Source organism: Lithobates pipiens, unplaced genomic scaffold, assembly GCF_037356315.1.
Source record: "Lithobates pipiens isolate NorthernLeopardFrog02 unplaced genomic scaffold, aLitPip1_a1.2 Scaffold_16, whole genome shotgun sequence".
Classification (NCBI taxonomy): Eukaryota; Metazoa; Chordata; class Amphibia; order Anura; family Ranidae; genus Lithobates; species Lithobates pipiens.
Genome location: NW_027507748.1, coordinates 309,188,571 through 309,249,518, shown reverse-complemented (window position 1 = coordinate 309,249,518; position 60,948 = coordinate 309,188,571). Strand labels below are relative to the sequence as shown.

Below are 60,948 nucleotides of genomic sequence, written 5' to 3'. Positions count from 1 at the left end.
ATATATGTTCATCCTGATAATAAAGGGTCTTCCTGTGATGGTATGACAACCTGCTGCACTGCTCCTAATTCAGAGAAGCATTGCCACTCTCATGTAGGCTGTGTTTGTTTGAACTACAGTAGATGCAAAAATGTTACAGGAGATGTGGCTATTAGCATTGTCACTACTGAGTCTGTAGCGTATCAGTCAGCACCTTTCCACACCAAGTCTGTCCCTCTGCTTTCTGGATTGATAGCACTGACTCTGTTTCTGAAACCCTCCTACTGTATGCAGCAGTGCCTGAGAAGGGAAGCATTTTTGACTCAAATGAAGGAGAATTTGGTTCAGTCAAGGAAGGTTTTCTGTGCTTCACACAGAGTAAATGGATGTGGTACTTTTAGTTTGTCATACAAGACCTGTTGTACTTTAAAAAAAAAAAACAGGTGGACAAATAGTCTACAAACAGACATTTTAACATTAAAGTTGATCTATGACTACCCAAATAAATCTATATTTATATTTCTAATGCCAGTCCTGTTATGCCACATTGTGAAAAAAAATCCCTAATAAGTTCCAGTAGAACAATGCAGTCACCTCAGTCACCTCACCAACACCCCCTCCTCCCTTCACCATCAATAGAATTTACAGATAATGTAGTGGCATTACTGAGTGCACAGAGCATGTCTTCCATGAATTCCCTTCTAGAGGCCAGTGCCTGCATTACCACTCTGAAGTCGGACAGCGTGACAGCAACCAATTACAGAAATCTCAGCAATACAAGAATTGCTATGGGGCTGACATTGTAAGAAAAACTAGTCCAGTGGCATTACATGGCACGTTTTATGTTGCTAATTGTGTGCGGGTGTGGCTAAGAAAATATTTGAAACAACTGCAAGTCCAACAGCATATATACTTGCCTTAACTGAGTATTAGTTTGCTCTAAATTTTCAATTTTCTTAATGGCCTGATCTTTCTGTTTACTTGCCTGTAAGTTTGAACAAAAATAAATACATCAAAGTCAAATTTAACACCCAAGAAAACAATAAATATTTACTATTGACTATTACATTTACTGAAAATACAAAAGAGGTGAAAATTGCAGAAAGTGAATAATTGTTAGTTAAAATGAAATGGAAGTAAAATTGGGCATTGCCAGTTTTAAGCATGTTAGCAAAAATCCTACCATCAGATAAAACCGTTATGCATAGAATACAAATATTACTTCTTTGCACAAATTAAACAAGAATGGGAATAGCTGTGAAAGTAGTACCAGGATACCTATTGTGCAATGATATACCTTACCATACAGGATTGGTTTAAAACAACCTGCCCACGGGTGTGGCTTGGCATATGGAGCTGTAGGCCATGTTCCTCTGCACCTCCCTGGTCCTTGAGGCTCCACTGGACTCTTCACCCACAGCTATCTCTCGTGGTTTAGGAGATATTCATACTGCATGCAGCCAGTTATGTCACTGGCGCGAACACACTGAAGGGACGCATACCCATGCTGTCCCTTCAGAGCTGTCCATAACACCCGTGCGTGGCCAATCAAATGGCTGGAGGACACAAACCCATAAGGAAAACAAGGTGAAGATGGAAGTGCCTTCAGTGGTTACAGCGTGTTGCTGGAAGGCTTCGTTCTAGGGGAAGTATTTTATAATATGCTAGTATGCGGTGCATTCTCTTGAACTGGATCAGGTACATAGGACCTTGGAACTGCCCAAAGAATCCTTGCCAGATTGGCCCTTTTCTCTGACAACACCTGGCCTATCTTTCATCCCACAGTGGCAATGACAAGGCAAAAAGAAGTGCTCTAGATGTTCATCTCAAAGAGCACCAGTTGATTGATTATTGCACAAGATGCTAGTCCTTTCTGCCTTTTTGAGTGTTTTTACCCTATTTTTGGAATTTTGAGCCTGATCACCAGATTACCACCACTGTTCTATCGAGTTATGTTTGCCAGTTTAACAGGTTATGGTGGAATGTTTCATGTTAGCTCTGCTTATAGGTTCTTTTTTCCCCAGTCTCATGTTGCTGTTTTACCTCCCCTAGGGCATTATGCTACTGTTCCCTATTAGATACCCTCGTGTGAAATTTTCTTTTTCTCAAAGTAACAAACTTCTGTTTTTACAGTGGCGAACATATATGCCCCTAACCAAGACTAGGGCCGTTTCTCTCTGCGGTCCTCACCAGGTTGTTTGGTGGTCCTTGTTTTATTGTGGGAGGTAACTTAAATGTCACACTATTTCCGTCTGCAGATACATCTTCTTCTAAGTTCTCTATTTCCCACTCCACATTATTGCACATCAAATCACCTTTGAACACTAACCAATTAGTAGATGTCTGGCATATTCTGCACCCTGTGGAAAGGCACTACAGTTATTTCTCAATCGCCCACAATTCATACAGTTGCATCAACTTCATCTCCCAATCACTCTTAGAAAAATATTACAATCGTCCCTCCGTCACATATGGTCGGATCAGGCTCCTGTCCACCTAAAATTAGCTTATGTGTCTACACCTCGTCCTGGCTCCTCCTGGCACCTTAATGACGGCCGAGGACATAAGGACAGAAGCACAATGTTCTCATTTAGATGAAAGGCCAAAACAACCTTTGGAAGAAATGAAGGCTGCGGGCGTAGCACCGCCTTATCCTTGTGGAGGACCAAGTAGGGAGACTTGCATGACAAGGCCGCCAACTCAGAAACCCTCCTGGCAGATGTAATAGCCACTAGAAAGACTACTTTCTGAGAGTGTCAATAAGGGGATTTCCTTAATGTTTTCAAACAGTGGCTTCTGAAGCACAGAGAGCACCAGATTCAAATCCCACGGAAGCAGCGGTGGTCGAACTGGAGGGCCATAATGTCAAACCCCCTGCACAAACGTACTCACCAATGGATGAGTCGCCAAAGGTCACTGAAAAAAGTAAGCCAAAGCTGATACTTGCCCCTTTATGGTGCTTAATGAAAGTTTTTGATCCTCTCCTCGCTGCAAAAACAGCAGGATCCTGGAAACTGAATATGTACGCGGACGCCACCCCATCTCCTCACACATGTAGATAATGGCCTTCCACGTATGATGATAAATCTTCCGCTCTGCCCACCGCAGGATATGAGCGACCTCTAGTGCTGCAGCCAAGCTCCTTGTTCCTCCTTGATGGTTAACATACGCCACCGCCGTTGTCCAACTGGATCCTGACTGGACGCCCCTGCAGTCTCTGTGACCATGTGGAGAGGAACCGCCTGACCGCCCAAAGCTCCATCCAGGGATAATGGAGATTTGTCCCATTTGGACAGGATATCTTTCTGCTAGACTCGAGTGTGGAATTGAGCATACGGTACCGCCTCAAAAGTGGCTACCATGAGACCCAGGACTCGCATGCAAAAATGTGACGACCACCTGCAGGACACCAACAACTTCACCGCAGCTTGAAGAGTCTGCAGCTTGTCCGAAGGGAGAAAGACTCTCACCTTTGAGGAGTCCAGAAGCAAACCCAGGTACTCCAGGCATTGAGTCGGCACCAACACCGACTTCTGGAGGTTCAGTACCCAACCAAACTCCCAAAGAGTCTGCATGGTGATCACCACATCCTCCCTTAATTCTGAGGTGGAAGCTACTCTCAGAAGGAGGTCATCCAGGTAACCCACGACTGCGATCCAGCGTTGCTTAAGCAATGCCAGAATTGGTGCTAGCACCTTGGTGAAGACCCTTGGTGTCCCAACGCTAGGCCAAAAGGGAGAGCTACAAATTGGTAGTGCTTGTCCCTGACCGCAAATCGCAGAAACCTCTGACGCATATGGGGACATGCCTGACACATATGAGGACATGCAAGTATGCGTCCTTGATGTCAAGGGACGCCAGAAAATCCCCCTGATGGAGTGCAGCGACCACGGAGTGAACTGATTCCATCCTGAACCTTTTTACTTTCACAAAGCTGTTGAGGCCCTTGAGATCCAGGACCGGACGGACCCCTTCCTTTTTTGTGACTACAAATAGATTGGGGTAGAATCCCTGAAACCTTTCCGGCGTCGGCACAAGTACTATCACCCTGCACAGCAGAAGGTCCTGTACTGCCCCGAACAGGGCTTCCTGACGAGCCAGAAGAAGATGAAGGTTGGAGGGAAAAAATCTGTTTGGCGGACAAGAAAGAATCTCTTATCTTGTATCCTGATGAAACCAGTTTGCAGACTCACTGGTCAGAAAGTAGGGAGGTCCACCGAGCTGCAAACTCCCAAAGGCGACCCCCCACCCGAGAGTCGGTGGGGGTGAACCTTCATGCGGCAACAGATTTGATCGCAGGTTTGTTTGGCTTGCGAAACCAGGGACGCTTTTGTCCCTCAGCGGGCACCTTGTCGGACTGGGAACACTTACCTGCCGACCAAGGCGGACGAAAAATCCGCTTCTGAGTGGAAAAGGAGGGCCCTTGTCTACGGCGTGGCTCCTTAACCTTCCTGGACTGTGGGAGCAACGTACTGTACTGTTTCCCCCAGTAACATTTTTAATAATGTCATCCAGCGAAGCTACAAAATGCCTCTCTCCCTGGAAGGGCAAATCCGCCAGTGCTGTCTTAGATGCCTGGTCCGCAGACCAGCATTTTAGCCAAATCAGGCGATGTAGCACCACAGCTGATACTGAGGCTCTAGAGAGCAAGGAGACCGTATCTAAGGCTGCTTCACAGACATACTTAAGGCCCTGCAACCACTGGTCCACCAGCTACACGCAGACTGGGGAAGCCTGTTGCTTCTCACACTCACGGTTCAACAATTTAGCCCATTCAGTAAGCATCTGTGACACCGGGGATGTGGCTAACACTAGCCGCAATGCTGACCCCACCACCATAAACATGTTGGCAGGGTCCTTGAAAGCAGGGGTCCCTTCCACCAGAATCGTGGTTACCTTATTTAACCTGGATACTGGGGGGTCAACAATCGGAGATGTCCATTTCTTCAGGAAACTCTCCTCAAAGGGGTAACGGACCGACATTCATCTCGGGACCGAAAAGGCCCGCTGCGGGCTTCCCCACTCCTTGTAAATAAACTTATCAAAATAAGTTAGGTAGGGAAACACCTTAGCCATGTGGGCCAGCTTGTGGAACCCAAAAGGGACCGATACCTCTGTAGATGCCCCCGCCGTATCCTCCATCTTTAGGATATCCCGCACCGCTGTGATAAGTGCTCCTACAAGCGCTTTTCCTGCGCTGACTCGGACACGGAGTCATCCTCACTGTCCAAACGGTCCTAGACCGCATCCTCTGAAACTTCAGAACAAGGGCTGCCTGCCACAGCGGCCCATAGCATGGGGAGGAGGGAAAGGGACAGGGAGAGAAGAAAGGGAGAAAGAGAGACCCTCTAGTCGACCTCCCAGGGAATGCCCAGCTGCCCCATCCTGCCGAGACAGGAGGAACCGTACTTACCCCTCCTGCAGGGACTGCTGGACGCATTCCGCGGACAGACCAATCACCCAAGCAGCATGGGGTGGCTGTCGACTACGGCACACTGTGACTCAGACAGCAGTAGCCCGGTCATATGTGTGCCTGGGAGCACATAGCTCCCTTGCCGCCCTTGGATCAGACGGGGCATGTCGTGGCTGACCCAGCGCATAGCTAATGTCTGCTCGCGCTCGATGTTCAGGCCGGGGAGACTACCAGGACCTATATTATCCAGCCTGTCACCCAGCCCGGCTGTTGATTGTAGAACACAGGAATCAAAAATGCAGAAAAAATTCCCAGGACCAATGGTCCCCACCAGAAGCCAGGTCCTTCTCCTACACTAGGCAGAAGAAACTGAGCTGCTGGAAGGGGTGAGGGGTTATAGCCAGTAGGACTGCCCCCCCTTTTGCTGTTTTTACATGTTGTGCCTAGTCATCTCCTGAAGGTGGCGATATAACCCAAAGGTCAAGATTGAAGATGCTTAGTCAATGAACGAAAGAGAAATTAATTTTTTTTATACAACATTGTCACTAAATTATATTTTGTTCAAACATGGCACAGTTATATGTGGAATTACACCCCAAATTACATTATGTTGCTTCTCTTGAGTACGGGGATACCACACGTGTGGAACTTATTGTCTAACCGCGACAGGACCCCGAAAACCAATCACCGCCTTCAGGCTTTCTAAGGACGTACATATTTGATTTCACTCCTCACTGCCTATAACAGTTTCGGAGGACATGAAATGCCCAGATAGCACAAAAAACAAAACAAATGACCCCATTTTGGAAAGTAGACACCCCAAACTATCTGCTGAGAGGCATGTTGAGTATTTTGCATCTCTCTTTTTTTGTCACAAAGTTTTAAAAATTGAAAAAAAAAAAAATTTTCTTTCTTTATTTTCAAAAATAAATGAGATCTGCAAAATACTCACCAAACCTCTTAGAAAGTACCTTGGGATGTATACTTTCCAAAATGGGGTCATTTGGGGGGGTTGTGCTATCTGGACATGGGGTCCTGTACACGGCTAGGCTCCCAAAAAGTCTCACATATGTGGTGTCCCCGTACACAGAAGCAGCATAATGTATTTTGGGGTGTAATTTCACATATAACCATGCCATGTTTGAACAATATATCATTTAGTGACAACTTTGTGTAAAAAAAAAAAAGAAATGTAATTTGTGGGGGTTGTGTGCTATCTTGACAATCCAGGGTCTCCGAAACTGTCATAGGTAGTGAGGAAGTGAAATCACCATTCTACGCCCTTATGCCGCGTACACACGATCAAACAATCCGGTGGAAAAGTCCGGCAAACTCAAGTCCGCCAAACAATCCCCCCATGTGTAGCCTCCGGCATACTTTTTTGACCCGAAAGTACGGCGGACTTAGAATGACGTGTTGCACTCCAATCTTCCCGCCGGACTTGCATTTCGGCAGACAATCCGGCCGTGTGTATGCCAGTCCGCCGTACTTTTGAAATGAGCGGACTTTTCCCGCCCGGAGAAAAGTCCGCTCATTTCGAGCGGGTCTCCAGGAAGGCGGGGCCCGCGAAGGAGATGTCAATGGCCCCGCCGTCTGGTATGGACTTAAAGGGGAACCCCAACGCCGAAAAAAATCGGCGTGGGGGTCCCCCCCAAGTCCACAACAGACCCTTGTCCGAGCACGCTACCCGGCCAGCCAGGAAAGGGGGGCGAGCGAGCGCCCCCCCCCCTCCTGAGCCATACCAGGCCACGTGCCCTCAACATGGGGGGTGCCTTGGGGAAGGGGGGGGCGTGCGGCCCCCCCACCCCAAAGCACCTTGTCCCCATGTTGATGAGGACAAGGGCCTCTTCCCGACAACCCTGGCCGTTGGTTGTCGGGGTCTGGGGGCTTATCGGAATCCGGGAGCCCCCTTTAATAAGGGGGCCCCCGGATACCGGCCCCCCACCCTATGTGAATGAGTATGGGGTACAATGTATTCACCTGTAAAATAAAAGTACAAAAAAAACACAACACACGAGATAAAATACTTTATTGCACAGCTCCGTGGGTCTTCCGTCTTCGGGGGTCTTCTCGCCGGACTCCTCCGCTCTCTTCTTGTAGCTCTTTTGCTAGCGGAGGAGTCCGGCTTTCTTCCTCACCGCCGGCCTCTTAGAAATCCAGGAGGCAGCGATTGGTGTTCAGGGTTCTTTGCGCAGCTAGGCTCCCAAAAAGTCTAACACATGAAGTATCCCCGTACTTAGGAGAAGCAGCAGAATGTATTTGGGGTGTAATTACACAAATAACCATGCCATGTTTGAACAATATATAATTTAGTGACAAGTTTGTGCAAAAAAATTAAAAATTAAAAAAATATAACTCAACATGCCTATCAGCAAATAGCTTGGTGTGTCTACTTCCCAAAAAGTCATTGGGGGGGGTGGGGGGTTGAACTGTCCTGGCATTTTATGCACAACATTTAGAAGCTTATGTCACACATCATCCACTCTTTTAACCACTTGAAGACAAAGCCCTTTCTGACACTTTGTTTACATGAAAAAAATATAAATTTTTTGCAAGAAAATTACTTTGAACACCCAAACATTATATATTTTTTTAAAGCAAAGGCCGTATACAGATTAAAATGGTGTTTTTTTTTTCACACAGTATTTGCACAGTGATTTTTCAAATGCAATTTTTTGGGAAAAAACACACTTTTTAAAATTGTAATGCACTAAAACAAACTATATTGACCAAACGTTTGATGAAATAAAAAAGATGATCTTATGCCGAGTACATGGATACCAAACACAACACGGATTTAAAATTGCGCACAAACATGCAGCAGCGACAAACTACATTCATTTTTAAAAGCCTTTACAGGTTACCATTTTAGATTTACAGAGGAGGTCTACTGCTAAAATTACTGCCCTCGTTCTGACCTTCAAGGTGATACCTCACATGCATAGTGAAATTGCTGTTTACATATGACACCAGACTGATGCTTGCACTCACCTTCGTTCTTGAGCATGAGAGGGGGAGGAGGGGACAGGGGTGCTTTTTTATTTTTTTTAATGATATATTTTGCTTTTTTATTATATTTATAAACTGTTCCTTTCATTTTTTTTATTGTTATTTAAGGGAATGTAAAAATCCCCTATGATAGCCATAGTTAGTGACAGGTACTCTTTTTTTTAAAACTTGGGGTCTATTAGACCCTATATCTCTCCTCTGCCCTCAAAGCATCTGACCACACCAAGATCAGTGTGATAAAATGCTTTGCCAATTTCCCAATGGCACTGTTTATATCCGGCGAAACCTAAGTCATGAAATGCTCATAGCTTCCAATTTCATAGGCCATAGATATGACTGGAGCCTTTCTGGTCTCTGATCAGCTCTATGGTCACCTGGCGGAACCACTGGCTGCATTCTCGGGTTCCCTGTTGGGACAGGAGAGCCCGAGAAAATTATGGAAGACTGGGGGGGGGGCTTATAAAAGCAGTCTAGAGGCTAATTAGCCGCTAGGATTGCTTTTACATGAGAGTCAACCACTGGCTGAAAAGAATGATACCAAGATGATACCTAAACCTGCAGGCATCATTCTGGTATAACCACTCAAAGTCCAGCAAAATACCAGTGCGTTGCTGGTCCTTTGGACATACAGATTGATTGGTGGGTTCCCACCATTAGAATACCGTCCTTCATCCACCCACTTCTAATGATCGGCGTACGTGCACCATTTTTTTTTTTTAACTGGTGGTGAAATCACCTTCGGCAGCGCTGGAGTCACTGATTTACTAATCGTGGAAGCAAATGCTGTTGCTGTCAAGATAAATAAATCAGTGCTGCAGCTGAATAGTGTACCTGCTAAGCAAATCATGGTTAACAATAAAACAAAGTAACATTACAGTATAACATTAAGACTTACCATACTTGCAAAACAAATATGATAAAACATAGTAAAAATAAAACATTTTTTTAATGTCATCTGTGCCTAAACAATATATGCTAAGGCATGGGGGCAATCCACCCCTAATGTTAGGGGCAAATCGCTCCTTCACCCCTGCCCCCATGCTCCGGCATATATGCTCTTTTTTTTAACTATGGTGGGAAAATCACCTCCAACAACGCTGGCGTCACGGCTTTACATATCGTGGAAGCAAATGCTGTTGCTGTCAAGATAAATAAACCCATGCTGCAGCTGAATGGCGAACCTGAAAACAAAATAATGGTTAACAATAAAACACAGTAAACAGTTAAGTATAAAAGAATTACATACCTGAAAAGCAAACATGATAAAACATAGTAACAATAAAACATTGCATTGTAGGATACAGTAAATAAGAGCAGAACAATAGAGAGAATATATAGAGAGAAAAAGAGAGAGAACAATAAAACGACAACTATTTTGATTTTTTTTTTTAAGTTTTTAATTTTTTTACACTTTTTTCTGTAACTGTAATGCCGCATTCAGACGATCTGAATTTCCAACAACCAAACCGTGGATTTTTTCCAGACGGATGTTGGCTCAAACTTGTCTTGCATACACGCGGTCGCACAAATGTTGTCGTGTTATGCAGGGGCTTGGTGTTGGGGTTCTTACGTTGACCCAAGTCCACTCCAGTCCATGAACAGGGTGAGGAGGATTTCATGGATGAAGAATTGGTTGCTCCAGCGTGACCAATTCTCGCATATGCCTTCGTTGTTGAAGATCCAGGAGAATAATCCTGATGATTTCAGGAATTATCTCCGGATGTCTGTTGGCTTTGCTGTCCCCCTATATTACCAAGCAGGACACCTGCATGCGGCAAGCCATCATGGGACAAAGGCTAGTCGCCACCTTGCGGTACTTGGCGACGGGGAGAAGTCTGCAGTACATCAAGTTCTCTACAGGCATCTCCTGAGACCTGTTCTACCATTATTCAGGTCCTGCAGAAGGACTATATTAAGGTAAGTTTTCTCCTTTAACATCACATTCTATGTATTTAATGTTTGCTAATGTATTGCTTTTCATCATTCCCCAATTACCATGATTATAATATGCTGTGAATGTCCTCTTTGTCCTCATCCATGCTGGAAGTTTTTAAACTTCCTTTTTTGTCCTTCATGCATATTTGCCTTCACTAACCTCCCCAGCATGCTATCCTGTGCCCATACACACTTAGCCTAATCACTTAACAATGTATTTTGTCAGCTCCATTGTAGTGTTTATCCCTAAACACCTCCAAAAATGTGTACAAATGTTATTTTTGTCCTTACAGGACAGAGTGCAAGAGGCTTTTTTTTGGGGCCCAAACTAATTTGTAACCCTCCCTACCCCTCAACCGCTAAGTCAGCTGATACTAATCCTCTATCTCAGGGATATGCAATTAGCGCACCTCCAGCTGTTGCAGAACTACAAGTCCCATGAGGCATAGCAAGACTGACAGCCACAAGCATGACACCCAGACGCAGAGGCATGATGGGAATTGTAGTTTTGCAACAGCTGGAGGTCCATGAATTGCCTTTCCCTGCTCTTATCTGCTGACTTAGCCAAACCCATACACACTATACCTACCTCTTTTGTTTTGCCGCCGTGTTTCTGCTATAGGGTGGGCAGAAAGTGGTTAAAGACAAAAGAATAAGGTCCACGTATTAGTTGGTGAGGGGGAGATGTTTTGCACAGGTAACCCTCTCAACATTGGGAGCTGAATGCATAAATAATGCATAAATAATGAATTCACCAAAGCATGTAATGCAAGGGCCTGCCTGAATACTTTCAAATGGTACTGCTTAAAGTTTTGTTCTCCTATCATATTGATAGGTAATTGCAGTCCAGTGGGCTGCCAATAGTATAAGGAGGGGCTGGCAGCCCACTGGACTGCAATTACCTATCAAGATGATAGGAGAACAAAACTTTAAGCAGTACCATTTGAAAGTATTCAGGCAGGCCCTTGCATTACATGCTTTGGTGAATTCATTATTTATGCATTATTTATGCATTCAGCTCCCAATGTTGAGAGGGTTACCTGTGCAAAACATCTCCCCCTCACCAACTAATACGTGGACCTTATTCTTTTGTCTTTAACCACTTTCTGCCCACCCTATAGCAGAAACACGGCGGCATAGTGGTTTCAAAATCCTGACCAGACGTCATATGACGTGATCAGGATTTTGAGCCGATGCGCGCCCCCGGGGGCACACATCGCTGCGCTTTTTGTTGCGGGGTGTCAGTCTGACGGAGACTCTTTACCACGTGATCAGCCGTGTCCAATCACGGCTGATCACAGTGTAAACAGGAAATGCCGGTGATCGGCTTTTCCTAACTCGCGTCTGTCAGACGCGAGTAGAGGAGAGCCGATCGGCTGCTCCTTTGACGGGGGTCTGTGCTGATCGATTATCAGTGCAGCCCCCCCAAGGATGCCCACACTGGACCACCAGGGATGCCCAGCAGCAGGTATGCCACCCTAGACCACCAGGGATGCCAGTCAGTGCCCACAATGGATGCCAATCAGTGCCCAATGGGCATCACTGATTGGCATCCATCAGTACAGTATTATACAATATGATGCCGCCTATCAGTGCCCATCCGTGCCGCCTATCAGTGCTCATCCGTGCCACCTATCAGTGCCCATCCATGCCCATCTGTGCCGCCTATCCATGCCCATCCCTGCCGACTATCAGTGCCAATTTGTGCCACCTATCAGTACCCATCCGTGTCGCCCATCAGTGCCACATATCAGTGTCCATCAATGCCACCTCATCAGTGTCACTTCATTGGTGCCACCTCATCGGTGCCCATCAGTGCTGCCTTATCAGTGCCCGTCAGTGCAGCCCCATCAGTGCCCATCAGTGAAGGAGAAAATGTACTTATTTACAAAGATTTGAAACTGAAACAAAAAAAAACATTTTTTTTTTCAAAAATGTCAGTTTTTTTTATATGTTTAGCAAAAAATAAAAACCCTCACCCTGCAAAGCACCCTCAGTACGTCAACAAGCGGTATAACGTAAAGATAAAAGGAGGGGCGGGTGCTGTGTCGGTCAGTGAATTACAGAGAAAGGGATTTTACGGTGAGTAAAAAAAATCCTATTTTCTCTTATATTCACCGACCGACACAGCTCCTCTCTGTAACAAATGGGAAGCCCACAAGCAGTGCCAAACGAGGGGTGGGAAAAACAGCATCCACCATGGCAAGTGGGAACTAGTGAAACTAAACCCACAAAAAAACAGCAGTGCGTGGAAAACCACCACAAAAAAAACAGGGTATCCTCAGCGGAAGTAATGCAACAGTGCATTAACATAACAGTACTGCGATTTAACAAAAAAACAGGAAAAAATATCTATTGCATATTCAATTGCAACTACACGGCCGCCTGCGAAACTTTGCAGCCAAAACAGGCATCAGCCGATGCATTGACGTCTACCTTATAGAACTTGGTAAACGTGTGGACAGACGACCAGGTCACCGCTTTACACACCTGAGCGACCGACGCATGGTGTCGGAAGGTCCAAGACGTTCCAATTGCCCTTGTGGAGTGGGCCGTGACCGCAAAGGTGGGCACCTGCCCCTTCAAGGCGTAGGCTTGTACTACAGCCTGTCTGATCCACCTGGAAATGGTGGCAGACGAGGCCGCCATGCCTTTCTTTGGACCAGCCACCGAAATAAACAATGAGTCTGACCTCCGAAAAGGAGCCATGGCAGACAAATACACGCTCAGAGCCCTAACCCCATCAAGAGCGTGAAGGGCCTTAGGGTGCTTCGGCTTAGGACACAGAGATGGTAATACAATGTCCTCATTGATATGAAAAGCCGAGACCACTTTCGGTAGAAAGGATGGTTGCGGACGCAACACCACCTTATCCCTGTGGATAGCCAGATAGGGCGACTTGCAGGACAAGGCCACCAGTTCCGAAACCCTCCTGGCAAATGTGATGGCCACTAGAAAGACCACTTTCTGGGAAAGAGTCAACAGGGGAATCTCCCTGATATTTTCAAACGGCTGTGTTTGAAGCGCCCACAATACCAGGTTCAAATCCCATGGGGTAACGGTGGACGCACCGGAGGGACTACGTGTCGTACCCCCTGAACGAAGGTACTCACTAAGGAGTGCGATGCCAGGGGTCGTTGAAAAAAGACAGCTAAGGCTGAGATTTGCCCTTTGATGGTGCTTAATGCCAATCTTTGGTCAACTCCTTGCTGGAGAAACAGCAGGATCCTGGATATGGAAAAGGAGCGCGGATGCCATCCTTTCTCCTCACACATGGAAATGTAGGCTTTCCAGGTGGGATAGTATATCTTCAGAGAAGAAGATTTCTGTGCCCGCAACATAGTTGGAATCCCTGAGTCCAACAGACCCCGGTTCCTCAACACCTGGCTCTCAATAGCCATGCCGTTAAAGCCAGCGATGGTAAAGCAGGATGGAGAATTGGACCTTGAGATAGGAGGTCCTCTCGCAACGGCAGTTGCCAGGGAGCGTCTGCCACCAGACGCACCAGGTCTGCCTACCAAGGGGGCTGAGGCCAATCCGGGGTAACCAGTATTACTGGGATCCCCTCGGCTTACAAAGTTTCAGTGGAGGAAAGGCGTAGATCAGCTGGTACTGATCCCACGGGGCCACCAGCGCGTCCAACGCTTCTGCCCACAGATCTCTTGTGCTGGACACAAATCTTGGCACCTTCCGATTGATATGGGAGGCCAGTAGATCCACATCTGGTGTACACCACCTCAGGCACAGCAACCTGAAAGTCTCTGGATGCAATGCCCATTCTCCTGGGTCCAGAATCTGTCGACTCAATAGTCCGCCTGCCAGTTCTCCACTCCTGGGATGTAAATGGGCGACAGGGCCGGTACGTGTCACTCTGCCCACTGAAGTATGTGAGCGACCTCCCGTGCAGCGGCTGAGCTTCTTGCTCCCCCTTGGTGATTGAAGTACACCACAGCCGTGGCGTTGTCTGACCATATCCTGATCGGACGCCCTTGAAGTCTCATCAACCATGTGTAGAGGCACAGCCTGATCACTCTCAATTCGAGCAGATTGATCGGCAACTCGGATTCTTCTGTCGACCAGAGACCCTGAGCCGACTGAACCCCCATCACTCCACCCCAGCCAGATCGACTGCCGTCCGTTGTGATCGCCGTCCATTTCAGAGGAAGGAACGATTTTCCGGACTGAATCACCGGGGACCTCAACCACCAGATCAGTGAGTCTCTGACTGACTGGCTCACCTGGATCTGTTGATCCAGGGATAACTGAGATTTGTCCCATTTTGATAAAATCTCCTTCTGCAAGACTTTGGTGTGGGACTGGGCATAAAGTACTGCCTATCATGAGTCCCAGTACTCAGTAAAGCGGAGCGACGACCACTTGCGGTTCATCAGCAGTTTGACCATGGATCTGAGAGTCTGCAATTTGTCTTAAGGGAGAAAAACTCTCGCTTCCCTGGAGTCCAACAGCAAACCTAGGTACTCCAGATGCTGGGTCGGCACAATCACTGACTTTTTGAGGTTCAACAGCCACCCAAATTTTTGTAGGGTCTGCATGGTGATCGCCACATCCCCTTCTAATTCTGAGGTGGAAGATGCTCTCAGGAAGAGATCGTCTAGGTATCCCACGATTGTGATCCCACGCTGTCGCAGCAACGCCAAAACTGGAGCCAGTACCTTGGTAAAGACTCGGGGGGCTGATGCCAGACCAATGCTAGATCCACGCAGACAGGGGAATCCAGTTGCTCTCCCAATTCATGGTGAAAAAGTTTTGCCCACTCCGTCAGTGTCTGCGACACAAGTGCGGATGCGAATACAGGTCGCACGGCAGACCCCACAACCGTAAACAAGGAACGAGCCACCGCCTCGGCCTTCCTGTCCGTGGGATCCTTGAATGCAGGAGTCCCCTCAACCGGGATCGTGGTTACTTTATTTAATCTGGATACTGGGGGGTCCATGACCAGAGGAGCCGACCATTTCTTGAGAAGGCTTTCCTGAAAGGGGTAACGCCCCACCATGTATTTGGGGACCGAAAAGGTCCGTTGCGGGCGATCCCATTCCTTGTAAATGACCCTTTAAAATAAGTCAGATACGGGAACACCTTTGGTGAACGTGCTGGCCCAAAAGGGAGCGGTACATCAGCAGAGGGATCCGCTGGCTCCTGAATCTTCAGGGTATCACGCACAGCTGTGAAAAGTGCTCCAACGAGCGTTTTGTCGCGCCCGGACCCAGACTCATCCTCACTGTCAGAACGGTCCTGGTCAGCGTCGTATGACAAGACAGAGCAAGGGTCACCGGCCTCAGCAGGACCTGAGTCTGCGTCAGAGCTCTCCCCAGAGGACGAGGGGGGGGGGGGGCAGGGGGCATTTATTAGCACCTTTCTTCCCACGCACTGCCTCCATCTTGGCAATGAACGAATTGAGGATCGCCGTCAGGGTGTCCATGGGAACTGCGCAGTCCGCAGGTGACCTGGTTGCAATTACTTGGATTTCGGGGGAAGAAACACCCGTTTCTGAAGCCATGCTGACCCTACCCTGTCTGCCACCCGAAGGGGACTTAGGACAGGGACAGTCCCACCCTCCTTGCTGCCGCTGACTGAGGGGTTCTAACCCGCCAGACTCACCACCCTGAGGAGTTTCGCGCTGTTCACAGCAGTGCCTGTAGACCCCTAGTGCTCCCAGGCGCAGAAGAAACCAAAACTGTGGCGGTGGCAGCCCGTCAGAACGATCGTTAAAATCATCGGAAAAAACGCGCTCAGACTACATAGAAAGGCCGCCCAGCGTCCAGTAACGACAAACAGGAAGCTGAGAGCAAATATAGCTGCTGCTAGAGAACACTGAAACGTGCTCAGGCTTCTAGAAAATGTCCGCCAGTGTCCTGAATAGGAAAGCACTGGGAAAATGGCCGCTTGAAGCCCAGAAGACATGCTGCCCTCGCCCACACCTAAAATGGCCGCCAGCCAGTTCCATGAGGGACAGATACAAAAACGTGTCAGAGACACAGCCCTTGTACCTACACAGGATCCAGGCACCACCAGCCAGCCATCCCCCTATCCCAGGTGAGAGCCCTCAGGGACACACACACACCGCTCAGCACCACATGCAGCAGCCCCCGTGAGGTGGGAGGAAAGATAGGGGCAGGGGAGAGAAGAGAGGGAGGTGAGAGACCCCCGAATCGACCTCCCAGGGAATGCCCAGCTGCTCAGCCCGGCCGGGGTAGGGAGAGCTGTACTTACCAGTCCTGAAGAGCTGGGAGACATTCCACTGAAGACCTACTCCTGATCAGTACAGGATAGACTACTGGCCCGGCATACTGTGACGCAGACATCAGTAGCCCGGTCATATGTACGCCCCGAAGCATAAAAGCCCACGACCACCTCTGGAGCTGAGGTATGTCATGGCCTGCCGAGTCGTAGCTGTGATCTGCACACGCTCGATGGCCAGACTGGGGAGACTACAAGGATAAGGGTATCCAGCCTGTCATCCAGCTGGCTGTTGAGAGTAGATCACAGGATTAATCATCTTGCGCAAAAACCCAAGCTTCTGCATGAAAAACACGGACCGATGGGCCCACAGGGTTCCTAGGTCATTCTCCTTCACTAGGCAAAATAAAACTGAGACTGCTTTGCATGGTGGGGGTTTGTAGCCTGAGGGACCACCCCCCTGGGCGTAACTAAGAGTTCTGAGTGTTGTATTACAACTATGCCTAAGTATTCTCCTAGTGATAAGTATTCTCCTAGTGATAGGACTAACAACCCATTTGTTACAGAGAAGAGCTGTGTTGGTCGGGGAATATAAGAGAAATAGATGTTATACTGATGTTGACCAAGAATGTTTGTGTCTGCTTGCAATTATACAAGTAAAGCCGCGCCTATGGAATAGGTCTTGATCAGCAGGAGTATGTATAGGTGTTAGTTTATACCTGTAACCTTGTGTTCTATATAATTTTATTTTTTTTTTTTTTTATTGGTTACAATTCTTCTATCTAATTTTTATCTTATTAGTTTAAAAGATTAAGTGTAAGCTTTCTTTGTTTTATGAGGTTGCTGCCACCCTGATATGCAAAGGCTGCACTAAACAACCTGCATTAATGGAATGATTCTTGATTAAAGGTTATTGGCGCTACCTCCACCCAATTAATTTCAGTAACACTCTTTGCTTCCTCAAACCTTTTATGTCTATCTATCACCTTAACGTGTCCCCAGGTACTATGTGAATTAAACCCGTGTTCCGTATTTTATCTCAACAACACCCCATTTATCCAACACCTTAAACTCAAGGCAAAAATTGATTGCACCCCACTTTGTATCACCTAAGTGAGCTAGTGCCACTTATTTTACATATAGTTTCATTAATATTTAAGAATCTCAGATCAAAAGATATAAATATAAATACGAAAAATAAAATAAAAATAAAAATAAAAAGTGATTGGTAGAGGCCTCTGCCGTAGAAAAACCTAACCACAAACAAAAAGCCAAAAAACACAGAAAAAAAACACAGAAAAAAAGGGGAGAAAAGAACCCCCAGAAATTTTAGTGTTTACCAGTGCCAAACCTCTTCCTAATTGGGGAAGAAAACCAATTTTCATACAAATTCTTTGTGCTAGTTATTAAATATTAAATACACCAGATCTCCCTATATTAATAAGTGTAAAAGGAGGAAGCACAAAGATTTCCTCATGCAGTAATATCCAAAAAAATATACAATAAACAAAAAATCAAAAAAGACAAAATATGTGAAAAGTCCAATTACATCCAGTGGTCTATACACCAATCCACGAACATGTGAGAATGTGAAAGGGTCAAATGAGACCAATATATGTAAGAAATAAACAATATAAATATCATAAAAATATTTCAGTCCACATTGAGTCTTCTATAACCGTATCAATGCAATTACGCCTCTTCAGAATACAGGAAAGGTGACTTTCGTGAGATTGCCTGCGCTTTATTAGTGACTTTCGTGCTTCTTCCCCCTCAAGGATCCCCACTCACCAGATCCATTCACCCCCTAGGGGGTTATACGCCTGTAATCTGTATCCTATTTGTCCGAAGATTCCACCATCCAGTTATATCTTCAATGGGTCCTTCTCAAGGTCTTTTAAAGAGATGCAGGTAAGTCCTTATATCCAATAGTGATTCCTCAAATAAAAGAAAATTCCCTCATGGTGTAGTATTTTTGATTATAATTGGGAAAGAGGGGAGAACAGTCTGATATTCTTCTTTAAAAGCAGGTATTTTTAGTTGTGTAGAAATAGTAGGAGGCTAGTTTCCACTTAAAAATACTTTATTACAAAAAAAGCTTTATACAACACTCTGTGCAGAAAAAAGGGTTTTTTTTATGCAAGATGCAGTCTAACAAACCATGCATCAGCATACACCGTGTATAAGTTGTGTTATACGGCTCAAAAAGATGTAATGTAACAACCCTTTTTCAGCAAAAAAAGAGAGACAATATAAAATATAAAAAATAAATAAAAAGTAAAAGGAACAAATGCAAGATAAGGAAATATAAAGCACTGATTCCGGAGTGCAAAAAAATTTTTTTTATATATGTATCAAAAATCCACCAGTTATGGAAAAAATAAAAATAAAAATCAGAATGAAAAACAGAATCACCTACGGCCCTTTACATAAGTCTGCAGAGTAACTGCACTTAATCCCAAAAAGCCCTAATCCCCCAGTGCTACAGTCCCCTTGCTACAGTGGGGTTAAATGGTGGTCTCCTCTGGGGGCCGTTTGTCAGGCTTAGTTTAGGTTAGGAATGGAGCTACGTAGGTAAAAAAGCCGAAAAAGAAAAAACATTAATGTTAAAAGAATTTTAAAAAGTTATCGGGCTTGTTCCCACTAACTTCAGCCCAAGTTCTCAACTTTTTTAAAATTCTTTTAACATTAATGTTTTTTCTTTTTCGGCTTTTTTACCTACGTAGCTCCATTCCTAACCTAAACTAAGCCTGACAAACGGCCCCCAGAGGAGACCACCATTTAACCCCACTGTAGCAAGGGGACTGTAGCACTGGGGGAATAGGGCTTTTTGGGATTAAGTGCAGTTACTCTGCAGACTTATGTAAAGGGCCGTAGGTGATTCTGTTTTTCATTCTGATTTTTATTTTTATTTTTTCCATAACTGGTGGATTTTTGGTACATATATAAAAAAAATTTTTTTGCACTCCGGAATCAGTGCTTTATATTTCCTTATCTTGCATTTGTTCCTTTTACTTTTTATTTATTTTTTATATTTTATATTGTCTCTCTTTTTTTGCTGAAAAAGGGTTGTTACATTACATCTTTTTGAGCCGTATAACACAACTTATACACGGTGTATGCTGATGCATGGTTTGTTAGACTGCATCTTGCATAAAAAAAAACCCTTTTTTCTGCACAGAGTGTTGTATAAAGCTTTTTTTGTAATAAAGTATTTTTAAGTGGAAACTAGCCTCCTACTATTTCTACACAACTAAAAATACCTGCTTTTAAAGAAGAATATCAGACTGTTCTCCCCTCTTTCCCAATTATAATCAAAAATACTACACCATGAGGGAATTTTCTTTTATTTGAGGAATCACTATTGGATATAAGGACTTACCTGCATCTCTTTAAAAGACCTTGAGAAGGACCCATTGAAGATATAACTGGATGGTGGAATCTTCGGACAAATAGGATACAGATTACAGGCGTATAACCCCCTAGGGGGTGAATGGATCTGGTGAGTGGGGATCCTTGAGGGGGAAGAAGCACGAAAGTCACTAATAAAGCGCAGGCAATCTCACGAAAGTCACCTTTCCTGTATTCTGAAGAGGCGTAATTGCATTGATACGGTTATAGAAGACTCAATGTGGACTGAAATATTTTTATGATATTTATATTGTTTATTTCTTACATATATTGGTCTCATTTGACCCTTTCACATTCTCACATGTTCGTGGATTGGTGTATAGACCACTGGATGTAATTGGACTTTTCACATATTTTGTCTTTTTTGATTTTTTGTTTATTGTATATTTTTTGGGATATTACTGCATGAGGAAATCTTGTGCTTCCTCCTTTTACACTTATTAATATAGGGAGATCTGGTGTATTTAATATTTAATAACTAGCACAAAGAATTTGTATGAAAATTGGAGATAGTTTTCTTCCCCAATTAGGAAGAGGTTTGGCACTGGTAAACACTAAAATTTCTGGGGGTTCTTTTCTCCCCTTTTTTTCTGTGTTTTTTTTCTGTGTTTTTTGGCTTTTTGTTTGTGGTTAGGTTTTTCTACGGCAGAGGCCTCTACCAATCACTTTTTATTTTTATTTTATTTTTCGTATTTATATTTATATCTTTTGATCTGAGATTCTTAAATATTAATGAAACTATATGTAAAATAAGTGGCACTAGCTCACTTAGGTGATACAAAGTGGGGTGCAATCAATTTTTGCCTTGAGTTTAAGGTGTTGGATAAATGGGGTGTTGTTGAGATAAAATACGGAACACGGGTTTAATTCACATAGTCCCTGGGGACACGTTAAGGTGATAGATAGACATAAAAGGTTTGAGGAAGCAAAGAGTGTTACTGAAATTAATTGGGTGGAGGTAGCGCCAATAACCTTTAATCAAGAATCAATCTGCTTGCAATGTTTATATGCAGAAGTACTAATTTTCTTGTTTGACTCCACAGTTTTCTTCAACCCCACAGGAATGGCAGACTGTGGCATCCCACTTTGCCCAGTGGTGGGACTTTTGTAACTGCGGAAGGGCAATCGATTGGGAAACATATCCACATCGTCCCACCCTCCCAACTCGGGGTCATAATATTATAATTACAAGGGGTTTAATAGTATAGTGATGTTGGCGGTGGTGTCGGTGACATACGAGTTTTTGTATTTGGACGTGGGGAAGAATGGCTGGATGTCGGATGGTGGAGTCATTGCCCAGACGGAGTTCTACCGACGGCTCCAAAATGGTGGCTTGGGCTTGCCATCTGCTGAAGACAATGTGGGTGGTCTTCCATTTGTTTTTCATCGCTGATGAAGCGTTTGGGCTAGGAGAACATCTGATGCTGCCGTTCCCCATGAGGACTCTCACCCCAGACCAGAGGGTTTTTAAAGGGGAGAGCAAGCTGAAATTTTTTTTTAAAAAGTCAGCAGCTACAAACACTGTAGCTGCTGACTTTTAATAAGCAGACTTACCTGTCCAGGGGGCCGCGATGTCGGCCGCCCGAAGCTGACCCGTCCCTCGGCTCTCGGGTTCCGGCTCCGCCATTCCAACTAAGGGAAACGGGCAGTGGAGCCTTGCGGCTTCACGGCCTGATTCCTACTGCGCATGCGCGAGTCGCACAGCACTTTGTGAATGGGGGGCGCTTTGTTCTGGGACACACAGTTCCCAGAACACACAGCGCCCCATTACACAGAAGACGGCACGCGGAGGAGAGAAGACTAAAGATCACCACGGAGTAGGAAGAGGCAGATTAGGAAGATCTGCCTAGCAACAATCATTTCTGGTAAGTTTTTTTTTCAGATTTTTTGCAACATTTTAATAATAATTTTGTTTTTCAGGGTGGCCCTCCACTTTAACTACCGGCTGGCCAGAGACAGAAGAGTGGTGGAGAATGCTTTCGGCAACCCGCCAGCCGATTCCGCCTATTTCTAACACCAATCCACATGGCGGAATACAAACTTAACCATATTGTGCTTGTCTGCTGCATTCTGCACAATTTTCTATGTAAAAATACTACGAACTATGTGGCCTCAGTTGGGCCCGGGCCGGATTTCCAGATCAATCAGCACTTGAAGCTGGCCGTCCTGGCCTGCCCCCCTTTTCTTTTTGGCCATTTTCTTCTATAGTGCAAACGTAATTTGACACATGAGGTCACAATCTCTTCTTCAGCTAACTATTATGTTGTGGTTCTGCTACACAAACACACATTGTTTTTGTTGTTAATGTATGTAATGCATTAATGATAAAAAAAATTATCCTTTTTTTTTTCCCACATCCAGCCATCATGCACATGGGTAAGAGTGATTTGATCCGACTCATATCTATCAATGTAAAAGGGCTAAACACCCCAGAAAAACGCTCAATGGTGCGTGCTAACTTGAAACAAATGAAAGCCACTTTCTCCAGGAGATGCACTTCTGAGCCGACAAGCTACCAAGGCTTTAAGACCGCATCTTCCCATCTGTGCACCATGGCTACTCAGGGGATTCCAGTCAAAGTGAGTGAGCATCTTGATCCGTGGCTCGGTCCCCTGGTGGCTGGACGGTCAATGGAGTGACGCGGAGGGTAAAGCCCTATTTGTCAAGGGGACATTGGGGGGCACGAAGGTCACCCTGGCTAACCTCTACTTACCTAACTCAAATCAAATTACGTATCTAGAACCGATTCTAGCCAAGTTGGGTGATTTCACTGAAAGGTCAGTGATCCTGGGGGGGGGGGGGTTGACATGAACTTCACCTTGGACCCCGCTCTGGATGCCTCTAGAGGCACATCGCATTTCTCTTATGCTGCCATCAAATGCCTGAAAAAGAATTTCCATGCGTTCCACCTTGTGGACGTGTGGCGGATCTTACATCCAGATCAACAAGATTATACTTTTTATTCTCACCCCCCATGATTTGTACACTAGGATCGACTTCTTTATGATTCCTCAATCTCTCCTATCGAGGGTCAAGGATGCAACCATTGGCTCGATTACATTCTCGGATCACGCCCCCATTCTGGTCGACATAGACCTGTTCCCCCGCACCTTCCAAACAATGGATGTGGAAGATAAACTATTCTCTGCTTCAAAATCCGGAGAGTGTTGAGGAGATCTCCCGAGAGCTGGGACTCTTTTTTGCCTCCAATGCCGAGGAGGGCAGTTCTCCCATGATGGTATGGGAGGCACATAAGAGCTATATAAGAGGCCTTTTGATCAAGATTGGGTCATGGATAAAGAGGGCAGACCTTACAGTCCTTAGGTCTCAGTTGCACACTTTAGCCTTGGACAGAGCGAAAGCTACAATAGCCAAGTGTAGACGCACTTTCTATGAACACAGCGACAAGAGTGGGAAGTTGTTGGCGTGTGCTTTGCGCACTCAGCAAGCTTGTGCATTTATTCCTGAACTATTAGATAGACAAGGCATCAAGGTCCATGAAACAGAAAAGCTGGCCGACATCTTTAGGCAATACTAGAATTCCGTCTACAACCTCCCGAAAGAGCATTCCGCCAAGGAAGGGTCCTCTAGGAGGAAGGAAATTTGGGAATACATTACGCGATCAGGCCTTCCCTGCATTCCTGAAGAGGGCCTGGCAGACCTCGACAGACCTATCTCGGTGGAAGAAGTGACGGTGGCAATAGTGCAATTAAAATTGGGTAAAGCGCCAGGCCCAAATGGCTATTCTGCGCTTTATTATAAGACCTTCGAGAAACTTCTGACCTCGCACTTTTTTACGGCCTACAACGCTGCAGGTGAGGGATTGATCCCACCAAGAGATACCATTAGAGCTCACATTGCCATGATCCCCGAAGGAGGGCAAGGACTCCTTGCAATGCCAAAATTATAGGACAATCTCCCTCTTAAACGTGGATCTAAAGATCTCTGCCAAAATACTTGCTACACACCTGATAAGGCACATACCCCATCTCATCCACTCTGATCAGGTCATATTTGTCCCATTAAGGGAAGCCAGGGACAATAGACCAAAGAGCTCAATCTAATATATGCAGCTCAGAGACGTAAGATCCCCCTTCTGCTCCTCTCCACAGATGCCGAAAAGGTGTTCGATAGGGTGGATTGGACCTTTCTGTCGCAGACGCTGCACTCTATAGGCCTGGGGGAAAGGATGCTACACTGGGTCCAAGCTATATACTCACGCTCCTCTGCCCAGGTAAAGATTAATGGCCACCTTTCTGGCCCATTTGAGATCACTAACGGAACCCGTCAGGGGGGCCCCTTATCTTCCTTGATTTTTATTCTGACCCTGGAATAATTTCTGAGGACCACTCAAAATAATCCGGATATCACAGGCCTCCATTTGGATAGCTCTTTTTCTCCCAAAATCGCTGCTTACGCAGACGATCTTCTTTTCTTGCTGTCCAACCCTCTGATTTCAATCCCAAAACTGCTTGCGGAGCTGAGGGCCTATGGGAAGTTATCGGGGTTCCGAGTTAACTACCAAAAGTCAGAGGCACTGAACGTATCGTTGCCGACCTCCACTTTAAAGCTACTACAGCAGGATTTTCCCTTCAAATGGGCCTCAGACCACATTAAATACCTGGGGATTCACCTCCCCAGAAAACTAGAGGATGTCTTCTCGCTAAACTTTCACTCTCTATTGTCAACAATCAAGAAAGACCTGTAGTCCTGGCATGGTGGCATGTTTTCATGGTTCAACATTGTAAAAATGAATGTGTTGCCTAGCCTTCTTTACCATCTGCAGGCTCTTCCCATTAAGATCCCAAGCTCATTCCTTAAAACGATGAATCGAACCCTGGTTGACTTCCTTTGGTCACAGAAAGCGCAATCCACCCTTAGACTTCCCAAACTGGGGGGGGGGGGGGGGGGGGTGGCTTTCCCAGACATCAGCCTTTACCATGTAGCCTGCCATCTAACAAGGATCCTGGAATGGTGTCGCCATGGTAAACTTAAGCAGTGGGTGGAGGTAGAGCACGTCTTGGGGGTGCCACTTGACTCCCTTCCATGGTGTCAGGCAGACCTATCCCAGCAGATCTTGGACCATCCCACAGTGGGGGAAGTAGGAGGTCAAGCCTGAAAGCTTTTCAGGACTTCTCAATAGCGCCCCTTTCCGTCGCTCCTGCCCATTGTGGGGAACCCAGCTTTCACCCCTGGACTTCACAACCCCAGATTTCGGTAACTAAAAACAGAAGAACGATCACAGGCTCAAAACTATATCTCAGGGGGAAGTTGGATGACGAGACAACAGATTATGACCGACTCAGGTCAGTCAAATTATGTCCAACTCAGGTCGGGATTATCTTTCTGGCAGAAAGTCCAACTGCTGGGGGATCTTTGCCTCCCCCAGCATTGTTCCAGAGACCGCTCATTAATTTTGAGTGGCTATGCCTGGATCAGTCTACGCTATCCCATGCATTTTCTCTAATGTACCAATTGCTGACTTTACCACCAGCAGACAACAGACCCCCATATATCACAGTCTGGGAGAAGGAAATGGGGATGGAACTGACTGGGGAACAGGTGGACAGAATCTACCTGTTTGCCTAAAAGACTTTGATTTGTGCCAAGCATCAGGAGGCGGGGTTAAAGGTGCTTACCCGGTGGTATCACACCCCGGGGAAGATCCACAAAATGTTTCCCCAATGCTCAAACTTGTGCTGGAGGTGTGGGGAGGAGATCGGCTCCCTCCTCCACATCTTTTGGCCCTGCTGCCTCGTACAGCCCTACTGGACCGAAGTTCATAGAATTGACCAAAAGTTTGCCGACAGAGGGGCCCGGCCTTTGTCCTTCTACACCACCACAACATTGCCAGTAAGGTGTATAGAAAGTATGTTCTCCCTCTCTTGGTCATGGCTGCCAGGGGATGCATCCCACTATACTGGAAACAGATGTATCCTCTGCCGTTTGTCACCTGGCTAAAAAGGGTGGCGGAAATTAGTGCGATGGAAGACTTGGTAGCTACTGATAAAGCACTGCATGACAAATATACTAAAAAATTGTCCTATTGGCGCAAATTCATGTTTTTTTTCTTGGTGTTTTTTCTGTCTTCTCTTTCTGATTTCTTTGGGATTTCCCTGAATGTAGCATAATGTGGACTAACACAAGAAAAAAAAAAGGGGGGGGGAGATACGACGCGCAGGGTGCAGAGACTTCCTGGTTTTCTTTTTGAAAATTGAAGACTATATGCATATCAAACTTTGTTATGATGATAATCTTTGTTATACCATTCTGTAATTGCTCTGTTCCCACTGTGTGGGGTTTCTCTATGTACCATACCATGTCTAAAATAAAAATCCTTTTCAGCACCATGAATTAATTGTTTAGAGTCCCTAAAATGGCCTGATTGGGACCAATTTTACAGCACTGTGGGGGTTACTAAAGGGAAATCTGCAAGTGCACTTGTAGTGCAAAGTGGATTTGCTTTTAGTAAATAACCCCCATTGCCACTCTAAACACCAACTTACTCCAAAAACTGGTATTGAGCATTAAAAGAAGAAACCACACATTGTTGAGTATAAAACATTTTACTCTGTGCACATTCACATGTGCATTAGAAAAGGTTTTTTGAACAAACCAACATCTTTAGTGTATAACATTTTTATGTTTGACATTATAAATATCCTTTTTTTGGTTAAAAAAGCATGTTTAAAACCTTAACATACACAACTTAGGAACTTACAAAGTTCAACTTTGAAAAAGTGAAGGCAATATCAGACATTAGTATGTTAAAACTGCGTTGATCTTGCCTTCATCAGATGGGGTAATGTCACCCCTGTAAAAGCCAAATTTTGAAGATGTACACAAATTGGGGAGTCAAAATGTGGATTTCCCTCCTGATCCCATGCTTAATGTCAACGTGTGCTAGCTACCATCAAGGGGGTATCAGTGGACGCGTTTCAGGGGTGAAACCCCTTCCTCTCACCTACTTGAGTTGCAAGGAAGGGGTTGCACCCACAAAACGTGTACCTTGATATTCTGTGATGGCAGATAGCACATGTTGACACACTGTGTGCATCTTCAAAATTTGGCTTTTAAAACACCTTAAAACTGGATTTAAAATAACAAATTCCACGACAATACGGTACAATTTTTGTGTTTTAGATTCTGCCTAAAACATCAATGATGTTCTTCATTTTTTGTTGAACATCATTGTTGATTTTCTTTATATTTTCGAAATCAAGATTGCACATCATGATCTCCCCGATGAGGACGTGTGCACTTGCACTGGTGAAATTAGTTTCTTCTTCCACAACATCCACATCACCTAAAAAAAAAAAAAAACACACACCATGTATTAGAAATATGCAGGCATACATCTATTACCTGAAGCTGTGGTCTCAGACACTCACCTGTTGTGGTCACAATTTCAACCACTTCATGAACCTCTCCATCCACATCCTCAGGTTGTGGTGTGGGGACTATCTCTTCTTTATGAGGTGGGTGGTCCCTGGTGTCCTCAGATGTCCCGAGTCTTTTCTCCCCTATGTGAATTAAAAAAAAGGTACACTTAGCACACAGATATTTGAGGCAAGAGATAGGAATATGAAACTGCTTGAAAGTGTCATACAATTGTCTGTTTTGGCAGAGTTCCAAGCTGAAGACGTGATTTTTTCCCTTTCTTCCAAGCTGGAATACTTACCTTTTTTGGTAAAGTATCAGACATGTAGAGACCCCTAGTTTTCACTGGAGCACCTGTGTGGGACACCCTAAAAAGGATGTTCTAGTGTCCCAAACTAGTGCTCCTGCATCCAAATGTGTAAACAGCTGCTGAGTGTCCTCTCCTTACACTGAATCAAGTTTGCCTTTCATTATAGTTACAAACCCATCTAGACAACAAATCTCTTTTAATACAAATAGGCATGAAAAAATGTAGTTATCCTGCATCTTCCAAAAACATTGTACCAGTGGGCAAACGAACAATGTTTACTACGAACGATTACTGTGCCCACAAACTTGAAACTTGCTATTTTAAACTGTCCAACATTAAATAATAGCACATGGACCAGCACAAAAGTAATAATAATAATAGGAACACACAACAAAATACCTTTTTGAAGCACTCTCTTGATCCTTCTGTACTGATCGTGCTCCCTCAATTTCAGGTCTGACCAGCTTCCTCAGTTGACCCTTGGATCGTCATACCTTAAAATTTCTGTGCAGACTTTTCAAAACTTTAGTCATGATCTTGGCCTTTCTCACATTTGGGTTTGGGTACGGTCCATACTTCGCATCATCGGCCCTCTTAAAAATGTCCACCAACTCTTCACCATCTTTAAAAAGGACATATTAGAGGCTTTAAATCTTCTCCTGGATGGGGACGTTGTGGCTCCGAGCTTTTGTTGTTGCTGCTACTCTCATGCACCTGCTGTGTCTCCGCCATGTGCTCTCCCACTGTGCCGAAAGAGAAGGCGTGGGGAATATACTAGAAAGAAGGTCAGGGATGGGCAGAGTTTCACACATGCGCAGTGTATATAAAGCAGAACTCGCGTGCGTCGTAATACAATCTGTGAGCAGAGGACGGAGTAGCATAAGTGCCGGTCGTACTAATGAAGGTACAATTTTAACTTGGGGCATCAGTGGCCTATACTGCTTATAGATTGAGGCCTATATTGGGACAACATTAAGAGAGTTTAGCCTGACATTAGGGTTTGTTTTGTGTTGTGTCTTGCAGATAAAATGGATACATTCACCGATCACAACTTCCTCTCTAGCTTCACTGATAAATACAGAGAGCTGCCCTGTCTGTGGCAGGTGAAACACCTTTTTTATAATAATAAAATAAAGAGGAAGGCAGCGCTGGATCAGTTGCTGGAATTGGTGAAGCCGGTGATTCCCACGGCAGACATCACCTATTTGAAGGCCAAAATTGGTGGCCTGAGGAGCACGTATAATAGGGAGCGCAAAAAGGTCCAGGATTACATGAGATCAGGAGCAGCAGCAGATGACATTTATGTCCCCAGGCTCTGGTACTACGACAGACTGCAGTTTTTGTCAGACCAGACTGAAATCAGGCCATCACTCTCAACTGTTCCTTCCACCTCAGCTGAGGAATCTGAAGTCCAAACTGGGCCTTCCACCCAGGAAGATGTGGAGGAGCCCAGCTTAAGCCAGGTATAGCATTGTTCAACATATTTTTTGTCCAAAAACTGATGATGTTAACTAGATGCTATTATTGATCACTAATGTCTAAAATAATAAAGCAGTTTACATATCAATAGACAATTGTTGACATAAATGATTGGGACAAGAATGAAAAATGCTGGTGATAGTCTTTTCTATTTGTTAACATTCAATTTACAACAGTCATGAGCTCAAAATTGTGTGTCATAGTTTTAGCTTTTTGGTCATCAATGTCCCATTTTCATACACAGGAAACACTCAGCCAGGAGGCCGTGGAAAGTCTCAGCCAGGAGGAGGCTGTGGAAAGTGGCAGCCAGGAGGTGGTGGAGGTAAGTGGCAGCCAGGAGGTGGTGGAGGTAAGTGGCAGCCAGGAGGTGGCTGGGCCCAGTAGCCTGACTGAATCCCAGGTTTCTCCCCTCCGCCTTCCAAAAAAAAGGCCCAGGAAAGGGAGGAACGTGGAGGAGTCAGCGGTTTCTTTGATTCAGCAGGCTACTGTGGCCCTCAGAACAAACCCCCAATCTTCGAGAGGCCTATGCCTGCATGGCAGCCAGAAAAATGCAGGAAATAGAGGTGGGCCAACACCTCATTTGTGAGGAAGTCATCTATCAAGCCCTAAATAAGGGGGTGATGGGCAAACTCACAAAAAAAGTCACATATGTGAGTTGGACCATACTCCTCCTCTACCTCCTGCCACATCTCCAACACCACAGCCTGGAAGTAAGCGTGCAAGGAAGTCTTGATAGTGATGGCCTAAATTCGTTCTGGTCTGGCAAAAGATGCAGCATTGGGACATATATGTCGTCTGCTGCTGCTCCCGATCTCTCTGAGTTCTGGACTGGATTGTGCTCCCTATTAAATGGACTCCTCAGGTTACCAATTTTGATGTCTGCCTTGGGGTACAAAGGCTTCAGTAAGTTCAACAGTTTATCCAGCGTTGTCTTCCTCTTTATTTTGTTATGACCCCTAATAAATATCATTTTTTTTCACAAATACTTGGCTATGTGTTTTACTTCAAAAAGGAAAGTGTGTTTGTGATTAGACAGGTACATTTCAAAAATACAATGTTAAATTAACAAGGGACACTAACACCAACCAATCTCCTTGAGGTTAAAAAATATAATAAAATAATGGTTTTGTGGTAACTTGACACACAAAACGACCAAAAATATTTTGGAGATCACTATAAAAAAACATTAAAAAGAAAATCAGGAGATCTTGATTAAAAAAAAAAATCACTATAAAAAAAATTCAAAACATTATTCTGGAGAGGTGGCGAAAAAGAAAAAAAAAAGAAGATTATTCAGGAGATCAGGAGAAATAATAAAGATCAGTTTGTCAGAACTCTGTGAATATCAGCAGCAAAACAATGTCATTATTCTAGCATTATAAAGAAGAAGAGAATGTGCTGCATTAAAAGGTGATGAATGTGCTATCTCCATTACGAACGCTAGTTTTACCAGACCGATCGCTTCTGTCTCGTACTTGATTCAGAGAATGCGTGGAATTTTTTTGCATCGGAATTGTCTACACACGCTCGGAATTTACGACAACGGATTTTATTGTTCGGAAAATTTGAGATCCAGCTCTCAAACATCTGTTATCGGAAATTCCGACAGCAAATGTCCGATGGAGCCTACACACGGTCAGAATTTCCGACAACAAGCTCACATGAAACATTTGTTGGTGGAAATTCTGATCGTGTAACGGTTGTAACTGTTCAGTTCCAGGTTCGGGTCTCCCAAAATGTGATGGCATCTTTGGAGACCCTGTGAATGTGTGTCCTAGTCTGTGCAGTGTTGTACGCTATGCTAAAACTCCACAAGTGTGGTAGCGTTTAAAACATTCACCAATGCAAAGATCAGGATGGTCAGGACAGGAGGGACAATAATAGCAGTTGTCACATCTATATCTGCACTTTCTACAGACATGACAGTTTCTTTGGGGGGGCTCGTTGGGTAGGGGTACCAGGGAAAACATAAGGATAATGCCTCCCATGCAGCCGGCTTACTGCATTTTGATTGAGAAGTTGGGTCAGAGCCCCGCCTGGAAACAGAAGGGCTGTAATGATATCTTCCTGGAATTTAAGGAAGGATCCAGATCATTCTGAAGCTTTGTATAGCACAAAAGCATTCAGCATAGCCAATTGAAATAAGTATACAGACACTTTTTTTCTACCAGCATCTGGCCTTACGGGCAATTAGGTACGGCGCCAACAACTGGTTGTTGAGGTCCACGCCTCCCATATTAAGGTTATATTAGTGGACATAGAGGGGTTTCTCCACAAAACCAGTCGCTGTATGAATTTGGACCGCCATATCTGCGTGAATGGAGGACAGAACGAAAACATTCCGATTATGCCTCCACTTCACTGTGAGCAAATTATTACACTTCAAGCAGGCTCTCTCCCCCAGCCCAAGAAGGGAATCTAAAAGCTACTGGGGAAAGCCCCGGTGATTAGATCGCACAGTGCCACATGCTCCAATTTGGTGATCAAAAGTGGCACACTTGTTTAATAATTGTCCACATACAAGTGGTACCCCTTTTCGAATAAGGGTGACACCAAGTCCCATACAATCTTACCAGCACTCCCTATGTGATCTGGGCAGTTCTCCGGCTCTTCCCTCGTAAACCATAAAACTATATGTATAGCCTGTCGCCCTGTCACAGAGCTTAAACATTTTGACCCCATATCTGGCACGCTGGGAAGATACTGTTTGAAAGACAAGTGGCCAGAAAACGTAATCAGGGACTCATCAATGCAGACAACTTGATCTGGAGTAAACAAGACTACAAACTATTGGTTGAAGTGGTTTACAAGGGGCTCAATTTTGTAGAGCCGATCGTATACAGGGTCATCCTGAGGACGACAGAGTTCATTGTCGAAGTGCATGAACCGCAAGATCTGCTCGTATCGTGCCCTGGTCCTGGAGGCAGAGAACACAGCCATATGGTGAATATGACCGCAACTCACTCTTTTTGGTTATGCCCCTGAGGAGGGATAGGCCCAGAAAGGTTTTAAATTCGGAAACCGTAATTGGTTTCCAATCTCTGGCAAGGGTCAAATGGGAATTAGCGGCGATCTATAGAGATCTTTCGTGAAAAACAGCGATTAAAAAAATCAAGTGATGTAAAATCAACTGTTTCCACCTGAATTCCGGGTTGGCCAGTGAATGGGGGAAGTATGGGTGCTGCAGAAATGGTGAGTTCACAATTAGGATTTGCAAATGCAGCAGGAAAGGCACTATGGGCTCGTCTTTGTCTTCTTCTTGGTGGCTGCGGGACACTAGTTGTGCTAGCCACCGCACCAGCTTGAATTGCACTTATGAGACAAATAGCAGGCTATAGCTGACGGAGGCATGTACACTGACCACGACGTCCGGGCTTAGCAGCCCTGATATATCGGAGTCAGCATACAGGAGGAGAGTAGGAGGTTATAGCCAGGCATGATCAGACAGGTATTACAGGGGGCCAAATGACAGCACAAGCACTGTGCTGTACAACATGCTTTAAGGGAACAGGATTTTTTTTTTTGGGTTAAAAAACGCTTTAAATTGTAATTTGCTTGTTGTGGTTGTACATTGCGTTTGAGACATTTCCACATCTTGAAGTGGCTTTAATTTCATACTTGTATGTACATTGAAAAACAATAAAGATATATTTGTCTCTAAAACAATCTGTCTACTAAAGCCTTTAAAACCTTTAAATCACCACAATAGTGATGAGCCACAGCTTCCCTCCCAAAAAAACTGTTCTGATTGCTTTCTTTCTGGCATCATCAAAAAGGCCTTCCTACCTCAGCAAGCTCATTAGACAGCTGGAACCCAATCACAGTGGAGGAGCTGAACATCTCCATGTCCGACATTAAATCAGGTAAGGCTCCAGGCCCCACCAAGTATTACAAAACCTTTTGAGATGTTCTTTCTCCATACTTCATTAGTGCCTACAACTCGATGCTCAGGGCTGATATAACTCATAACAAAACCAAAAAGGACCATATGCAGTGCAATAATTATAGACCAATTGGCTTGGTTGAGTCTCACCTTGCTCACCCTAAAAAAAGTAGTGGAGAAAGCGACCTTCCTGACCTGGCGCAATACTACAAAGCCGTATATCTGTCCAAGGTACTAACCTGCTGCTTAATGCCACAATCCGAATTATGGGATCAAATTGAACAGTGTTCCTCTCCAGTGGCCCTATATGCTCTCTCCTGGGTACCAATAAAACATTACCGATTCCCTAAAGGACACCTTTTGGTGTCACCACTGTAGTTATTCATCAAACCTCTCAAAAAGGACTCTCTCTATCCTCCTCCACTAACGTCACTGTTGCTAAATCCTGAATTTCCACCACGTATGGACAACAGACAGCTGTTATGTCTTGATTAGACTGGCCGAACGAGATGTTTACATTACACTACCCAGTGTGGCTGGATGACACTGCATGATATCTGCAACATGCTATAGCCTCCACTCAGCTCATGGGAGGTATACCAATTGTGTAATTTCTTACAATCAATCCCAGACCTGGGATTCTACACCAAACCAATGACTCCCTTTGAATGACTATTTAAAGAGTGTGAGTTTGTATTCCACCTTTCTTCTATATACAAACTGTAGAATGCACCTATAGAAGACTTTGAACCTCAATATATTCACAATAGGGACCTACAAGTGTCGGTCACGAAAGCCCAGATGGACAGACTAATTTGATTAGCCCATAAATCTTCAATTACAAACCGCTTCTAAAGAACAGGGATACTAATTACTGTGAAGATAGTACAGAGTCCCTGTGTTATTGCTTAAATTCTGTCCTCAAGTTTCCAAGATGTGTTGGAGATGTCACAAAGAGTTCTGGATGGGAGTTAAGAATGTAGTTCTCCAATTGATAGCCGTAGACATTGGTTCAGACCCCCTGGGATACTTGTTATACTTTAATACGTTGTTTTTGCATCGACAGAAACACTCACTGACTGTCCATGTGTTGAATGCAGCCAGAGCTTTCATTCCTGATCTCTGAAAACAGACCTCCCTGCCAACATTACGTCACTAGTTCACTAGACTTAATAAAAAAGGGATCTGGAAAGCCTAACGGTTATGCTATATAATAGAGAGGACAAATTTAAGAACACCTGGCTGCCATGGTCAGCCCACACCTGCTCTTCCCAAAACCCTGACTCTGTCTTTGAAATGGTGGCCCTAGTACAGTAATCATTTGGAACTCAACCTTGAATGTTACCATACCTTTTCTTGACAGTCTCCTGTTCTCCTTGTGGAGGGAAGTAGAAGCTGAGGGAGAGGAGGACTTTTTCCTTCTCTGCCCCTCACTCTTGCCCACTCAATACCACTCTTTTCCCCCTTCTCCCCTCCTTTTTTTATTTTTAGCCATTCCCAATAACAATGCAGCCTTTCTGATCCCAACTAGTGTCAGGTTTTAAATACAAGTATCACTGATAAATATTTTTAGTAAATATCACTGATCCCAGCACTCCAAAGAAGATGTTATGTTTTAAGCTGCTATCATAACAGAAAATTGCATAACACACAAATATATAGTATCACTTATTCCCAAGAAAATCGCAGCAAAGAATATACTATATTGACAGCGCTAAAAGGTAAAATGAGACGATCAGAAAGTAAAAGTCAAAAAAGTTCATAAATTTGACCGATGTGCTGAGTCTTGAATTGTGGAAAGAGTGCTTCAATTAATATTCATAGGAAAAGAAAGGAGTCCATTTCCAAGCCATTCACCAAACTGCCAGTATGAAAATCTCCGTGCACAGTGACGCTCCCAATGATAATACACTTACCAAAAGTATGAATAGATATAGGCACATCAAATATTAAATGGCCCCGGGATATTCTCAGCAATAAACCTTCAGTTAAGCCTCTCTCCAACCAGCACAATACATTATCATTTCACATATGGAAAAGATCAAAACTGATTTTAATAAACAAACTTATGCGCACTCTTTAAAAACATACGTACACAATAAAAGTTTCTTATAACACATATAATATCACCAGCAAGGCTCAGTCTTGTCTCACCACAGTCCGGATCTCAATGGTAACAAACGGTCTCGGTATCTACGGCAGGTCCCGGGAAGACAAGCTCTCCCACTGTGATGATGTAAAGCTGCATGGTCACGCCCATATGCGTTTCGTCATTACGTCTTCGTCTGTGGCCGTGGCTGTGCGGCGCAGCTAGTACAAAATATATAGGGAGACGGACGGCCAGCGGAACCCTCCCCCGGCCAGCCTCCTCACCAATCACAGCACGCCAGGCTCAGGGAAGCATTATTCCATTCAACCTATTCATTCTTACGTGGGATATAAAGAGAAGATAAACATAAAACTCCCCCATCCCACGCTCTCAGCTCGCATGTTCTTTTTCGATCAATATAATACTATAACCTTACTTAGGTACATTATATATATATATATATATATATATATATATGCCGAACAATGTCAAAACAGCAAAATATTCCGCATGAAAAACTTTATGCAAATAGGAAGGACGGCGGACGAATCAATCGTCCCACCGGCCTCTCTAAACTTTACATACACGCACGGCCACGCCCACAGACGAAGACGTAATGACGAAACGCGTATGGGCGTGACTGTGCAGCTTTACATCATCACAGCAGGACAGCTTGTCTTCCCGGGACCTGCCGCAGATACCGAGACCGTTTGTTACCATTGATATCCGGACTGTGGTGAGACAAGACTGAGCCTTGCTGGTGATATTATATATGATACAAGAGCCTTTTATTGTGTATGTATGTTTTTAAAGAGTGCGCATAAGTTTGTTTATTAAAATCAGTTTGCATTATGGATTGTGTTTCTGATCTTTTCCATATGTGAAATGATAACGTATTGTGCTGGTTGGAGAGAGGCTTAACTGAAGGTTTATTGCTGAGAATATCCAGGAGCCATTGAATATTTGATGTGCCTATATCTATTCATACTTTTGGTAAGTGTATTACCATTGGGAGCGTCACTGTGCACAGAGTTTTTCACATTAGCAGTTTGGTGAATGGCTTGGAAATGGACTCCTTTCTTTTCCTATGAATATTAATTGAAGCACTCTTTCCACAATTCAAGACTCAGCACATCGGTCAAATTTATGAACTTTTTTGACTTTTATTTTCTGATTGTCTCATTTTACCTTTTAGCGCTGTCAATATAGTATATTCTTTGCTGCGATTTTCTTGGGAATAAGTGATACTATATATTTGTGTGTTAGTGTCAGGTTTTATAATTCCTGAGTTCACCTCCACTTCGGTTTTTATTCCTTATATGATAGGAACCACAATTAAATACATGTTAAAAGATATACTTTACACGGATCAGAATACTTACCTGTTGTAGCGCCAGGATCGGAGGAGATTTGTCAGATCTACTAATGTTATACCCCTCCTGTTATATTTTCTTGGATACCTGGAAGGGGTCAAGTGTTCAGTATCCCCTGACTATACATCTCTATGTATATTGTCTGTCTTTATTGTGTTCCTTTTCAATACTGTAAAGTCATTATGCAGCCTATACTCCCTTCCTGGAATACATCTTGTAAGTGCACAAGGTATTAAATAGAGAATAAAAAAAAAACTGTCCAATCAAATGGATGTTAATTTTACAGTTGAATGCGTGTATAGCTGGAGATGACACTCCTAAAGACCACTTTATAAAAGATCTCCTTTGCTAGCAAAATAACATACATTTATATATAAAATCAATTACATTAATACACTCATAAATAAACCCACACAAAGTATAAGACTGTCAAGAGTCTCATAGGATTCAAACTTTTTCCAAGGATGCTATTGTTGTTGTATAAGCTGGAAAGAATAGCTCCTAGGTTATATGCAGACATTTTACATTTCCATGAATATACATGCTTTGTCAACAAAAAATAAAAAAAACATCATTGAAACACCTTGAGATTCTCTTGTGAATTTGACAAATTCTTGTTGATTCTTGTTAATTCAACCATTTTGTTTGCTTCATTTTCTTTGGCTAATTTTTCATAAGCTGTTTTTAGCTCTGCATATTTTAACCTGTTAGGTAAAACAAAACATACAACAATTACTTAACACAGTATCTACCTCACACTGCTTCCATCCCTTTTTTTGAGAGTGGGTATTCCCCAGACCTAGCAACTCCAAACCCCTCCACAAGTCTAACATTTACCTGTTCAAATTCCAACGAGATCTGTGCGGCCTCTGGGAGCTGAACAGCCTCTCAAAAGAAATACTAGAGGGGATATTCTTTGTTTGAAATTGCGTGGCTGAATCTTCATTAACCACTTCCCGACCAGCGCACGACGATGTACGTCGACAGCATGGCACGGGCAGGCATATTGGCGTACATGTACGTCCAATATTCGTTGCCGCCGTGCCATCGGGAGCGCGCCGCCGGCGGCGCGCTCCCGCGCTGGTCGGGACCTCCGTGAGTCCGGTCGCGGGACCCGCGGACTCGATCGCCGCGGGCATCCCCGCGATCGTCTCACGGAGCGGCGGAATGGAGGAAATGCTGTATAAACAACATTTTCTCATTCTGCCTAGCAACTAGTGACGCTGATCTCTGCTCCATGTGATTGGAGCAGAGATCAGTGTACACTAAATGAAAGCCCAACCCCCCCACAGTTAGTAACACACCCCTAGGAACACTTAACCCCTACACTGCCACCCACAGGTTAACCACTTCACTGCCAGTGTCATTTACACAGGAATCATTACATTTATATAGCAGTGATTACTGTATAAATGACAATGGTCCCAAAAATGTGTCAAAAATGTCCGATGGGTCCCCGACAATGTCGCAGTCACAATAAAAATCGCAGATCGCCGCCATTACTAGTAAAAAAAAAAATAATAAAAAATTATTAATAAAAATGCTATAAAACTATCCCTATTTTGTAAACGCTATAACTTTTGCGCAAACCAATCAATAATCGCTTATTACGATTTTTTTTACCAAAAATATGTAGAAGAATATGTATCGGCCTAAATTGAGGGAAAAAAATGTTTTTTTATATATTTTTGGGGGATATTTATTATAACAAAAAGTAAAAAAGAATGCGTTTTTTTCAAAATTGTCGCTCTATTTTTGTTTATAGCGCAAAAAATAAAAACCGCAGGGGTGATCAAATACCACCAAAAGAAAGCTCTATTTGTGGGAAAAAAAGGACGTCAATTTTGTTTGGGAGCAATGTCGCGCGACCGCGCAATTGTCAAGCGACGCAGTGCCGAATCACAAAAAGTGGTCTGGTCTTTGACCAGCAAATTGGTCCGGTCTGAAAGTGGTTAAAGCAGACCTTAAGGCTGCATTCACACTTGGTGATTTTGAATTGTTGTCAGGATCAGTGTAATTCTGTCCGCAATTCTAAAGCACGGCAAAATGTGTAACGCGCATTTGGGTGCCATTGTTCTTAATGGAACTTCAAACGTAGTGCAATTTTTCTGCCATTATGGCATGACAGAGTCACTTGGCAATCAGGGTCAAACGAGCATTAAAAAATCATGAAGAGCTGATCATCTAAAAAGGTGCATGAGCTCCATTTGCATAGCAAACACACATAGGGTCGCCTATTCAAGTGAATGGGATATCCTATGCATGACATGCATAATGGAGTGACAATTGCACACAAAAAATCAAAAGTGGGAACTCTTGTTCCCGTTATGCGATATGTGAATAGGGACTTAACCCCCCCAAACAGAAAAAAATAATAAAAAATAATGGATGCTACCCTGCATGCCCACCCAAAATGCCATAAAAGATATGTATTAAATAAAACATTTTTTGGAAATGTTAATTTTTTTTTCTTCTGGGTTTTCCTGAGGCACTGGTGAAAAAAAACCCTGGCCTCAAAGGTGCCCCCTGGGTGAGCCACCTCACCAATGGGTCAGACAAACCGTGCCTGCTCTTACACGTGTGTTGGATGTGATCTGGGCAGCTTCTTATTGTTCAGCAATATGTTGTCCAAGATTTAAAGTGGAACTTCACCCAAAAGCTGAAGATATACTTTTGGACTGCCCCCCCCCCTTCCTTTTTTGGGAACTTTATTTTTTTGGGGGGGGAAGCAAGTACCTGATTTTTATAGGTACCCACTCTCACTTACATTCAGATTGCCCAGAGGGTCCAAGTGGAAGCTTATTCCCCTTTACAGGGACCATTAGGAATGACAAGAAGAGAGTCAGTCTTTCAAACAGAAGCATTAGATGAGGGGTAAACCCTCAGAGCATGAACAGGCAGTGAAGAAAAATGTCCTGATGTACGGGAGGCAGACAAAAAGATGGAAGAAAACATATTGGTAGAGGCCAAAATGACCTTAGTACGGGAGGAGGGCCTACTACTCTTAGATACTCTTCTTGCAGCAGTGATGGTGACAAAGAAGGCAACCTTGTGAGCAAGAGTGAAAGGTGAATATCCCTAACACGTTCAAAAGTCGGCTTCTGGAGAACCAACAGAAACAAACTGAAATCTCACTTGGTCACAGGAGGTACCACACAAGAGACACCCTGCACAACTATCTTGAAAAAAAAGAATGGGGCCAAATGTTGATTTGGGACTAATAGCTAAAAAGGTCAGGATTTGTTTCATGAAGTATTTCCTGGAGTGAAACATTCCTGCACGCATAAGAGGAAGTAAGCATTCCATGTCCAATGGTAGCCCTTACGAGAGTTAGATTTCCTAGCTTTTAAAAGTATGGGAATTACTGACTCAGAGAAACCCTTGTCTTTGAAGACCTGGGCTTCAATACCCAAGCACTAAAATTCAGGGGCCATAAAGCAGGATGGTAGACCGGTTCTTGTGATAGGTGATCCAATAGGTCTGGAAGAGCCCACTGGATATCTGCCAGAAGTTTCATCAGAAAGGAGCATCAGACAAAAATTGGGTGAAAGAGTCCAAGAATACAGTAATTTTAATTGTTGTAAAAGTATATGTAAAACAGCCAATCCAATTAGGGGGGCAACACCAATACTGCTTCATCAGGGCTCAACTTAGGATAAAACTTGGATGGACGGAGAAAACAGTGGCTTCACAGATCTATATTGGAATTTGTATCTAAACTGGGGTAAGAAAATCTGGCGAATGTTCCTTAAATTTTTCTCAATGCTTCCCAGCAAATCAGAACCGATTTGGTATCGGCTGTCGAAAGCTGTGTACCCACTATATGAAAATCGAACGAAAATTATTTTGATGAAAATGTTCGCCTGATTTTCTTATAGTGTGTACGAGCCTTTCATTTTCTAAAGTCAAAGGTGTATTTAAATGCTTATGATAGGTGCATTTACATATATCTTTCTATGTCAATTTATAATTAATTTATAACTTGGGTAAATGTGAATTTTATACCACAAAGTAGCATTTTTAGTGTGGCTCAGGGTTCATTCTTCTTCACATTTCTTGAATAATTAGCTTTATTTTTTACTTTGCTTTCACTGATAAACACCATACTCACTCATTTGTGCTTATATCTGTCTTCAGTTCTTCAGTTTGTCTAGACAGATTACCTATATCCACAGCTGAAGCATTTATTTGCATTTTTAGAACATCAATTTCTTCCTAGAATAGATCAGAAAATTAAACAAAATACATTTAATCTCATTCTTCACCTTGCAACGGACATGAGGGAACACCACATGATTATTTTTTAGCAAACTAAATCTAACAGGAATGCATGCTGATATTGCATGAAAATGTATACTCACAACAGACTTGATCCCTACGAAACAATATGCAAGAGAATCTGCTGAGGTTCTATGTTGCCCATCACAATTGCATAGGGGTGTTTGCTTCAGTTTAAAGGTGCCTATATACTTTATACTCACAAAACTAGGGTTGCACTGATACTAGTATCAGTATCTGTGCCAATACTGAGCATTTGCACAAGTAATTGTACTTGTGCAAATGCTCTGAAACTTGACCCGAAAACTGGGCAGCCTGGGATTACTGGTGTGGCAGTGGGGAGAGTTACAAGCACCCTCAGGGATGATCGGTGCGGTGAGTTACAAGCACCAATCTCCCTGTATAGATTTCAATAAAGCAGCTGACAGCTGTGTCTCCTCCTCTCTCCTCCCCCTGTGGCTTTCAGCTGCTTTACTGAAATCTATGCAGGGAGATTGTTGCTTGTAACTCGCCGCATGATCATTCCTGACTGGTCCCTGTGTCCTCCTCCATGCAAGTCCCCCTTGGGTCCCCCCTGTCCCAAATCTGTCAGGACCTGTCTATTAATTTCCAGTGGAGCTGTAGCTGCTGAGAAAGGGACCGGGAATCTGTGTCACTAGTCCCTTTCTCTGTCACAAAGGGGAGATATAAAGGGGTCTGTTTAGACCCCTGATTATCTCCCAAAAGCCCACCCCCCAAACAGGGCTGAGAAAATAATAATAAAAAAAAAAAATTAACAAATATTTAAAAGTTAAAATTGAAATAAATAAATAACTAAATAAAACACTGACACATCCACCCCCCCCCCCAAAAAAAAAGAAAGCATTTTAAAAGAGAAATAAATTGTAAAAAAAAAAATAATAATAATAATAAAAAACTACTGACACAGTCCATGCATCAGTGCCCATCAGTGCTGCATATTAGTGCCACTGTCACATGACACTAAAAAAAGTATTGGTAAAAAAGTATCGGTACTTGTACTCAGTCTTAAAAAAGTGGTTTTGGTGGGGGCGTGGCCAGGCAGCGGATGTAGCCGGACGCACACTCAGACAGCTCCGCCGAATCTCCGTGATAGTATCCTGGGAGCCCACTCCATTCAGCCCAGAGACCCGCCGAACAGTACCTGTCTGCCTCGCTAATCCTGACTGAGCCGCCCAATGCCATCCGGGAGTCAGACAGCCGCCATATAGCGGCTAAATCCACCCCGCGCGATGGACCTCATGGGCCAAAATGGCGCCGCCTCGCAGCGCTCCGCGAAGGACATCCATAGGGAGGCGGCTGCAAAGCTGTTCTCCAAACCGCTCTCCTCGGACCCGGCAGCCTTCCCTAGCAGGACGGAGGAGCTCAATTGGGGGACATTGGATGCGGATGATACCATGCTGCTGGAGGACTCACATAGCGCCGCACTACCTTGGGACACAGTGAGTACGCCAAAAAACGCCTCGGTTGGGCCCTTATCCCAGAGCAGCCCTGACAATGAGGGGGAACCTACGTTAAGAGACATTTTCACGGCAGTAAACTCCTGTAATGTTTCCAGAACAGCCCTCACCACTGAGATCAAGGGGGTTAAAGCTGAGATTACTTTTCTGTGCCATGATGCACAGAAGCTCAGGGAGAGGACATCTGCACTAGAGGGGAGAGTGAGCTCCTTGGAGGATGACATGGCGCCCATGCAGAATGACCTTACCTACAACAACCATCTGCTCCTGCAACATGCCGCCCGTTTAGATGACATGGAGAATAGAATGAGAAGAAATAATATAAGGGCCATAGGCATCCCGGAACGCATGGAGGGGAAAAACCCGGTGGAGTTTATTGAAAGATGGCTGATCAATGCCTTTGGCAGGGAGGTGTTCTCCCCCATGTTTTCGGTGGAACGCACGCACCGAGTCCCAGCCAGACCACCGCCAGAACATTCCTTTTCAAACTCCTTAATTATAAAGACAGAGATATGATTCTCCTCAATGCCAGGATAAAGCCCACCGCACCGAAGCTGGAAAATACCAAGATCTCTCTCTTCCCTAATTTCTCCATGATCTACAAAAGAAACGTGCTAAATTTACAGATGTCAAGCGTCGGCTTAGAGAGCTCGATCTTAAGTATGCTATGTTGTACCCCTCTCGATTACGGGTTGAAGCTCTAGGCTCTGTGCAGTTCTTTGATACGCCATCTTTAGCAGTGCAATGGTTGGACCGCGAGGAACAGTCTATTCGTGCTGCCCACACCAGGCGCGGCGCACCCCCATGAGGAACTTATCTTGCAAGCCGTCATATGGGTCTCATTGCACTTTTTCTCCCCACTTACATCATGCCAAGGCGGAGGTAACTTGCTATCTGTCTAACTGTGTTTTCGTGTCTGGAAATACGTATAGCTACAGTTCTTGCTGTTGAGAAGTTTGGGACACTTCGGTACACTTCCTCTGTTGCCCCCAGGATGGACTGGACAAGATCCCCATCCGGAATCCGGAAAGTTATTATGGCCCTGTTGGCCTACTGTTTTTGGTTCATTTTTTTATTTTTACTTTTGTTATTTTTGATTTCCTCATCTTTTTCTCCTACCGCAATGTTTGCCTTGACTTCCTCAACACTTGCCTTGACATTGGGGATACCCCCCTCTCACTATGTTATCGCTCGACATCTATTTTTTGAGTTGCTGCTACTGGACTTATTGCACCCTCCTAGGGGCAATTTTTTGAACTGGCCATACCCCATCCTAGGGGGTGGCCTGCACACTATGGGGTCTTATGTATATGCTTTGCTTGTAACGATACTCTTTGCTGATTATGTGCTCTTACCTCAAGGTCTATAGTAACAAGAGTGTTGTCCTGGAATGTCCGGGGCCTGAATAACCCGATCAAGCGCTTGGCGGTGCTGCGGATGGTCAGGCGCTTAAATGCTGATGTGGTGTGCCTACAGGAGACTCACCTCCCCCCGACCATCACTTCAGTATTGGCGAGGAGACAGTTTAGCCATCAATACCATGCTACCTGCTCGGTGTACTCGATCCTGGTTAAAAGTGGCACACAATTCTCCCCGCTGGATACCAAAATCGACCCAGAGGGCCGCTATATTTTTTTATTATGCTCCTTTTTGGGACTAAATGTATTATTGTAGGGTTGTACATTCCTCCTCCGTTCTCGGCCATCGTCCTTAACTTACTGGTGGACTATATGTCCCACTTCCCGGGTGTACCCTTATTGGTTGTAGGGGATTTTAACAATTACCTTGACGTAGAGCAAGACAAATTGGGTGTCGGGGGAGGGGTTGGGCCCCAGATCAAGCAACGGGCTACGCCGTTTGCATGCCTTCTCCAGGGGATGGGCCTCACGGATGTGTGCAGGATGCATAACCGCGAGGCTAGGGTGTTTTCCTGTCAATCAGCCTCTGTGGGGGGTCTATCTCGCATTGATATGGGATTGGGGAATAAAAGTATGTTACCTTTGATTGTCTCCTCGGAATATCATGCCAGACGCATCTCTGACCATTCTACGCTATCTGTGGACATTGGCCTGGGAGCGGTTAGGAAGGGGGGCTCCTGGAAGCTGAATCCATTTTGGCTGTCCCTCTTACCACACCCAGACCCGATACAGTCTCTCCTGGCCTCCTTTTTTCAACAGAATATAGGTTTCACAGATTTACCTATTGTCTGTGAGGCAGCCAAGGCATACCTCCGCGGACAATTTATAAAGGAAATTTCTTACATTAAGTCCAAAACTAAGGAATGGGAAAATTCAGTACTGGCAGAGGCACAGAGAGCAGAAGCACTTTATGTAGCTGACCCCAATGACACCACCAAGAGAGGGTGGTTATCTTCCCAGTCTCTACTTAAAGACCTAACCCTACAACTAGCAGAAAACAAAAGGTGCTTTTTAAAACAAGCTCATTACGAGGAAGGCGAGAATACGGGTCATATGTTAGCTCTGCTGGCCAAATCGCAACAGCCAGCATCTCACATAGTAGTGGTCAGGGACAAGCAAGGGAATCTTTGCTGCTCTACACAGGCCATTATGGACACGTTCAAACAGTTTTTTCAGGAGGTTTATACATCCAAAGTGCACCCCTCTAAGGAGGTTATTTGTCCTTTTTTAGACAGATATTCCATACCCTGTTTATCTGGAAAGGATACTACCTTGCTGAATGCTCCGCTGACGGAGGAGGAATTATTAGAGGCCCTAGCTCATGCACAGAATGGGAAGGCTCCAGGAGCCAATGGCTTGCCTTCAGAGGTCTACAAACGTTATGCCTCGCAGTTGATCCCTGTCCTTCTTCAGGTTTATAATAGTGCTTTTGAAACTGGGTCGCTACCCGCCTCTATGAGTGAGGCTTTAGTGGTGGTCCTGTTGAAACCTGGGAAGGATGCTCTGTCCCCGGATGCCTACCGCCCTATCTCGCTGCTTACGTTTGACGTTAAGCTGTTGGCCAGAGTGCTGGCTAATAGATTGGTCAAATGTATCCAAACAGTAATACACAGAGACCAGTCTGGGTTCATCCCAACCAGGTTGACTGCTCAAAATCTATGCAGACTATTCCTCAATTTACAAATCCCTGTCGATAATCCGGGTAATAGGGCCATTCTCTCCTTAGACGCGGCCAAAGCATTTGACAGCGTTGAATGGCCATACCTCTGGGAAATGCTGCTGAGGTTTGGGGTAGGTCCCTCGTTTTTAAAATGGGTCCAATTACTCTACCATGCCCCGACAGTGAGAATGAGAATTAATGGTGATTAATGGTTTCGGATCCTTGTAACCTTTTTAGAGGCACACGACAGGGATGCCCTTTGTCGCCCCTGTTGTTTGCTCTCGCACTTGAACCTCTAGCTATACACATCAGAGCCTCTCAGGACATAGTGGGGTTCCACTGGGGTCTTAGGCAAGACTCAGTCTCACTGTACGCAGACGACACGCTGATTTACCTTGGGGACACCGACCACTCACTGAAAAATGTGATGCGTTTAATTACAGATTTCGGAGAGATGTCGGGATTTAGTATTAACTGGAACAAATCTGTGCTCCTTCCCTTGGACCACCTACCGCAACCTCTTCCGGAATGTGCCAAGGATATACTCACCATGGATGAATTCCGTTATCTAGGCATACAGGTGAAGGTGGACCCAAACCAATACCTAGCTTTGAATTTGGTTCCTTTACTTCGTAAATTTAGAAAGAAATGCGCTGCTTGGGTGAAGCTCCCTCTGTCGGTTGCCGGGAGAGCGAACCTGATTAAAATGGTGTGGGCTCCCCAACTCCTGTACGTCTTCCATAACTCCCCCATATGGATACCTCATAAATGGTTCACGCAAATAGATGCTCAATTTCGAGAACTGATTTGGGGGAAAAAACCGGCAAGAATTAGTTTGCACTCACTGCAATTAGCGAAAGACCAAGGCGGTCTGGCGGTCCCGCATGCCCGATACTACTTTGTGGCTTCCCAACTTCAACACTTGGGTGGGTGGGGGGAACTGGATATTGAGGACCCCATTAGATCCCTACTGGTCCCACAAGACTCAACGCTTACAGCGCTGTCTCACCTGGACACAGGCCTAACTCATGTAGAGCAATCTATCCCCACAATAAGGTTACTGCACACCCTATGGACTTATGTTAGAACCATTCTGAAGGTGAGGGGAGCTTGTCCCTTCACCCTCATATGGCGAAATAAATATTATAAGGAATTACGTAAACTTACAAGTTTTTGCCAGTGGGAGGCAGCGGGTGTGCACTTTATTGCGCAGTTATTTAGAGGTGCGGTGTTCAAATCCTTTGCAGAACTACAGGAGGAGTTCCCAATCAACAGGACACAGTTTTATCAATATCTGCAGCTCCGGCATGCAGTGCACAGCGAGCTCCGGCTGTCCTCTCTGGCGATAGTGCCACATCCCCTGAGGAATGATGTGTTATCGGGAGACAGGAAAGGCATGATCTATTATATATATATGCTAGATTACTTAATTCAACACATGATGCTTCTAAACTGCCCTGTAGGCGGGGGTGGGAGCAGGATCTGGGACCCATCGATGGAGAACAGTGGGAATTATGTCTGACATCGGCCCCAGTAGTGTCTGTTTCCACTTTGCACAGGTTGTCGCACTTATTTTTGTTGCATCGAGCATACAGGACTCCTTCCAAGTTGTATAAATGGGGGCTGCATGACTCCCCATTATGCCCAAAATGTAGCAGAGATGAGGGCGATCTATTACACATGATGTGGAAATGCCCAAAATTATTTAGATATTGGCAGTACGTATTAACGACTATATCTCAGGTATATCAAATTCCGATTCTACGGGATTCGGTGGTGTGTCTGTTGGGCACACTGCAGATCCCCTCTCTCTCGCCCAGCGGCCACACCGCGGTTCTACGATTACTTTATCTATCACGCAAAGCTATTGCGAGGTTCTGGATAACTCAGAAAATCCCAAAATGGAAAGGCTGGGTCACATTGGTGAATGCTATGCTTATACGTAAAAAACGTACTGATCAACATAGAAACGTTCTTAAAAAATTTAATGCACTGTGGCAACCCTGGTTGGACACACCTGGATTGGCTCCCACTCAGCTGATTATGGATAGACTTCTGCAGATATGATGGGCTGGTGAATAGATTATGTGAGGGTAATCCAGTTATCTGAGACATAGCTGTATCTATATCTAGAGGATCATGGCATACAACAAGTCATAATGAGTACGATGAGGAAGTTAATTTCTTTTATTTTTCATTTTTTTTGGCTCGGTTAAACTAAATGCAGACCTAGAAAGCGGGACCGCATAGTGGTCGCATCTGCCTTGATAGGGAAAGGTATAAAAATCTACTAACCCATTGGTTTTCGATACATATGGCAGCATTACCACTGTGCTCAGGTACACGCTTTGCATATATACACGGTAATCCGGTTGAAACGATAGTAGGTTACATGTTATATGCTACTTATAGTGATCACTGTTCATAACATATTTGTAACAACATGAATATGCCTATGTATGTAATGTTTTTGGATTCGCCAATAAACGTTTTTCTGATAAAAAAAAAAAAAAAAGTGGTTTTGGTGCAACCCTGTATATACATATATTTTGTTTTGGGTCTTAATAGAATTATACTATATTATAAGCAATTATTTTGTGCAAAATCTCTCACTTTTGTCCAGAATTGCACAGCAAAGATATAAAGAATAACATAAAATTGTCTTACTTCTTTGCTTTTAATTGTCTCCATGAACTGGTTGTGAACATCTTGTAAATCACCAACCAACTTCTTTAAGTCAGTATTTTCTGTTGACACAGTATGAAATTGGACCTATAATAAAACAAAAAAACAATTAACAAAATACACAATGAAAACAAATAGAAAATGTGATTAATTATATTGTATCTCTAGCAAAAACTTTTTTTTCCCCTTCAAATTTGGATAGTGCAAGGAACAGTAAGAACCACTGTTAGTTTTTGTTTGTTCCATTAACAGGAAGAGAGGGGAAATCTTGAATGTAGACAGACCGCTAAAACAAGCTTACTGAGGTTCTAGTCTTCCCTCAGCCCATTAATAAACACATGTTGACATTATGCCTTTGTAATGCAGGAACCTCAACCTTAGGACTGGAAAGCTGTAATATATGACATTTGTATGTTTAGATACACTTTATATAAATCATTGCACGCTAATGTACCTGAAGATTTTCCAGACTGACAGTTAGATCTTGTTCTTTCTTCATCAATATTTGGTTTTCTGACCTCTCTTTGGATAACTGATTTTCCAACTCTTTATGAACTTGCAAGGTTTCATCCTAATGGATTTAAATATACACGTTGCAGTAAATCTTACAGACAAGCACAAATAAACATTTACAGTGCTTATAAAAAATATTCATCCACTGAAAATATTCATGATTTTTTGTTATAAAATACAATATAGTAAATAATTTTAGATTTCATTGTGTTGTTTTACATGAGCAACAGAAACAGACTTAAACTTTGACCCGGTCTTCTGTCGCCGCCGCCGCCTTCCGTTCTTCTTCTCCTGGAGATGTTGACTCGACGTTCTCTCCGGCCGCAATGCCAGGGACGCGCTGCGACTTATATAGGGACAAGGGGCGGTGTCACATGGGTTGATGTCACATGGGTTGGTGTCACATGGTGACCCCGCCCCTTACGATGTCACAGTCCTGGAGGATGCTGGGACTGTCGCCATGTGACATTAACCCATGTGACCAACCCATGTGACATCAACCCATGTGACACCGCCCCTTGTCCCTATATAAGTCGCAGCGCAGCGCGTCCCTGGCATTGCGGCTAGAGAGAACGTTGAGTCAACATCTCCAGGAGAAGAAGAAGAGAAGAACAGAAGAACGGAAGGCGGCGACAGAAGACTGGGCCACCGCCTGTAAAAGAGCTATAAGAAGGCGCGGTGGCCCGGCAGAAGAACCGAAGAGGGGGACAAGACCCCCGAAGTCGGAAGAAGAGGCCGCGGCGACGAAGAAGAATGCCGGGCTGCTCCGCTAGTAAAAGAGCTACAAGAAGATAGCGGAGGAGTCCGGCGAGAAGACCCCCGAAGACGGAAGACCTCCGGAGCTGTGCAATAAATTATTTTATCTTGTGTGTTGTGTTTTTTTTTGTACTTTATTTTACAGGTGAATGGGTAGGGGTACATTGTACCCCATACTCATTCACATAGGGTGGGGGGCCGGTATCCGGGGGCCGCCTTATTAAAGGGGGCTCCCGGATTCCGATAAGCCCCCCGCCCGCAGACCCCGACAACCAACGCCAGGGTTGTCGGGAAGAGGCCCTTGTCCTCATCAACATGGGGACAAGGTCCCCAAGGCACCCCCCATGTTGAGGGCACGTGGCCTGGTACGGCTCAGGAGGGGAGGGGCGCTCGCTCGCCCCTCCTTTCCTGGCCGGCCGGGTAGCGTGCTCGGACAAGGGTCTGTTGTGGACTTTGGGGGACCCCCACGCCGATTTTTTTCGGCGTTGGGGTTCCCCTTTAAGTCCATACCAGGCGGCGGGGCCAGCAACATCTCCTTCGCGGGCCCCGCCTACCTGGAGACCCGCTCGAAATGAGCAGACTTTTCTCCGGGCGGGAAAAGTCCGTTCATTTCAAAAGTACGGCGGACTGGCGTACACACGGCCGGATTGTCCGCCGAAATGCGAGTCCGGCGGGAAGATTGGAGTGTAAAACTACATTCTAAGTCCGCCGTACTTTCGGGTCAAAAAAGTATGCCGGAGGCTACACACTGGGGGATTGTTTGGCGGATTCAGTTTGCCGGACTTTTCCACCCGCTTGTTTGATCGTGTGTACGCGGCATAAACGTCACCTATGGAGTTTTTTAAGGGTAAAATTTTGTCACCCTTGCACGAGTGGGCGCAATTTTGAAGCATGACATGTTGGGTATCAATTTACTTGACGTAACATTACATTTTCGCCCAAGTTTCTATTTTCCCATAGGGAAGTATACTCTGTAAGTCCCTTATACTCTTGCAATGTCTTCACTGTCTCCCATATTTTAACCATTAGACTTTGGGTTGAATTTTGAAAGAATTTTATTTAGAAGATCTTATCTAAGAATTTTTGTTTATATTTTGCACCTTTAGTGGGCTGCAGCAACAGCCGATTTTCGTGCGGCACTCAAATTTGAGTAATCAGACATGTTGGAAATTTTTTGAAAAACAAACGATTTTCTAGTCAATGATGGGAGAATTGTGCGGGAAATGTAATCGAAAAAGAAATGCGCATGTGCAAGAAAATAAAATTCCCAGAAAGGAAAAGATTCCCAGCCATGAAAATTCTTTTCTGTAGCAACATGAGATGAAATTGAAGGCTTGGTTGGCTGAATTTCAAAATCAATGTTGGCACCATCGGATCACAAAACGCACAAAATTGAATGATTTTTCAAAAGAGAATTCTTTCGAAATTCGAAAATATATGGCCAGCCTTAGTGTATGGAGCCTAGAGAGGAGCGAGCCCACCTCCATAGCTTCTACCATTGATCCATGTGGGGTGTTTTGTAGCAACTTTCCCCTCCCTACATATCCCCCTTTCGATCCACTACACCCTCCTATATGCTGTAATTGTGCCGCGAGGAAGTAATTCTGAGGGTGTGAAAGTGCAACCACTCCTTCCTGACTTTGTAATTGTAAGGAATGCAGACAGATTCTTGCCAGGCCACCTTTGCCTTCAAGAAGGAAGCCTACATATCTCCTAGAAAAAATAAAAGGTCATCTACAGTGCCTTGCGAAAGTATTCGGCCCCCTTGAACTTTTCAACCTTTTGCCACATTTCAGGCTTCAAACAAAGATATAAAATTTAAATTTTTTGTGAAGAATCACCAACAAGTGGGACACAATTGTGAAGTGGAACGAAATCTATTGGATAATTTAAACTTTTTTAGCAAATAAAAAACGGAAAAATGGTGCGTGCAAAATTATTCGGCCCCTTTACCTTCAGTGCAGCAAACTCACTCCAGAAGTTCAGCGAGGATCTCTGAATGATCCAATGTTGTCCTAAATGACTGATGGTGATAAATAGAATCCACCTGTGTGTAATCAAGTCTCTGTATAAATGCACCTGCTCTGTGATAGTCTCAGGGTTCTGTTGAAAGCGCAGAGAACATCATGAAGACCAAGGAACACACCAGGCAGGTCCGTAATACTAGAACAATATGGTAACCGGGGTAGTTGGCGCTACCTACAAATAAAACTCCTTACAAATAGAGTGAAGAGAAATCCTTCTGCCGGGATTCCTCAAATCCTATAAGATCCTAATTGTTTCCAATAGGATCAAGAAAAACGGCAACAGAAAACAGTTCCTACTAGAATCTATTACAATCATACAATCATAAAAATAGTCTAATGTGTATCAGCCACACCCTCCAGAGTAAGGTCGGTATATATAAAAATTATATATATAATCCCGAATAGATCATGTATTCATCCTAAAAAATATATATATAATAAAAAAAGGGGTATATACCAAAAAGTGCTGCTATTATGCGATTTCCCAAGTTACAAGCTACTCAAATGTCCCAAAAAACAGCAATATTCCTACTGGAAATTAATTCCTGAGATTGACAGATAGATCCAATAAACGAAGGAGAAAGGAGAGAACTAAAAACCAAACAACAACAGACAAAAGACAAACAATGTGTATATGTGTATCTGTTGCTAAGTGCAATATTGCCTAAAATCGCATTAACGCCAAGATATATTTAAATAAGCAAATTCCCAGTAAGAGGCGTATATAAATGTGCTTATGAAATTGTAGTCAAAACTTAAATATACAAGCTATAAGTGCAAAATGCTAATATAAACATATATATAAAAAATATATTATATATATATAAAAAGTGCATCAAAAAGTGCGGGTGAAGAAACAAAAAATCTATTGGCCAACAAGTTAAATAAACAATCCATAATGAAAAAATATAAATATAAAAAAATATATATAAAAAACAAACAAAAATAAAAAAATAATAAAAAAAATTAAAATGCAAATAAGAATAGAAATACAAAAATAGTGTCCAAATGTCCAAAAAAATCTTCAATAGTGCAAAAAAAGTGACTTTAGTGCTTCTTGTGCAATCTTGAACGTGACTTCTGTGTTCCCCCACAAGGTACCCCACTCACCAGAAGAATGTACCCCTGCAGGGGTAATTCGCCTTGAGATCAAAGTCTGACGATATCCAGCTCCTCAATCGCATCCGGAGAGAGATTTCTCAATCCCTGCCGATATCCAGCTCCTCAATCGCAACCAAGGGGAGATTTCATATGTCCTCATAAGAAAAAAATTGTAGCCTCCATAGTGTGATTTGTATAAAAAATCTATTTATTGCCACAAAAATATATAAAACAGTAAAAACATAAAAATACAAATAAAAAATGGAAAAAACAAATCTCATATGTTGAGACAAGATATGGAAATACAGTCCACTAAAAAATCACTCAGCCCCCATATATAAATAAATGGTGACGTTCCAGGAAAACAAATAGTAAATCCTAGAACCAAGCTGGGAGAAAAATAATCAACCATACGCTAATGGCACTATATCCCAAAAAACAAAGGACTAAGAGTGCAAAAACCACTTAGAAACAATGTACCAGGATATACCCTGTTGCATATGGTCACTCCAGTTTATGTAAGTCCCCAAGGGATAGAGCCCTTCTAGCGTAAAAATCAATCCGAACGTGGAAGCCGCTCGGTAGATACGCAGCTGCGGCTTGCACTCCAACTGCGTTCCAGCGAACGGAACTAACGTAATAGGCGTAACTCCGTCGTAACTACGTAACTACGACGGAGTTACGCCTATTACGTTAGTCCTGTTCGCTGGAACGCAGTTGGAGTGCAAGCCGCAGCTGCGTATCTACCGAGCGGCTTCCACGTTCGGATTGATTTTTACGCTAGAAGGGCTCTATCCCTTGGGGACTTACATAAACTGGAGTGACCATATGCAACAGGGTATATCCTGGTACATTGTTTCTAAGTGGTTTTTGCACTCTTAGTCCTTTGTTTTTTGGGATATAGTGCCATTAGCGTATGGTTGATTATTTTTCTCCCAGCTTGGTTCTAGGATTTACTATTTGTTTTCCTGGAACGTCACCATTTATTTATATATGGGGGCTGAGTGATTTTTTAGTGGACTGTATTTCCATATCTTGTCTCAACATATGAGATTTGTTTTTTCCATTTTTTATTTGTATTTTTATGTTTTTACTGTTTTATATATTTTTGTGGCAATAAATTGATTTTTTATACAAATCACACTATGGAGGCTACAATTTTTTTCTTATGAGGACATATCAAATCTCCCCTTGGTTGCGATTGAGGAGCTGGATATCGGCAGGGATTGAGAAATCTCTCTCCGGATGCGATTGAGGAGCTGGATATCGGCAGGGATTGAGAAATCTCTCTCCGGATGCGATTGAGGAGCTGGATATCGGCAGACTTTGATCTCAAGGCGAATTACCCCTGCAGGGGTACATTCTTCTGGTGAGTGGGGTACCTTGTGGGGGAACACAGAAGTCACGTTCAAGATTGCACAAGAAGCACTAAAGTCACTTTTTTTGCACTATTGAAGATTTTTTTGGACATTTGGACACTATTTTTGTATTTCTATTCTTATTTGCATTTTTAATTTTTTTTATTATTTTTTTATTTTTGTTTGTTTTTTATATATATTTTTTTATATTTATATTTTTTTATTATGGATTGTTTATTTAACTTGTTGGCCAATTGATTTGTTTCTTCACCCGCACTTTTTGATGCACTTTTTATATATATATAATATATTTTTTATATATATGTTTATATTAGCATTTTGCACTTATAGCTTGTATATTTAAGTTTTGACTACAATTTCATAAGCACATTTATATACGCCTCTTACTGGGAATTTGCTTATTTAAATATATCTTGGCGTTAATGCGATTTTAGGCAATATTGCACTTAGCAACAGATACACATATACACATTGTTTGTCTTTTGTCTGTTGTTGTTTGGTTTTTAGTTCTCTCCTTTCTCCTTCGTTTATTGGATCTATCTGTCAATCTCAGGAATTAATTTCCAGTAGGAATATTGCTGTTTTTTGGGACATTTGAGTAGCTTGTAACTTGGGAAATCGCATAATAGCAGCACTTTTTGGTATATACCCCTTTTTTATTATATATATATTTTTTAGGATGAATACATGATCTATTCGGGATTATATATATAATTTTTATATATACCGACCTTACTCTGGAGGGTGTGGCTGATACACATTAGACTATTTTTATGATTGTATGATTGTAATAGATTCTAGTAGGAACTGTTTTCTGTTGCCGTTTTTCTTGATCCTATTGGAAACAATTAGGATCTTATAGGATTTGAGGAATCCCGGCAGAAGGATTTCTCTTCACTCTATTTGTAAGGAGTTTTATTTGTAGGTAGCGCCAACTACCCCGGTTACCATATTGTTCTATTCTTTGGAGGAAACCCCAATTGGAGTTTCTCTCCTTGTGGGTGGCAGCAACCTAGTGATACAATTAGTATTTGTCTGTAGCCATTGTTATAACTATCCTTTTTGATTTCCAACCCCCACCGTTGCTTAGCGCGGTTTTCTTCTTTTTTATACCCAGGTCCGTAATACTGTTGTGGAGAAGTTTAAAGCCGGATTTGGATACAAAAAGATTTCCCAAGCTTAAAACATCCCAAGGAGCACTGTGCAAGCGATCATTTTGAAATGGAAGGAGTATCAGACCACTGCAAATCTACCAAGACCTGGCCGTCCCTCTAAACTTTCAGCTCAGACAAGGAGAAGACTGATCAGAGATGCAGCCAAGAGACCCATGATCACTCTGGATGAACTGCAGAGAACTACAGCTGAGGTGGGAGAGTCTGTCCATAGGACAACAATCAGTCGTACACTGCACAAATCTGGCCTTTATGGAAGAGTGGCAAGAAGAAAGCCATTTCTCAAAGATATCCATAAAAAGTCTCGTCTAAAGTTTGCCACAAGCCACCTGGGAGACACACCAAACATGTGGAAGAAGGTGCTCTGGTCAGATGAAACCAAAATCGAACTTTTTGCCCACAATGCAAAACGATATGTTTGGCGTAAAAGCAACACAGCTCATCACCCTCAACACACCATCCCCACTGTCAAACATGGTGGTGGCAGCATCATGGTTTGGGCCTGCTTTTCTTCAGCAGGGACAGGGAAGATGGTTAAAATTGAGGGGAAGATGGATGCAGCCAAATACAGGACCATTCTGGATGAAAACCTGTTGGAGTCCTGAAACTGGGACGGAGATTTATCTTCCAACAAGACAATGATCCCAAACATACAGCAAAATCTACAAAGGAATGGTTCACAAATAAACATATCCAGGTGTTAGAATGGCCAAGTCAAAGTCCAGACCTGAATCCAATCAAGAATCTGTGGAAAGAGCTGAAAACTGCTGTTCACAAACGCTCTCCATCCAACCTCACTGAGCTTGAGCTGTTTTGCAAGGAAGAATGGGCAAGAATTTCAGTCTCTCGATGTGCAAAACTGATAGAGACATACCCCAAACGACTTGCAGCTGTAATCGCAGCAAAAGGTGGTTCTACAAAGTATTAACGCAAGGGGGCCGAATAATTTTGCACGCCCCACTTTTCATTTTTTTATTAGTTAAAAAAGTTTCAAAAATCCAATAGATTTCGTTCCACTTCACAATTGTGTCCCACTTGTTGGTGATTCTTCACAAAAAATAAAAATTTTATATCTTTATGTTTGAAGCCTGAAATGTGTCAAAAGGTTGAAAAGTTCAAGGGGGCCGAATACTTTCGCAAGGCACTGTACGTATAATGCCACTTTTTCTTCCACTATTCCCCTTTTCAATCCTATTACCTTAGGGGAAAACCCAAGAGCCACCACCAGAGGTTTGATTGCGAGGGCAAAAAGCAGGGGGGGGGGACATAGGGCACCCCTATCTCGCCCCCCTTAGCAAGCAAAATTTGTCAGTGTTCATTGTTCACGCTCACTTTTGCCTCTGGCCCCCTGTATAGCATTTTTATCCAATTTATAAAGCCCGGGCCAAATCAGAAACTTGGCCAGGACCCTTAAAAGGTATCGCCACTCAAAACTATCAAAAGCTTTAACGGCAGCCAAAGTCAAAGTAGCCCTCCATCCATCCCCATCAGCCGGGATCTGTAAATTCAAGTACACACGTCTTATATTTATGCTAGTGGATCTTCCAGGTATAAATTCCGAATGATCGGGTGGACAAGTTTCTGGATGACCTTAGTTAATCTGGTCGCCAAGACCTTCGCCAGGATTTTAACATCCGTGCTCAGTGAGGAGATGGGTCTATATGAGGATGTATTATAGTAGATTCCATCATCGATGTAAGGAGCTCTCCCTCCATCGCTGACCAATTTAAGACCCCCAACCGCTCGGGTAGTAGCACCTTCCCGTAGTGTCTGTAGGTCCCTGCTGGGAGGCCGTCAGGACCAGGAGACTTCCGACCTGCCATCTCCCTTGTAGCCCGCTGCAATTCCTGTAAAGTTATTGGTAGGTCCAGTTCATCTCTATCGGTTTCAGAAAGGGACGGTATTGCCAGGCCCCTAAAGAAAGCATCCACTTCCTCCCCCATTTCCAGCTGCTGGGAGCTATATAAATGCTCAAGGTATTCTTTGAACTTATCTACAATTTCTGGAGTATGTCCTACCCTCCCCTATACTAATTGTGGGAACCATGCTTTCCCCCTCCCCAAAGGTTTTCTGCCTCTGAAAAAGTTGTTTATTCTCTGCTTTCCTTAGCATTAGTGTATTGTAAATCTGTTGTTCCTCTGCCCAAACTCTAAGGCCGCGTACACACGGGCGGATTGTCTGCCCAACTAAGTTCGTCAGACAATCCGACAGACAGTCCGTCCAACTTTTAAATGAACGGACTTGACCACACACGATGAACAGACAGTCCGCTGAAAGCTTGCGCGATGACGTGTACAGCACGTACGACGGGACTAGAAATACGACGTCCAATACACTGCAATGCAACCTTTGGCGTGTAAATCCTTTCTGAGCATGTGCCATACTTAGTCCGTCCAACTTGCCTACACACGAGCGGACTGTCCGCTGAAACCAAGTTTGGACGGACAAAATTACGGAAATTCCGAAAGACTTAGTCCGCCAGACTGTCCGCTGAAGCCCACACACGAGCGGATTGTCCGCTGAAACACGTTTCAGCGGACTAAGTTGGGCAGACAATCCGCCCGTGTGTACGCGGCCTAAGAGTTTCAGGGGTCGGATTATTCACATATTATTCTTCCATGGTTACCACCCTCTCTCAGGCCGTCCTTTCCCAATCCTTAGTCCGTTTTAAAAATTTTGACACTTGTATAAGTGTTCCACGAAGGAAGATCTTCAAGGTGTCCCAGATTAACCCTGCTGGGGCGCTTCCTCTATTCAAATCAGCAAACTCTCTTAAGGCTGTTAACACCTCCTCTGGGTCACCCATTAGTTTCATCCAAGAAGGGCTTATTTCTTATAGTACATCATGGGACACAGAGCCATAGTAGTTACTATGTGGGTTATAGGCCACCTACAAGTGATGGACACTGGCACGCCCTAACTTAAAAAGTGCACTCCCTATATACCTCAGTTTTTTTGCCAGTATCTAAGGTGTTGGTCACGAGTAAAGATGTGCTGTGCTGAGCTCCACTGGAGCAATCCTTGCTGGGACTAGCCATGCAGCCGGATCCATTCATAGTGTCTTTTTGGCCGAATTGAATAGTACCCAGGCCTCGTATCCGAAGAAACAAGGTCTTGCCTGTAATGCTTCCCTTTTTAGAGAGCTGGACCCTGGGATCCAATACTTTTTGGTATTAAGGCCATTAAAGTTTTACTGGCAGAGGTGCTATTACAGGTCCAAGATTGTGGGTTTCCTCGAGGATCCCCAACTCCTGAAGGTTTAACAGAACCCACCGTGAAGGGTGAAGATTGGGTCTGCTGGTTTACCAAAGAAAGCCATGCAGCGGGAAAGGTAAGTGGAGTTTTTCTAAGAAATTTTCAAAATTTTCTTATGAATGTCTCCTTTAATTAGTAAATGTTGTCATGCCTATGTTTCACCACTGGGGGCTGTATAGAGCACTTACGTCTCATGCTTCTCAGAGAGCCCATGATGTGTCCAGGAAACAGCTGTTTTCTCTTCCTCCGGCCAGCAGCAGACCTCCAGTAAGTCTTGTGGGGTTTTACCTCCCCACCAGACGCCCCCCTGTGCTGTTTTTTATTCTTCAGAGAAAGAGCGCTCAAGAAAAAATGAAGTGTGAACGGCACACCGCTCAACGGCTTCTAGGCCCCCGCCCTCCACCATTTCTTTCTGTGGGTCTCATAGGATCGGAGCCTGCGCTCGCACGGGAAAAGTTTTCTTTTGAAAGGAGAGGAAGGGCCGTAGCGATGGGGGTGGTGCTAAGCACGCCGTTGGCGTCCTCCAACGCCCAGAGCGGGGGAATGTCTGTTTTAAAGGCAACATTTTTGCTGTTTCAAGCTGCGAAGGGACACAAGAGCAAAGGTATCTATGAGATTTGTTGACACAGGCATTCCTTTGACACTATCAGTGAAATAGCAGACCAGACTGTGTGGACTACACAGAGGAAACCCAAAACGCATTTAGGTGAGAAAACAATAGTGTTTATTATAAGTGACAAGAAAGTAACAACAAACAGTGCACTACCAACCACAAACAACAAGTAATATATACAATAAATGGGAGATACCAGAGTCGTAAACAAAAGCCAGGCCGGGGTCATGCACCGGGGAAGCAGTAGATGGGTAAGGATGGGAAACCAGCAGAAGAGGGAGAGGATGGATGGATGGGCTGCAGAGCAGGGATCTACAGGTGACAAGAGGGACAGGTCCAGGATGGGCTCAGGATCGGGAGGGATCAGGTCGGGTAGATGCAGGCTCAAGGTCCAAGTAAGGCAACAAGGTCAGGGCACATGGAGAGAGCGATACCAAAGCAAGCATGTGAGGGCTTGCCGGGTATTTATAAGACTACCAATGATTAACCTCACATAACAGCTGAGCGCAGAAGGTGCTGTCTGCTCCACACTGCCGGAGTACACCCACTGGTGGGCACCGGTACTACAGCCCAAGGATCCAACAGTGCCACCAGGAGGTAGGTCCTCTTATTACAGGTCCTGGGTGTTAGAAGACACCCGCTGGTGGACACTGGTACTGCAATCCAAGAGACCAACAGCGCCACCTTTCCATGACAGACACATTTTGCTACTGCATCAGGCTGAGCATTAATAACATCAACAGAGCTGGACTATTGCTCAAGCAATGCATACATTCCTTCTGGTAATGCCTCTGCTTTGTGCATCGGGCTATGGTCGGAAGGGGGAGTTAAAATCACCTCAAAAAAGGGCTCTAGAAAGACTATAGTCACTAGGTAACCTAGATCCATCTCAATAGAGGGCATCCTCCCCTGAGAGTAATATGGCTGGTCAGAATAAGCCATCAGGAGGGGCAAAGGTTGCAACTGCTTTTAGCATTACAACCCCAGAGTGAGACTAAGCATAACAGGTTTGCTCAAGACCTTCATGCTAAGGAACAAGGGGCGAGAGATTACAAATTTCTCTCAAGGTACCAGGAAGAGGCTGATGTTTGAAGAACCTAATACAAAAGCATCAGGTTCGCAGGAAAGGTGGTTTGTACAATCTCTCACTGAATTGGTCTGCTGCACATTTTTACTGGCAATAAGCGCAGTCAATCTATGAGTCCACTTCTGGTTTCTCTTAACTAAAGCCTCCTCAATTTGTTCGTGCTTTGCCTATCCATTTATGGCTAAAAAAGCTTATGTATTCTGAGTGGGAACACACAGATAAACAGTTTTTTCCTCCAAAAAAAGTTTTCAATAATTTATCATATGGAGGAAAAGTTCTACAAGAAATTGGGATTTCCAGCAGGTGACGCTGCAATATCCTCTGTCCCTGACTTGTCCAGTAGAAAATGCTCATATGCTAAAGGATCCAACAGATAAGAAGCTGGAGTTCCTTTTAAAAAGCTATATTTCACTCACGGGTTCAGCCTGCGCTGGCAGCAATCAGAGTATCTCAGTCCTTAAAGGACCAATTTATGGAGGTACTCAGAATTATTCCTGATCAGCAGGCCCAAGATTTGGCCGGCATATCAGAAGCATTGTGTTTTACAGTAGACAATATGAAAGATTCTATTCTCCAGGCCTCACTGCTCATGCTTGGGCTGGTACATGTGCTTAGAATCCTATGGTTCAAAAATTGGTCAGCCAAAGTGCCATGCAAAAGCAGTAGGCCAGTTTCCCATTTCATGGTGAAAGGTTATTTGGAGACCATCTGGATAGGTATATCCAAAGAATTTTTTTTATTTTGAAAAGTTCCCTTTTACCGGTTAAAAAGGATTTTTTCTCTTGAAACGTGCTTCTTCTCCGGTGCCAGGGGCATAAGCCTCCAAGCAGTCATGACAGTCTCCACCGTCAAGTTCAAGAGGTAAACCTCAGGGTTAGTCCCAGGGCCAAAAGAGGACCTGGGGGAGGAACCCCACAAAACAAAATACTAAAGTCTTTTTATAAAGGGGCACCCCCGCTCACTCGAGTGGGGGGAAGGCTTCTACAGTTTTCAACGGTATGGCAGGAACAATGTCAAGACAGAGGGGCGACTCCCTCAATTTCTCTAGGTTACAAATTAAGAGTCCC

The 60,948-nt window shown here is 44.0% G+C and overlaps 1 long non-coding RNA gene across 1 annotated transcript; it reads right to left on the bottom strand.

The window, feature by feature from the left end:
- Nucleotides 1-886: 886 nt before the first annotated feature.
- LOC143982684 (uncharacterized) lies at nucleotides 887-40,668 on the bottom strand. The gene is made up of 3 exons (XR_013274499.1): nucleotides 40,571-40,668; nucleotides 37,043-37,163; nucleotides 887-964 (listed from the first exon to the last, which is right to left on the bottom strand). It is a non-coding gene; the product is annotated as an uncharacterized LOC143982684 (long non-coding RNA).
- Nucleotides 40,669-60,948: the final 20,280 nt, after the last annotated feature.